Here is a 72,089-nt window from a genome sequence, read left to right on the forward strand (position 1 = left end):
TACTTTGAATATGACCAGAATCTCTTTGAGTTTACTACTAGGTTTCGAGACAGAATTTCGTTGTGGAAACTACCAAAAGCTTCTCACACTGAAGTTCGCGCTAAATTTTATCTTTTCCAAGATGTGCCTGTAGCCCTTGTCGCCTAGGCTGAAGTTTCCATGTAACAAGGGTGTGGTTCACCTCATTCATGAACATTGTTTTGTGTTCGGCATTCGGTGACACAGTGCTTGTAATTCCATCTTTATTTCAACAACGCTTTCGCCTAAATTAAGTAAGTAATATTATTCGTGTGCGCTCTGATCTTCTCGTTTAAACCTAAAGAGATTAATAATTGCGACATAATCTTAATGGCAGCAATAGTGATCGATACAGGAATGCGCTGATAAGTGTCGCCGTTGAGCGTCCTTAAGCTCCAATGTAGGAATTGTGGGCATAGGGATGCGACAACAGATTAATCTGCCTTCAGTTTTCTCTATTAGTAATGACTTTTAACAGCTCAGCACACTTGGAAAATTGTTGCATTTTCTCATACTTTCGGTGAGATATCGGGTATGTTTTGGAAATGATTCTCTCTAGAGCAAGCACAATTATCTTCTTTTTCCACCCGTACGTGCGGCAGAGACGGTTCACCATCGTTGATGGTTCCTTGTACCCTACTGGCCATTAAAATTGCTACACCACGAAGATGAAGTGTTACAGACGCGAAATTTAACCGACAGAAAGAAGATGCTCTGATATGCAAATGATTAGCTTTTCAGAGCATTTACACAAGGTTGCCGCAAGTGGCGACACCTACAACGTGCTGACATGAGGAAAGTTTCCAACCGATTTCTCTTTCACAAACAAGAGTTGACCGGCGTTGCCTAGAAACGTTGTTGTGATGCCTCGTGTAAGGAGGAGAAATGCGTACCATCACGATTCTGACATTGACAAAGGTCGGATTGTAGCCTATCGCGATTGCTGTTTATCGTATCGCGACATTGTTGCTCGCGTTGGTCGAGATCCAGTGACTGTTAGCAGAATATGGAATCGATAGGTTAAGGAGGGTAATACGGAACGCCGTGCTGGATCCCAACGGCCTCGTATCACTAGCAGTCGAGATGACAGGCATCTTATCCGCATGGCTGTAACGGATCGTGCAGCCACGTCTCTATCCCTGAGTCAATAGATGGGGACGTTTGAAAGACAACAACCATCTGCACGAACAGTTCGACGACGTTTGCAGCTGCATGGACTATCATCTCAGAGACAATAGCTGCGGTTACCCTTGTCGCTGCATCACAGACAGGAGCGCCTGCGATGGTGTACTCAACGACGAACCTGGGTGCACGAATAGCAAAACGTCATTTTTTCGGATGAATCCAGGTTCTGTTTACAGCATCATGATGATCACATCCGTGTTTGGCGACATCGCGGTGAACGCACATTGGAAGCGTGTATTCGTCATCGCCATACTGGCGTATCACGCGGCTTGATAGTAGGGGTGCCATTGGTTACACGTCTCGGTCACGTCTTATTCGCTTTGACGGCACTTTGAACAGTGGGCGTTACATTTCAGATGTGTTACGACCCGTGGCTCCACCCATCATTCGATCCCTGCGAAACCCTACATTTCAGCAGGATAATGCACGACCGCATGTTGCAGGGCCTGTACGGGCCTTTCTGGATACAGAAAATGTTCGACTGCTTCCCTGGCCAGCAAATTCTCCAGATCTCTCACCAATTGAAAACGTCTGGTCAATGGTGGCCGAGCAACTGGCTCGTCACAATACGCCAGTCACTACTCTTGATGAACCGTGGTGTGGTGTTGAAGCTGCATGGGCAGCTGTACCTGTACACGCCATCCAAGCTCTGACTCAATGCCCAGGCGTATGAAGGCCGTTAGTACGGCCTTAGGTGATTGTTCTGGGTACTGATATCTCAGGATCTATGCACCCAAACTGCGTGAAAATGTAATTACATCTCAGATCTAGTATAATATATTTGTCCATAAATACCCGTTTATCATCTGGATTTCCTCTTGGTGTAGCAATTTTAATGGCCAGTAGTGTGTTTTACGTCTACATCTGTACTCCACAACTACCTTACCGCGTGTGTCGGAGGGTACTATCTCTTCCACTTTTACTCCCCTTCCCTTCTCCCATCATCCAATCCTGTTCCGGATTCGAATATTTCGTGTCGGTGATACTTTGAGTGAGCTCGAATCTCTGTTACATTCTTGGTCTTTCCGCGAGATATTCGCAGTAGAAAGAAATAAATTCGATGGCTCTTCTAGGAACACGTGGTCCATAAATGTTTACAGTAATCAGCACCTTGATGCACAAGTCCTGGCTTATACTATCTGCCACTGCAAAGCGTTGGACATCTCTTGGACAATTTCGCGTTTAAAAACCGAATTTGTGACGATTTATGAAACCAAGGTTAGTCCTTACAAAGGAGTGTACAGTCCCGTAACTGTGTGCTTTTGTTCCACGTTCCTTCTTGAAAGTGAGAATGATCAACAAATTTTACGATCATAAGGACTGCGTCGCTTCTAATGCGTTCTGCGGGAGACTGCTGCATGAATAAGTTCTCTCGAATGCTGTACGGAGTACTCCAAAAGTCCCGTCACCTAACTTCTGTAGAGCTATTTTAGTTGATTTTGTATTCCGACGCCATTTCTTTTGGTATCTATCGAGTTGAGGTACGAGTTGAAGAAAATTACTTTGGCTCTTCCATTTCTTTTTTTTTTACGTTACCGCTTAACCAAAGGTTAAAATGACAACCATCGCATCGCATCTGGTAATTTCGATGAAGGGTTGTCTCAGTTCTCAATTCTAAATAGAAGATGATTTACAAAACCACATCACCATGATCTGGGCTAATGTGTGGTCTGAATGTACCTACTGTCTAATATGTATGAAGGAATCATACCGTACTTCTAAGTTGCACACATCAGACCGGGATTCTCAAGCAGTTGGTATAATACTGTTTGTTTACATTTTGCGCTAACTTATAACACACAATTTTTATTGTAGCATATATTTTTCTTTTTCACATTTATTTATTAGTAATATAAATGGAGTATAGCTGTTGTCACTCTGGATGTAAATCGAAATACTTCATATGAAAATGAGTTACTTTTCATAGGTACTCAACCCAAAGGTTTAACTGTAATCGTAGTAGCAGTGAGAGCCGACTTATGTGTTGAACAGTACCGTATCGAAAGTATGTAACACTTGTCTCGTAGGTAGGTGTGCATACATCCACATTAACTAGCCCTGAATTGTTAAGTCGTTATTATAGTGTATTTATATTTATGTGTTGAAAAATATAAATACACTATAGTAACGACTTAACAACTCAGGGCTAGTTAATGTGGATGTATGCACACCTATCTACGAGATAAGTGTTACATACTTTCGATACGGTACTGTTAGTCTGTTGACTGTATACATTTTGACTACAATTCAACTGCAAGTACGATTTATGTGTGAGATTCAGAGTAGTTTTCTCCTTAGTAGGGGACTACACATGTTCATTGCACTTGCATATTTACAATAGGAAGTTTTTTGCAAGTATCAGAACTATAACGCAGAGAACGATAACGTGTAAGTAATCTTTTAGTTTCCATTCTTTTCGGTTAACTTGTATTCTGTAATATAGTGAACAGTAGTAAATTACATGCATTAAACATATACCGTAAACTGCGAAATTTGAATGTGTATTATCCTGCAAAAACAAGAAAAATGAATAAGTAAAAGTTGAAAAAAAATGTTATGACCGAGAATAATGTAGTGTTGGCAGAAGAGCCAACACTGTGTTGCAAGAAAAGGCCGAAATGCACGCGTCAACTCACGCAGGTGGGTGGTAGGTCTGAAACAGGATACGTAATGAATGCTATAAAGAAAAGTAGGTAACTGCTGGAATACTTAATATTAATACATCATTTGTATACAGCATTCTTGATGATACAAGTGAGACTCTCTCTAGAAATGGTTAATGGCGCCTTGCTAGGTCGTAGCCATGGACTTAGCTGAAGGCTATTCTAACTATCTCTCGGCAAATGAGAGAAAGGCTTCGTCAGTGTAGTCGCTTGCAAAGTCGTCGTACAACTGGGGCGAGTGCTCGTACGTCTCTCTAGACCTGCCGTGTGGTGGCGCTCGGTCTGCAATTACTGACAGTGGCGACACGCGGGTCCGACATGTACTAATGGACCGCGGCCGATATAAAGCTACCACCTAGCAAGTGTGGTGTCTGGCGGTGACACCACATTCCTCCCCCGCAAATCGGCGAACGGTCGTGTGATAAGGCTTCCGCCCGCCGTGGGGAGGACCCCATGTTGACGTATGCGATGAGGTGGGGAGCCTAACAACAGGCGAGGCTGTGCCACCCGCACCCGGCCATTAGGTCCGAGGGGAGCTAGGAAACGCCTGGAAACCTAGTCCTGTGTGCACGTCAACATGCGGTGTATGCGCCCGTAAAGAGACAGGAGGGGCCGAAGGGTCGACCTCCATTGCGTCGGGGTATCCGGCGCGCGATGACGCCATGTGGTCCGGAGCGGGCATGAGTTCCATGGCGGAGGACAGCTGGTCACGGGAAGCGATCAGCGGCGCGTAACCCAGGGAGGCGCTCGGCGGCTGCAGCGAAGCGCCCACTGCGGGCGGCGCCGGCGGGAGAACAGGCGGCGGCGGCGGCGGCGGCGGCGGCGGCGGCGGCGGCGCGTCGCCATGGGGCAAAATGGAAATCGTCGGTAACACCTGGGGATGAGGAGAGCCAGTAGATGGGTCCCCAGGGCGCTGACCGGACGGCACCGTCGCTGAAAGCAGACGGGGAGCGGCAGAACCCGTGCGACGACAGAGGCGCAGCTGATTGAGATGCCGACGCACCTCACCAGAGGCCTCCAAAACCAAATACATCGTGTGGCCGAGGCAGCGAAGAATGCGCCCTGCGAGCCAACGCCGTGAACCGCGATAGTTGCGATAATAGACAACGTCGCCTGGAGGAAAAGCAGGAGTCTGCCGCTGCACAGGAACCTGATGCGGCGGATGCAGCAAAGACATCAAGGTTCGATGAAGACGACCATGGAGCAACTCAGCCGGCGAGCGACCATCCCGGGGCTGAGAGCGATACGAGGACAAAAAGAGCAACAACGCGTCCTCCCGAGAATGCGACTCTTTCAACTTCAACATCTGGGACTTGAAAGTCCTGACCAATCGTTCAGCGGCACCGTTTGACTGAGGCGAAAACGGCGCGGATGTCAGATGTTGAATACCATTGGCCTTGCAGAATGACTGAAATTCTGCGGACATGAATTGTGGGCCATTGTCGGAAACAATAGTCTGTGGAAGACCTTCAATGCAAAAGATAGCAGACAATGCTTGGATGGTGGCAGATGACGTCGTGGAAGACATCCGGACAACAAAAGGAAAATTACTGAAGGAATCGACAACAACCAACCATCGAGCATTCCAGAATGGACCAGCAAAATCGATGTGTAAGCGTTGCCAAGGGGAAGTGGCTTTCGGCCAAGCAAATAATTTCCGCGGCGGTGCGGATTGTTGTTCGGCACACGCCATGCAAGAAGAGCACATATTCGTAATCGCAGCATCGATTCCGAACCAAGTACAGTGCCGACGAGCAAGTTGTTTCGTTCGCACTATACCCCAATGTCCTTGGTGGAGAAGCTTTAAGACAGAGGACTGTAACGAACGTGGGACCACGACCCTGGACTGATCATTATCAGAACGCAACAGCAAAAACCACGCCGTACAAAAAGTCTCTCCCCGTGAGAAAAAAATCGGCGAACCAACGGATCCTCGATCCGTGACTTTGACAAGGGCCATTGCGTAGCAACAAAACGCAAAACGGTAGCAAGGACAGGGTCAGCTGCTGTGGCTGCAGCTACACGACGAAAATCAATCGGAAACGATTTGACCACATCATCGGTTTCCGCATCAATGAACATGCAAGCAAGTTCAGAAGAATCGAATGCTCTATCCTCAGCAACAGGCAAACGGGACAACGCATCGGCGTTTCCGTGCTTAGAAGTGGACCGATACAAGATATCGTAGCGGTACTGCGAGAGGAAAATAGACCAGCGAATGAATTTCTGCGCTGTACGCGGAGGTACAGGCTTGTTCGGATGAAAAAGCGATGTCAAAGGTTTGTGGTCTGTGATGATGGTAAAGTGACGACCATACAAGAAATCGTGAAACTTTGTAACACCAAACACGAGAGCCAAAGTTTCTTTCTCGATCTGGGAATAATTTCTTTGCGCAGACGACAGCAATTTGGACGGAAAGGCAATAGGGCGATCATGCGAACCATCTTTGTGCGCAAGCACAGCACCGATCCCGAAATCCGATGCATCTACCATCAACAAAAGGGGTTTCTGGGGATCGAATGGCGTAAGGCAAGTATGTGAAAGCAACGCCGATTTCCATTGGCGAAAGGCGCGTTCGCATTCCGTCGACCAGACGAACGGAACACCTCTACGGCGTAAGCGATGAAGCGGAGCTGAAATGGAAGAGGCATGCGGGAGAAAGTTATGATAATAGTTAATTTTTCCCAACACACTCTGTAGCTGCGTCAAATTCTGCGGCGAAGGCAAGTCCTGTATGGCACGGAGGTGCTCTGGACTCGGATGTATGCCTTGGGCATTGATTACATGTCCCAGATATGGCAAGTCACGAGCAAAAAACACACATTTGTCCTTCCTCAAGCGCAGACCATTCTGCCGCAAGATCTGAAATAATGTTCGTAGATTGATTAAATGGTCTGTTTCCGTCTTTCCGGAGATCACAATATCGTCCAGATAGTTTGCTGCAGTAGGGACCGACGCACAAACAGTTTGCAGATATTGCAGAAACAATGCTGGGGCGGATGCACACCCGAATGGCAGTCTTTTGAATCTGTACAAACCAAGATGCGTGTTAACCACCAAGACGCGCTGGGATTATTCGTCTACCGGTATTTGCAAGTACGCATCTGCTAGGTCCAACTTTGAAAAATATTTTCCCGGGCACAGTTTGTCAAAAAGATCTTCCGGGCGGGGCAAAGGAAAAGTAGCAGTCACAAGTTGTGGATTCACAGTGGCCTTGAAGTCCACGCAAAATCTCAATTTTCCGGAAGGTTTTTGCAAAATTACTAAGGGTGAGGCCCAGAGAGAGGCCTGCACACGTTCAATTACACCTTGTGATTCTATATCTTTTAATGTTCTTGCGACCTCATCATGCAATGCGTGGGGAACATTGCGCGCTCTGAAAAATTTCGGTTGCGCATTGACTTTTAGTTCCAAATGTGCTTCATAGTTCTTAGCGCAGCCAAGGCCCGATGCAAAAATGTCTGCAAATTCCTCACATAGACGAGAAACACTGGCGGAAGGCACAGTCTGGTTCATGGATAGGACCTGATTTACGATAGACAAGTTAAACAACTGAAATAAATCTAAGCCAAACAAGTTCACTGCAGAAGAAGAAAGAAGAACGTAAAATGACACAAGTTTTGTTTGTCCCTTGTATGTTGCAAGAAGGCTGCACTGTCCTAACATGGGGATATGCTGTCCGGAATAACTAGTGAGCTGAACATTTGCGGCACGCAACGGAGGTGCGCCCAGTTGTTTGTACGTGGCGTGATTGAGTAGTGAAACTGCAGCTCCGGTATCGAGCTGGAATGGTATCACGTTGCCATTAATTTCCAAGTCTACAAAAAGTTTACTGTCCTGCTGACGACAAGAGCGACTGTCTCGTGCAACGTGAACTGTTTCTGGTACAGAAGCACTTGCGACTTGGCGGGATTTCCGTCGACGTCGACGCACACTGTTTGTGGGACGAACACAGTCACTGTTAGAGAAAGTGGCACGGGACGGAGTGGAATTAACTACATGAATGTCCATGGGCGAAGGTTCACGAGCCTGAGTGTCCTTGTTTCAATTCCAGCGCAAAGCAAAGGGCCTGGAATGGTTGTGAGTGTCCGATCCAAGCTTTTTCTGGCAAACACTTTGAACATGTCCTTTTTATTACAGAAAAAGCAAATAGCTTGGTGTGACGGGCAATTCTCACGCGAATGTCTAGTTGCACACCGCGGGCATGATTTCACTGCATTTGCGGGCTGGCGCGGCACACGTGGCTGTGCAGACGTGCGCGAGGGCTGTTTACAGTTCCGCGCAGCTCGCCCGGCGGGACGGGTAATGTGACACACAGCTGGCGAAGTTTCAAAGGATTCCTGAGCAAAGTCAAGTGCGTCTTGCCTATCCAATATGTCTATCACTTGTTGAAGGGAGGTATTGACTAGTTTCAAAATCTGTTCCCGTATGCGAACATCAGAAACGTTCTGTGCTATTGCCTCATGCACCATAGTATCTGAATAACGGAGTCCACATTCACACTCAAAAGCACAATCCCTAGTAAGGCCTTGCAAAGTTGCAACCCACTCCCAATTAGTTTGACCGGCCGTACGTTTTGTACGAAAGAACGTAAACCTGTTTGCAACGACATTGACTGTTTCTTTGAAATAGGCATCCAATGCAGACAAAATTTCTTCGTAGGACAGAGTTGCTACGTCGCGTCGGGGAAACAATTTCACTATCACACGGTAGGTGGACACACCTACACACGAAAGCAAAAACGACTGCCGCTCATTACCTTGAATTCTGTAGGCGGCGAGATGGAATCCAAATTGGCGTAACCACTCCATCCATGTTTCCTTGGCGGCCTCGTATGGCCTAAATTGAGGTGCAACAGCATGTGGCGGCGGTAGCGGTGAAGCGGCGGCCGCCGCATCGTTTTGCATTGCACGTTGACCCTGAACGAGCTGTCCAAGGGCATCCAATAAGGCCTGCGTCTGCTGATTCTGCAAGCGATAAAATTCGGACAGTACATCTGGAGATTGTGGCGATGCCATGACACAAGTAATTTAAGCAAGTAGAAAGAACACATCCCATCCTCGTCGCCAATGTAGTGTTGGCAGAAGAGCCAACACTGTGTTGCAAGAAAAGGCCGAAATGCACGCATCAACTCACGCAGGTGGGCGGTAGGTCTGAAACAGGATACGTAATGAATGCTATAAAGAAAAGTAGGTAACTGCTGGAATACTTAACTTTAATCCATCATTTGTATACAGCATTCTTGATGATACAAGTGAGACTCTCTCTAGAAATGGTTAATGGCGCCTTGCTAGGTCGTAGCCGTGGACTTAGCTGAAGGCTATTCTGACTATCTCTCGGCAAATGAGAGAAAGGCTTCGTCAGTGTAGTCGCTTCCAAAGTCGTCGTACAACTGGGGCGAGTGCTCGTACGTCTCTCTAGACCTGCCGTGTGGTGGCGCTCGGTCTGCAATTACTGACAGTGGCGACACGCGGGTCCGAGATGTACTAATGGACCGCGGCCGATATAAAGCTACCACCTAGCAAGTGTGGTGTCTGGCGGTGACACCACAAATAAATCGTTAGTCAAAATTTGATGTTTTCTCGGACACTTTTATGTGGGCTTATTATGAAACCATTTCGCAATGCGTCTAAGCATACGATCAACAGCAATACAAAAGCTAGAAGTAACTGTGGCCTTCGATTCTTTTGCTATAATAAAAAAGTCAGTACATCTGAGATATGACACAGGCAAAATTACCTCTTTGATGTTTTAACCAAGTTAATTGAGAATATCAAGTGCAAATTGCTAAGACTCCTTTGAAACGTGTGTACAAAATCCACTTTTGAATGGGTTCTGTATGTACTAGTAATGCAATGACATGCAAAATCTGTACCATGCATACTAGCAAACTATACCGCTCACCGAAGTCACTTGACTTTGAGGTAATATATATTGACCAGAAAAATCCTGAAACTCGCTGGCAGATTAAAACTGTGTGCCGGACCGAGACTCGAACTCGGGACCTTTGCCTTTCGCGGGCAAGTGCTCTACCACCACGTACAACAGCTACTGTGAGCCAACCATTGCCGCGTGAAAATGTATCATTAAGATCAATACTAAAATTAAGTCTACAGCCACAGAAAGCACAGGGTCCGTAGACAACTGCGGTAGCAACGACACTCTTGACTGGTATGCGGTTCTTCTTATCGCCAGCTGTTGTAGCAAAGTCTATGTTATCGATGGTTTTATAGACTGTTTGTCTTGCACGTCGACATAGTCTAGTGCAATGGCAAAATATTTCTAAGTCCTTATCCCGGACGCGTGCAGTAGCGGAATCCCGGACGTGCGCAGTAGTTGTTTTAGGTGCGCGCGTTAGCGCGAACTGCCACGATTGCGTAAGCCGGCCGCGAAGCGAGGTCAACAAGGTCAAATGATAACGATATATGAAAACATACTGTTGCATCCTTGAGCCCCCGGTTCTCGATGTACTCTTTGAAATAACGTTAAAACTACAAATCATTTTAGACAAAAATTTTATTTATGAAAATACAAAGTACAGTCACCAACAAACTTTACATATTGACATACACCTTTACCTTTAACCCAAATGAACACAGATTCATTTACAGATATTTTCTCTTACTACGGGTATACAAAGAGAGTGCAGATGGCGAGGTATAAGCCGATTTACCAAACTCTTTATTAGCAAGTAGACTTAATTTTAGTATTGATCTTAATGATACATTTTCACACGGCAATGGTTGGCTCACAGTAGCTGTTGTACGTGGTGGTAGTGGTGTACCTAGTGTTGGTGGACTTGAAAGCTTTGTTGATAGAGACATTATTGCCTATCGCACCTATCATGTAGCTGAACTTGCTAATAAAGACTTTGGTAAATTGGCTTATACTTCTCCATCTGCACTCTCTTTGTATACCCGTAGTAAGAGAAAAATATCTGTAAATGAATATGTGTTCATTTGGGTTAAAGGTAAAGGCGTATGTTAATATGTAAAGTTTGTTGATGACTGTACTTTGTATTTCCATAAATAAAATTTTTGTCTAAACTGATTTCTAGTTTTAACGTTATTTCAAAGAGTACATCGAGAAGTTTCATATCAGCGCACACTCCGCTGCCGAGTGAAAATCTTATTCTGGAAACATCCCTCAGGCTGTGGCTAAGCCATGTCTCCGCAATATCCTTTCTTTCAGGAGTGCTAGTTCTGCAAGGTTCGCAGAAGAGCTTCTGTAAAGTTTGGAAGGTAGGAGACGAGATACTGGCAGAAGTAAAGCTGTGAGTACCGGGCGTGAGTCGTGCTTCGGTAGCTCTGATGGTAGAGCACTTGCCCGCGAAAGGCAAAGGTCCCGAGTTCGAGTCTCGGTCGGGCACACAGTTTTAATCTGCCAGGAAGTTTCATATCAGCGCACACTCCGCTGCAGAGTGAAAATCTCATTCCAGAAAAATCCTGTTCTGCACATCTGATTGGGGGCTTCAGAGTTATTCCTTCTATATGCTTTAAGTCAAAGACTATTGAAACAGATGATGCACTACGTCAGAGAACTCTACTCCTGCAGAGATATTTTACACGCTGTGAACATGAAAAAAAAAGCGATAGGCTTATAGATCGTCAACAGTGCAGAGCCTCTGTGAAAGTGCTAGACACAATGTGAGCGCAGTAGAACTGTTTGAAAACTATCGACGGCTTAAGCGTAGTAAGTGCAGAAAGAGAGCGTTAAACACGTGTCTGCAAGTGAAAAGCCGGATTTCACTAAAAGCAGGGATTGTTCAGCGCAATGTATCTATTAAGATCAGCCAAGTGCACTGTACAGTCGACAGTGATAAAATAATGACTGTGTTTAAAGACAGAACGAAACGCGTACTGCGCCAGCGCTTTGCGTCAAACCTGACGGGTCAGCTGGTTCTGGATGAGTCTAATGCGTTGTACGCTGCGTCCTCGTGAAGTAATTGCTACAAGTCAGGTAAAGTTCATGCACAAAATTTCTAGAAAGTGTGTTGAATATCTGAAAGTACGTTTCAGTGGCAGGGAAGGGAATCTGTTAATTGAAGGAGTGTTAAAAACAAATTTCTGACTGCTTCTCTTCACATGGTTTGAATCTGGAGCAAGTAATTCTCTTCTTCTTTGACAATTGCATGTGTTTCTATCAGCAAATCCTGAAGTTTCATTTTTTTCTCCCACTTAATCCTTCAATGCTGTACAGCTTATTAACACACTCGTCAAAGTAACAACACTACAGGTAGCCTCACTTTAGCTCCTTGCAGCTTTTGCTTTACCATAGCACAGCATCCCTGCCATCGCAAAGGTCTGTTCGATTGGCGCAAAATTCCTCCTCTTAGGAGAACCCGGATTAACAGAGTAGAAGCACTGGAGTACGTGCCATATCTGGCATTTTTCTCTTGCTATTCCCCCCCCCCCCCCCTCTGCAACTGAGGACGGATACCGTGCCTGCTCACTTAAGACAGGTTTCACTAGCAGCTGGAAGTTTGCTCAATGCGAACAGGGCACGCCATTTTGTGTCGGTAAAGGCGAAAAACTTAAATAGGTTTCACCTTTGTCTTTTCCCAGAAAGCGAAACCGCTTTCTGTGAAGACTGTTCAAACAGAGCGATCCTAACTTAAGCGAAGTGCCAACATGCCGTACAGTACTGTCGTATAGCATGGGGGAATCTAAGAAGAAACTCTTGGGTTTGCTGAAGGCTAAAGAGGTAATAAACGATAAAGAATATCATTATTTGTGCCAGATTAATACGAAGAGCAGAAAATCTGTCAGTAATATGTTTTTGAACCGAGAGAATGAGGGTGTGTTGATCATACTGATTAAGAACCACTCAACAGACGCCGAACAAAGATTAAATTCATAGTTCAGTCCATTAACAGCTCCGTTCTTATTCAGCTCTTTCTGGTAGACTTCGTACCCATTTCCAGAAGAACGTAAGCTGTCTTGCAGATTTTGGTGCACCATAACGCAGCGTACGTCGCATTAGCCTCTTCTAGAACCATTTGGCCTGTCTCGCCTGATGTAAAGAGCTGGTGCAGGATGCACTACTCTCTGTCGAAAAGAGCTTCACTATTTTGTCACTGTGGAGGGGATGAGCATTACATACCACGCGATGTAAAATTCCTAATCTTAAGAAAAATAGGCTTTAGCACGAACACTTTCGTCGTTTAAAACACTGGGTTCGAGGGCTTCTGCACTGAAACGTTGTGTATATCACTGTCTAACACTAACACCAAATTTGTGGGTAATGCTCGTTTCATTACGATTCCCGCAAATGTCACGTCGGTTTGACATCACACAAAATATCTACGACTGCGTGATCGGCTATAGGCCTTCGTTAGCACTCGATGCGGGCTCTGACAAGATTAGTGCGCGTATCGGAGTTTTACAAAAGCACCTCATATTTGCAATGGTTTATTATAATTATTGCGGCAATAAAATGTCACGTAATGTTTTATCGACTGTTAATGCCTCCATATAAGACTGCTATCTTAGGAGTGAGTCATTATCGTCAATAATTTACGAATTAAGAGTGTTTGCTTGATTTAGGGGAGGAGTCCAAACACGGAGGTCATCGCTCTCATCGGGTTAGGGAAGGTAGTCGGCCGTGCGCTTTCAAAGGGACCATCCCGGAATATGCCTGAAGCGGTTCAGGGAAATCACGGAAAACTTAAATCAGGACGACAGGACTCGGATCTGAACCGTCGTCCTCCCGAATGCGAGTCCAGTGTGCTAACCGCTGCGCCGCCTCGCTCGATAATTAACAATGAAACCCACTTGTTTTACAATTTGCAGTATCTCGTTTCAGCGTAAACCATAATTGAAAATTTATCACAAACACATCGCCATTATTATTAAATGTCGCTCACATGTAAACTGAAGGTCGAGTGGGAGAAAGGAAAGGAAAGAAAAGGGAAAAGTGAAAACCAGTACGGGAGAGGGATTGGAACGCAGGATCTGCTGCTTACCAAGCATGTGCAGTAACCACTGTGCCACCCAGGACCCAGCAGTCATCAAGCCTGCGCGGATTATCTCGGCGTTCTTCAGGGCCGACACACATTCCGGCCAAACGCCACCTGCCTACATTGCTCTGTCCATTTCTTCCAAGCTCTCTATACTAAGATTCCTGCAGAAAGTCGGACGTACTCACGCATCTGCACTTGATCCATTGCCCATCGAGGCAAATCAATTATATGAGTGCGTTGTGTCTGTTCTTCCGAGCATTTTCGAAAGAACAGACACCACCCATTCATATAAATGTCACTTAATAACGCATCAACGATACAAGCCTTCAAGATGGAATATGACAACCAAGAACGGCATAAAACGTATAACCCTTAAGAGCTGTCGTAATGAGTAACATCGTGGATTCTGGAGGCGGAAGTTGTTGGTCGACATCCCGCTGCATGCCATTTTTTTCATATTAGCGTTGTTAGCACATACTGTTACTGTCTTACGATTGTAACATAAGGGTGTTCTACATTACTGGATGTTATTTACATCCAGTCAGATCTGAGAACCAAGGATGAAATAAATATTTTACGAGTAAGTGGCTAGGCAGGAACGTAACAGGACATTAGAAACTGCTATGGCTAAAAAAGGAGCATAAATAAAATTCACTTCCTTCCTTTTCACTAATATTTGGCTCTTAATTTCCGAATATAAGCCACTTTTGGAGTGTATGGTTTGGCAGGAACCTAACGGACAATTTGCATTGAGCATTATCATTCATATTCCTCCTTCTGGCAAATATTCCGCTGTTTATTTACGAATGTGAGGCTTCTTCCAAGAGTGTGGGTAGGCAGAAAGCTAAGATTACGGCTTTAAATGCTGCGACTACAACGACCTGCAATAAAATTTGTACTCTTTCTTCCCACAAATATTTCTCTCAATATTTCCGAATATGTAGCGACTTCCGAGTGAGTGGTTATAGAGGAACCTGTGAGGAAAGCTGAGAGTGAGTCGAGGAGCAATAACATTCATATTCTTCCCTGTTGTCGATATTGACGTCAAAATGACGTCACGTTTGCGGTAACTCTTGTGAAACGAGCATTACCCCAAACATATCGACAAGAGGGGGACACAAGAAGTTGTGCATCAAAAAATACGGACACAAATAGCTGAAAACGTTAACATATTTCGGTTAAAGGCGCTTCAGTCTGAAACCGCGTGACCGCTACGGTCGCAGGTTCAAATCCTGCCTCGGGCGTGGATGTGTGTGATGTCCTTAGGTTAGTTAGGTTTAAGTAGTTCTAAGTTCTAGGGGACTTATGACCACAGATGTTGAGTCCCATAGTGCTCAGAGCCATTTGAACCATTTTTTCGATAACATATTTCATTATTTTCCAAGATGCTACTCCAGGCGGGTGTAAAAATGAATATGCGCAACAGAAAATAATAAACGCTAAAACGATGATTTGGCCCTGTCTGACTATCCCCTGAAGCAGATCTACTAAATAAAAAACGTTGTTGCTCAATATATACTTATTATAGTTTAAAGTCAACCCATTAAGTATAATTGTCTGTATTTCCTAACTTAAATTATTTATCATTTGCCCAACTCAGCCCCTTATCATGACTGCGCAGTCTCATATCACTAACGTGAAACGACTGACATAATCTACGTACCAAACACTAGAAGACACTACTTTCAAAGATGATCTATGGTGGTGTATAACCTCAGTGGAAATAAACTAACGTGATCACAGCTGTTTAGCTCTATAGCCCTAACAAGCCGAAACAATTTGCGTTATCACCGTATGTACTGCGTCCGGTGTGTCGAAGTGATGGTTCTCGTACTCGTCTGCGAATATGGAAGAACTCCAGCCGAAAATAAAGTCTTTCAAACACTAGGACGGTAGGAGGTGGTCCTCTGATTAATATACTCTTCTCCTCCCTGTGTGCTACAGACGAGAACTCCCAGCCACAAGGACGGAGTTCAGATAACACCTCAATGTAAGTATAGGCAGAAGAAGTGCTCTCAATTAATGAATGATGCGTACTCAATGACGACTTACAACCTGGAGGGGAAGTCCAGAATCGTACAGGTTCGCAAACAGTACAATGCTTAACTGTTCTAATACTCTCCTGATAGCAAAGACAGCAAGTCCGTCTGCACCAACATAGATGATACCGAACGACCGCCACACACGGGCGCTCACAGCGGAAGGCCTCGCCTCTCCACCTCTGGTTTCCCAGCAAGGCTTGGCTCCCCACCCTCGTAATTCCGAAAACGAATCATATTCCCGAAAACATGGAATAATCTCCCTCTCTACAGATTCTACCTATACTCATACAATGGTACGCTTCTGAGTAAAAATCCTTGGACATAACCCAGCCTGCGTTGTTTCTGTGGTGACACTTCTTCGTCCCTCTCATCTGCGTCCAAGATTTGCAGAGGTCCTGCTACAATAGCGACCAGCCGTCACTCTATTGTGCTCCAGGGCTCAGGTGCCACGACGTCCGTCTATCTACGTCCTGTTTTTAAGCAAGACCAAAACCAGTGTGGGCCTTCCACCCACAGCTTGATTTCTGCATGCCATTTCATCTCCACTGGCATTCCAACCTCCATTAGTATAGGCAATCATTCATTACGACGTTGTGTTAATAAACACACTTTGTCACCTTTCATGCAATAAGCGTTAACAATTATTTACAAAGTGTACGTGACAATGTCAGTCTCCTTTAAATATTCATTTGTGATGTACAACCTATCAAATGATACCTAATTGTGGTTTTATTTCACAGCAAAGTATGTGGATGAGTGCTTCTAAGGTGCGAAATTATGGACACCTTACAACACCCCCTCCTAACGAACTACTACGGTGGGGTAGTTCTTACAGTATTATCTCGTGCAGTAAAAAAACATTTAACCATCAATTGTTTGTACAAGCGAACTAATAATATGAGGGCAGAGGAACACTTGTATCATACGTTCTTCTACAGTCATTCTGCATTGATTCATGGGTTTACCGCCATAAATTTACTTATTAAATGTTTATTATAATCTGTCAGCCCCTTATGTTTTGAACACTGTTCTGTGATGTGACAATTGGAATGTACAATATCAAAAGAAATAAAACGAACGTTACAAAACTTTTATTCTCTTTAAAAAATGGAAATTCCCATCTTTCTTTAGACTTAAGGCCCACGCTCTCTGTCATTCACCCATCCCTGAGTAGCAGAAATTAGAAATGAGTAATTATCCCACACAGTCACGGTTCGCAAACATAGCCATGATGGCCGAAAATAACAGTGAAGGACATCACATCATTATCAAGGAGAATGACAAACAATACTTTTACATGAATAGATACACAAATATTTTTTTAAGACTACGCTGAAAAATAAGTACAAAATTTTTACACAGTGATAGATACCGGAAACTGTTAGTTTTTGAGTGTAACTGCTCAGTGTTCACTACATTTTGCACCTTTTTTTTTATCGTGAGTCACTCACTGATTCAGATTTCACAACACACTTTCATCTTCATTTGTGTACGGGATGGAAGCTATAGTTTTTGTGAATATTAGGACGTGAAAATTGTTCGAGATCGGTCATGTTGCCTTTACAAGTCAGTCTTTGGACCCTCAGCCCATTGTCATCCAATCAGGTTACCAGACTAAGTGGGTGTATGTTTTGAAACAGCCAAGTTTTCGTCGAATTTGCACACAATGTGATGGAGCTACAGTCAGGTAGGATCTTTATAGGTTGCCTAGAATTCTTCTGCATCGACTAGGAGAAGTGTAATTGTACCTAGTCTTCAGTGCTTTGTGTTCCTTCTTTTATTATATTTGTATTCCTACTCTTCTGTCCTTCATGTCTCTTCTTTCTCTTGATATTACTATTGTAATTTGGATAAGGATATCGGTAATTGTGGACAGGTAGGTTATCTGTTTGATGATACTATACATGGAACTTGAGCCTTTGTGTGGGACTCACATACCTCAGGAGTGAATGACAGGTGACTGACTGCTACAAATTTTGATGTTTATCAGCCTCTGTCTGGTGGAGGACTGCAGAAGAAAAGCAAAAATAGTTGACAGTTCCGAACAGCTGTTAGCAGTTGCACTGCAGGCTTAAGTGACTGCATTATGTGTGCAATTGGTTTATCTCGTCTCCATCGTGTAGTACAACGGTAGAGACAAGTCATTGGTGGCCGTTTAAACACCACCTCTGCTGCGCTGGCCACATTACCTGGTACACCATTGTCTGCAGGTCTCCAGTTAGCCGATGAATAGCCCGAGTCCGCATCCTGCTTGGTAGCGTCCATTGCTTCCGGTCCATTCCATCCGCACCTCGCACTGTTGCTTCCAGTGTGACTCACGAAGTTTTTTGTTTGTTCATCCTGTGTCCAATAATGGCCACAACTAGTTTCCGATTTACATCAAACACTATACAATACATAACACAAAATTATTGACATTTATGAAACATAAAATATTAAGATGAATCCACTAGTGAGGTCATTTATCTTTACATTTATTATTGTTCGAGTTGTACAATCAGCCAATACATTCAAGTATTTACTATTATTATTTTGATCCAAATGTCATGTACAAAGTTAATGCTAATTATAAACCTATGTCAATGAATTAGTAAGTATTTGTCGGCACCTGTATACCTATAAAATACACGTTCATTACTTGTTTATACAATAACAGAATTATACTCATCACCAGACCCAATGTAAGTAATTGCAAATACTACTTGTTACTATTTGTTAAACTACTGGCCAGTAGGATATTTATGCTAGCCTAACTACTAAACTATTCAAGAAGCTACTCTGTCGTTGGGCACCACAAGATCGTCCAATCTCATGGCTCTTGGTTTTGTCGTGGATGTCATCATGAATATTTGTGAACAATAAAGTGCACGTCTGCACATACAAACATACACAAATGAATGATTAGGAAGGCCACTTCTTCATTTCATGCATCTGGCATGCTTCCTGTGGACAATCATTCTACATAACAAGTTTAGTGCAATTACTGATAGCTTCTTTAATCACACTTTTACATACCATTTCTTATGGTTTTACTCAGTAAGACCTTCTCTGTCGCTGTCCTTTCTTCCGGAGCTGCTGCTGTTGCCTTTCTCTGATGTTCTCCTCTTATATCGTTACTAAAGTTATTTTTTATTTTGACTAGTGGTACCTGCTAATATAAAGATTTTAGTGCATTATATAAAGTCGCTGCTCATCAACACGACTGCCATGTCCTTATGTATTACCTCTGAGTCATATGCTTTGAACGAACAGCTTCGTATTTTCCTTTAATACATTGTACGTGTCTGTCCCCTTATTGCACTTCCATTTCACGTCGCTCACATTCAAATAACACATGGAGCTGGCCGCCTATTCAGTTCCCGTTTCTCTGAATGGAGACAAATCATACTTGGACGACACACCTGCGTGTCACCGCAAATCCTACTAGCAAGTCACTCATTTATGATCCCCCTGCTAAACATATAAAACAGACAATTTTAACTACTGACATTCTCTGGTAATGCGATCCACAGCAATTGGTCAACAATTTTTATCTATCACACATCTTTACAACATTTTTGCAATACCACACATTTCTCAATTTTACTTTATTCCTTCATGGACAGATAGCACATCTTAAACTCTAAACTCCTTCTAAAATTGTACACTCAGCTTGCTGTGCTCATAGTTATAGCCTACACAAAGAAACATATCCTAATTATCTTACCCACGATACCCCGCACTTTCATGTACTGTAGTACCTCTTTTAACATGGTAATATTATAGAAAATTTGATAAATCTACATATCCCTCCAGTGTAATAATTTGCTGACTATATAGATTGTACTTTACTTTCACCATACAAGCTCATTTCAATTCTCCCCATTTATTCTATGTCACTTTGGCACACTCTCCCAGGATTAGGTGGTCAAATTTCAATTGATTGTTCCCGATTCCTTTAGTTATTCACTCCACCCCATCCTTGGTCTCAGTGTCTGCGTTTTTCTCGCGCCTGATGCTCGTTGAAAGCGAACTCCTCCTTTCTTAGGATACCCTTGAATCCTTCTACATCATTTCAACATCGGCTGACGAGCGTTTTCTGGTAGGAAATTGACAGCTTCATGTAACACAATCTTATGATCTCAGGCGATGTGCATGGGTCGTCCTAATACTGATTTCTTGGTAAGTTTTCGAAATACTGCACTGGACTACGGAACCCTGAACTCTCCAAGTCTCTGATCATCATTATTTCCTGCTTGATCCTGTCCTGTGTCTCCTTGGACCAGCATTTGTTTAAAAATGTGTCAGGAAACTCTTCGTATGAAGTGCACGTTTTGCAATGTTCCGCATGCATTCGGCCGTTGTTCCCTTGATATGTGAACATACGAAGTCCAGTTTCTACATCAGAGGCCAGTGAGGAGGTAATGATAAATCAAACTGTCCAATGAAAGTTTTCGGGTGTAAAACATTACTCTCATCTTTGTAATGCTGAAATTTTCAGCCAGAGATAAAATGCTTAAAATCGAAAATTTCATTAAACTTTCTTCCCGCTCGGCATACCACATTCTCACTTGGCGCTAACGTTTGCTGTCTACCGTTACCTTGGTTATCCCCTCGCCTATCCCTGTCACGTTTTCCCCTCTGGAAAAATATTCCGTGGTGCGCATTATCGGATAACAATTATGCATATGAAATCTTTCATCGCTGTTCTCCGTATTCGCAATTTGCGATCCAGTCGTGCCCTGTGTAGTTGCGGGGCCCATATCTCTAGCGATATTTCGTTGCAATGCAGATACGCTTTCACTCAGTAGTTGACGATCAACTCTTACATTCGAGCACATTCTAATGTCGTCTGGGCTTGGACATGATCGTGAAGAGTTTGAACTGGCTCATTCGGTTTCTGTTGTTTCCAAATCGCCTACAATTTTTTTCTAAGAGGTGATTTTTGCCTCGGTTGCGACCTGACTTCCTGATATAATTGTTAATTTTGCTTTCAATGTTATGTTTAAATTGGGAGATCTACGCGGCCAATGCCTTATTTGGTGGAATTTCTATCTTTTGCAGCTGCGTTATTTCTACTTGTTTCACGCGCCTCTGCAACTTCGTTAATGCGCCTCTACCTATGGTTGTCGTGTTTTGGGTCGTCTCTAATGTTTCAACAGCAATCTGCTTTGCACCCCTTGCTAGTAATCGTGCCTCGTTCGCGGTTCTTCTGACATCCGCAGCCTCTCGTTCTAGTTTCGTTCGGAGCGTCACTACGTCATTTTTCACTTCCCTCGTCTCATCTTTTATTGACTGAATTTCGACACTAACGTTCTGAATTTTGCTTCCCATTACTGAGGTCACCTTCTGCATTCCAGCACTGACGTTTTGGATTTTACTTCCCATTTCTGAGCGTATTCATGATTCCCTCTTTTTATTTGTTCTGCCAGTTCAACGCGTACTTCATCATTCCTCCCTTTTTATTTGCTGTCCCAATTCAGAGCTGACCCCTTGACTTTTATTTCCCATTTCCTTTAGCTATGCAATGATGTCCAACAAACCTGTGTTATCTAAATCTTCTCTCTTATTGTGGCTTCCACTTTCTCTACTCCTAGGTGATCTTCTGCCCTTTTCCCTTTCCCTTTCTTGGTATTCAAAACGTCACACCGCGTGCCCTTGATATGGTGCCACGTGACGATGTCACTCATGGCGAGCTTCCACAATTCTTATCTGTTCTGCGTTCACTTGGACTCCCTACATTATAGTCCCGTATTTTTACGATTGCCTCAGTGTGTTTCTGTTCCTCGTCTATGCTATCAGATTGCCCATCGCGGGCTTGACTGTGTCTATCATCCTCATAAAATTCCCTTGGATCGGTATTCCCCTTACCAGGGCCTTCTGCTGCTAACATAGCTAACTCTTTCTCATCCCATAGGCTTTCTTCACTACCCCGTGTATCTGCCATTTCTATATTGTTACAAATAGTGCTCTGTTGTGCTACTAAGCACGCTTTCGTCCTAGTTAACATGGACTGATCCCTGATAACAGCTCTCTCTTAAAGGTACACAATCTACGCTACCTACATTTGTATGTAACACAAAATATCTACAACAAAGAAGCTACACTAATGGCAGCGTCGTGAATGAGCAGTGTCGTTACAAGCAGAATAGAATGAAAAATAACATGACAAAAATCAATAAATTGCAGCCTGCGGCCTTCAATGAACTGTGGATGAAGCCCGACCAACAGGCATTACATGCATTGACCAAAAATGATTGTGCATTGAGAATGGCTGGTTTCTAGCTGAGATCTAGATCTGCCAATGAAATTTAAAAAAGACGACTGACAGCCGAAATCTATTATCAATATAACAGTCGTCGCGTGCAACAGCCCTCTGAATGGAGGTTACTTGGTAAAACTTTATCTGAAAAGCAATAGGATGTCAGTGTGGGTACAAATGCAGATAACGATCTTATCTCAAGGTCACTGATTAGGATTCCAGTGTCTGGCTACACGCTTTTACTAGTTGTATTCAAGTTTCAAGTTCACACCCCACTGCCCTCTCCATGGGGAACTACCGCCAATTGATCAAGGGGGCCCCGTATCTCACACACGCACCTTAGGCAAGTGGCCTGTTTATACACCAATCGAGACGTAACCCTAAGAGGTCACATGATATAACATCGTTGGGAAATTCCTAACCAATGGGAGCACATTGAAATGGTGGGAAAGCCATCACTCTCCTCTCTGGATCAAAATAACTCTAGCTCCTCTATCATTTCTCAAACATTATAACTCCTTAAATTTCGTAGAACTCTTCCTTTAAGGCCTCTACATCCAGGGAAGAAGTTCAGTTTTGTTAAAAACAACTTAATATTAACATTAAATCTACAGTGGTAGGCTTGAAAATGATGACAATTTTATACAACTAATTAACTAACGGTTTATTATTAGGAGTATCTATTTTGAAATATAATTTTTAAAATAATATGCAAACCATTCACCTCGTCTTACATCAGACCGATGACCTACTTGTTTTGGGGTGTTATTCCGAAAGAATTATCATCCACATATCTGGATGCGAGGGAGTCTTCTTAAACGTACGTTATTACGCTATGTGTATCGTCACCTTTCACCCAGTCGATGAAACTGTATCCATACAAAGTATCTTGGGATTGCTGAAGATTATCTTCGCAAACTCTTGGTGTAGTCAGTGCATGTGGGATTTGGAGAGGACCAGAACACACATACCGACATTGACAGGCTTCATGAACTGCACTGAAACTTTGGCCATCTCCACAGGCACTACTCCTTCACTGAACAAGTGCTGAACAACATTTTGCATCTTCGTGAGTTAGCCGCTACTTTAATGTCGAATATGAGGTCACCAGTCGGGACATGCTTGTTATTGGTGATCGCATGGACAATATTGATGCACATTTAATGATTGTCACATTACTACGCAATCTTGCTAACAGGACAGCGTTATTGCAAGAAGCACAGTTGCACGCCACGCACGGGCGCCTTACACATATTCTGCTCCCATTGGAACGATTTTTCATATGTTTGAAAGAAATCCAAATTGCCGCTCCAGCGGCTTTTCGAACTTATGAAACCAGCAAGGAAGGAAAATGGTTCAAATGGCTCTGAGAACTATGGGACTTAACATCTATGGTCATCAGTCCCCTAGAACTTAGAACTACTTAAACCTAACTAACCTAAGGACAGCACACAACACCCATTCATCACAAGGCAGAGAAAATCCCTGACCCCGCCGGGAATCGAACCCGGGAACCCGGGCGTGGGAAGCGAGAACGCTACCACACGACCACGAGGTGCGGACAGCAAGGAAGGAGTACTTGACTATGTACTATCGCTTGGCTACCGTTACGAGCCAGCAGAGAGAACTCACCTGGAATTTATCGTTTAAATAATGCTAACTTGTAGAGGAAGCGATTTTGAGTGCTTTGCAGTACACGCATACCCAGTAGCCTGGGAGTCTTTGTCGAAATACGTCCGATTAAACGTGCAGGAGATCTTACTAGACCCACCAGACCGACACAGACATCTGTTAATGTCGACATAAGAGTTGTTATGTTGTCCCACCGGACCGGTTACCATGTGCGGCTCGAAGTTAGTGTATACAGTGCCGAAGTCTTGCAAGTTCCTGTTGTTTCGTCGCGAGAAGGGGGCCGCGGAATGCCCTAAGGGAGTGTTGTCGGAGGAGGGGGAATACTTCCATCAGCCAGGACAGCACTGGTTATATTTGGTGGCAGAACCGATAGTCATTATTTGTACATGTTACAAGCAGGGTAAGTTAGATTGCAGACAAAGGATAGTTCTGCGATGTCATGGATTAATACACAATTGAACTCGTTGTGAGATATGTGGGTCTGCTTTCCACTTGCCAGCTGCTATAATTGGAGACAGAGCCGTCAGTATATGCAGATGACTTACCTTCCTCCGTTTTGTTCCCCAACACCTTTCCTTTCTCAACGATATGATCGACGATGACCAGCTCATCTCTCCGGATCAAATGATCGCCACTCAACATGGAGTGCGCGTGAAAAGCTATAAAAGTACGCAGCAGCAGCAGTTGGTAGTCATTGGTTCATCAACGTCAGTCGTTTGTGTATTCCTTGTGGTGATTGGAGTTCCACATTTCTTTATTTCTTGTTCAAGAGAGGAGTTGTCCAAGACAGTGTAATGAGTGAACAGTCACGAAGGCAAAGACCAAGCGTGCTCAAGGGCCATAATGAATAATGGTGTATAAGATGGAGAACTTTGGTGTAATTAGTAGTAACAAGCCACAGTACATAGATTCAATGGAAGTGAACCATGTAAATATGTTACAGGTTCATTATTGGTAGAGGGTTCAAAACCTTGTAAATAGTGTCAAGTGTAAATAGATGTAGAAGCAGAACATGGGGATGCATTCTTTCTATATAAGAGGCAATATGGAAGGTCCAATAATTAGGGTGATGAAGTTAGTTAAAGGGAAGTGATTTACAGAAATGAAGGTAGTTAAAGCGTGAGGCAATACTGGGAGCCAGATGTTGTATGTGTGTTATATTCTGTTGCACAGCTCAGTGGTATGGTACTGTGACGTGGGTCAGCAGAGCGCCGAGTTAAGCAAGACGGAGGAGAACAGTGTCTCACCAACCAGTGGAGGACGTGACCAGAAGAGGCTCACTGCACGCCAGGGTGTCAGCACTGAGGGTGGTAATCGGATCAGTTACGGTAGCCGAGCAACGCCAGAATATTCCACCGACCTACTGCGGAGGAAGAACTGCAGACATCAGCAGCAGAAAGCTGTATTTTAAGTCTAGCAGCCGGCTCGCCATCATCATAATAACACAGAGCTTTTGTCACTCGGCGCCGCCACCAGTTCGGAGTCATCACTGAATCGCAGTTATCGTAATAGTCATCGTTGTAACGCAAGTCATCGCCTAGGACAGGGGCGGGCAGGAATTCTGCACGTGTGCGGTGCACATGCACGTGTGCAGTTAACAGGTGTTCTGCGCGCACACAGGGGCAAGCTGGCCACCCGCTTCTCTCCCCTCCCCGCCATACCGTCTCAACGCTTCTCCCTTTGTAATGCGTTTTGTTTCCTGGCCTGCTTTATTGAATGAAGGAATAAGGTTAGTAGGAGTGCTTGAAAGTAATCGTGGTTTGAAAGAGTACCTATTACCTACGATACGTTTTATTTAATTATCACAGGTGGAGTTTACAATACGTTTAATGTCTGGAACAAAATTTCTACATACAGACAAACGCAAACAGTTACGTAAATTTTCATTATTGATGTTTGCTCTTAACCGAGACTTTCATAACAGAAAAAAATCTCTCACAAACGTATGTCGAGCGAAACATTGACATTATCTTCATGGCTTCACGATGGAGACGAGGAAACTCTTGCTGTGGAAAGTCGTGATAAAAATCTATTACACGTCTTGCCAAAAGGAACTTGTCTCTCAGACGAGAATTACGCTGTAGATCTATTACTTCCATTTGCAAACAGGGATGAATATCATCTACAGAAACAGCAGATTGTCTCGAGAACTATTCAAAACGTTGTGATAAGTAAGATATATCCCCAAATCGCTTGAGCAATTCCTCTTTTATTGCACCAAGAACGGCAACATACTGAAATTTATTATAATGGCGTTCAATATTAAACTTCCGCTGACCAGCCAGAATACTGTCACATATTATACATAACCTAATTTCACGTTTTTGCACAGAGAAAAAAATGATTCTCCCATTCCTTTTTAAAAGATAGCAAATCTCCAGTTCTCCGTTTCCTTGATTCACTCAGCATTTTCCAGTTATTGAAATACAACGTTCACTACGTAGTGCTCGCTTCGCTTCAACGTCCGCATCTTAGCCTGGTACTACACTGCAGCAACCTGCTGGCTGTCGCCACTGCCCCTGACGACGATTGCACGCGAGCAGCACACGTGCAGCGCTGTGTGCTCATGAGCCGCGTGCAACGTTTGCCCGCCCCTGGCCTAGGAGGTGCCAGACTGACGCTGCTGCTGTGCTGCTGTAGTCATCACATTGCAGCCTCCTGTAACACGAGTCAGCGCCTGGGGTGCGTGTGGTAACGCACTGTCACCAGCGTCCTGGGTCGCTACCTTCAAGAACACTGTGACTGGGGACAGAATTGGGCACGCTGATCCGCCGACATCAGACAGCGGCCGCCGAGGATGATCGCTGACCGAGGGCGCTGACCTGTACCACTGCCGCCACGCCCCCAAGCCGCGTTCACAACAGTGGCCCGGGGTGCTTGATTCCAGCCGCCACAGTACGATGCAGCAAGGCCGCAGCGCCGCTCGCGAAGCAGCGGACTGCAGTAACGACAGCGGGCGGGGTGTGGGCGTCCGCCGGCCACATTCGTCACAGCCGTGAACATTACGAGCGGAAGCAAACCTCGCCCAGAGGGCCCACAGTGTACTGCAGCTGATTAATAAATGTTCTTATTCTGTCATCAGGAGCCGTCCGTGGACACGCTCCCATCATCCACTTCCTCGGGCCCAGCAGATGATCAATGCTTGAATTCGGCGATGGACAGTGGAGTCCTGTGCCTGTGTACAGTAATGTATACCAACATCTTTATTGTTGGAAATTAATTTAATTAATTCTGGGGGTAAGTGCTCAGACTGTCTTGCAGTATTTTCTGTGTTTTAATAAATCGCTTTGTATTTTAATAAATTGGTTTGGGTTTTTAATAAACACGCTAATAAATTTCTTGTTCTAGTATCCTTCCACTCAACACCAGCTCCCTACCACACTGCAATGGTGGCAGAGCATGGTTCTGATCGAGTGGCAGGTTTCTGATCGTGTTTAGTGATAGGGCTGGATTTCAGGATTAAGATTTTGAGGAACAGTTTACTGTGTCACACATTTTTGTCACAACTTTATACGTTACCGGAGGTAGATAATGGATTTCTTATTTGACAAAGGAACAGATTAACTATGAGCTAGCCATCCGTGGGAAAAATCAGGAAGGCAGAGCGACTCATTTGGCGCAGCGTCTGTGCGGCCAGCGGGTCAAGGCTGACGTCGTAGGCGAGATATGTGGACATATGCACCCCCACCTGCAATTTTTGCCGGGCAGTGTGCCAACACGCGCGTAAGTATTTCGCGTTCAAGCGCCGATAAATGATCTTGTTAATCGTCTTGGAAACCTTAGCATCATTAATTCGGTCCTTAAACAAGAAGCACTGACTGAAAAGTTAAAGGATAAAGTAATTAAGCTTCAAACTGAAGGTAGTCTCTTGAATTGGCAAGTGAAAGGTGTCAAGGAAGAGGATCATGATCCCAAGGAAGATCATTTATCGTTCTAAGGTAGTCGATGCTGTGGTCGAGAATAGTTTAGGTAAACGGGATTTATTTAGTAAATTGCCTAATCCTCGTATGAGTGTGCTTCAGAGCAGTTTGTCCAGTAGATTTCATTATGAGCTTGTTAATCATTGTGTTTATCGCGTCCAAGTGCATGGGGATAGTGTGGCCCAATATACTGAGGGGATTAGAATAGCAGTTACCGCATTGTGTCTTAATGTTCCCAAAGTAGATGTTGTGAAGAATATTATTGAGTGAATGTGTCCTCAGGATCAGTGAGGAGTACTCTTTGTTGATCGGCCACGTAGTTTTCCGGATCTGCATATGTTTGTGGTCAATGCTGAGAAGTTTCGTTTTAGCGACGTGAGGCGTGGTGACACTCGTAATGATCCCGGCTTAGTGGTCGGAAAAACTGTAGGTAGGGAGAGTCTACCAGAGTATAGAGCCACTAGGACAGGGGCATGTATTCGTTACAAAATGATGGCACAGTTCCTGCGTGAATGTCCAGTGCGGCGGGAGGAAGGAAAGCAGAGCTAACGCCAGAAGCGTGCAGGTTTCTGCGGGCGTCTGCTCAGATTAATTAAAAGAAAGCGAATAAACAGAGCGTCCAGTCATTCTAATCTGCCCTCTGTGTGCACCACGCTAGGTCAGGAACCTATTTGTGCTCTGTTAGATTCTGTGAGCTGCCTCTTGTCCTATCCGTGAATCCTGTTATCGTAGGTTTCCTCGAATTTGCAAATTTCCTAGGCTTAAACAGTCTCACCTTAAGTGTCGGAGGGTCAACGGCGGTGTAAGCTCAATTCTAGGGAATGGTTAAACCGACGAAGAATAACCTAGCGAAGAAGGAAATTACCTTCCTGGGTCCCTTTGTTTCTGCCAATAGAGTAAGGATAGACCAAGAGCGCACCAAATCCTGTTTCCAGTGTTAAATAATAAGGAGATTCGTCAGGGTTACAAACTTTTTTCGAAAATTTGTGCAGAATTTCGCACAACAGGCAGCTCATCCCCCCCCTCCCCTTTCCCACGCACTCTCCCAGATAAACTGAGGCGGAATGGAAAAACATTTGTTTGGGGTGAATTACCCGAAGTGTCATCTTTCTGTGGGCATTATAATTTCACATTCCTCGTAAAACTCCAGGACGCAACTAAACCGATGAGGCAGAACGGTGATTATTCAATTCATGCAAGCACTCTGAATATTGATGATACGATCCAGAAGAAAAAGTTGAGCGTGAGCACAACGTTCAGAACAAAAAACGAAAGCAAAAAGTAGCTGGAGCCCTCTACTTTTCAAAATTAATGTCATCGCCCCAGACTTGCATATTTGCTTTAACACCTCGGAGGATAGAAGCAACATTATGTATGCGTAAAATGCTCACCTACTTTCTGCCCAGTTGTCAAAACTTTGTGGTACAGGTCATTTTTCCCATAGGTGCCTCATGTCTTTTGCAAGAGAGAAAATTTTGAAATGCACGTCTCTGACTGCTCAAATCAGGAAGCGGTAGGTCTGAAAATGCCTACTCAGTGTAAACTGCTCTTCCAATTTAAGGACGCTCATCACCAGGAGTAGTGTCTGTCGTATAGGCTGATTTGCAGTGCCTCCTAACTCCCTTGGAGCCTTGTGAAGGAGATCCCACTGCTTCCCATACTTCCTTCACAGAATGTTGCCGTATACTCGTATAATACCAGTCGCAACAAAATCGAGTTATATGTCGGGTATAATACAGAGAGATGGTGGGTCTCTGAACCCGAAAATCTCATATAGGAAGCTGATCGATTTCATAGCATTTATCGCAACATTTCTATGACAAAATAGCAGGAGACGGACACATAAGCAGTCAGTTAATATTCGTATTTGCGTATTTGTGTAGACAAGCGGAGACTCCTCATAGAGACCACTGTTATCTATGAGCGAACTTCTGCAGCGGAGCTCACAACACCAGCTCTTTGAAGTACCCACTGCCAAGATACTTACCGGCCTCCTTTCACATTTAGAGCAGTTACGATGCTCACTTTGTCGTCGAGAAATTGGATGACTTCGGCTTGAAAGATGAGAAGGTCAACATCGTTCCCGACACCGTTCAAAAGTACATCCCGTGTTCAAGGAAATTTCACCAATAATACTGCTCTGCATTCTGGGTTTTTCTAAGTTTGATGCACGCCTCTCGTCAGAGACATGCCGAGACATTTTATGAGGAGAACATACAAATTACCAGAGACACATATTCCAATGGTGCCAACTTTCAGCTTGTGACGAAGAAGGGAGCTTTGTCATACGATTATGTGGATTTAATGGAGAGACTCCACCAAACCACGTTGCCTGACATAACCACATTCCCCAGTGAACTAACAATCAGTGCCACAGCAGATGTAATGTACGAGCACACGGTGAATATTTGGAAGGCATTCAGCACCCTTATTTAGGGACATGTGCAAGATTATACATGATCACCAATGTACGATTGATTATATAAGTTTATGAGATATTCCAGAAATTCATGTTTAAAATCTTGATATATTCCAGAAAGTATGGCTGCACACACTCTCTCTGTATCCTGTCTCCTACTTCACCGTGCCAGGGTTTTCGTGGAATGAAATGTTAAGACGAAGCCGCAGCAATATTAGACTGTTGTCTGATGTTACATGCTGATCTTCTTGAAACACAGGATTAATAGGAGACTTCGCCAGAGCGTGGACAGGCATATCAACGAGAATTGTCTAAGAGTGAGCGTAGAGGAGAATCGGCCATCATACACTTTCAGTGAGGTTTTTTGAATTGGATGTAAACTACCTGTACGGGCACACCTTGTAACAACCTCTGTCGCTCGGAGGTTTCCAATGGCTGCCTGAAGAGGAAATATTCAGAATTCCGGAGAGTAATACACTACTGACCACTAAAATTGCTACACCACAAAGATGACGTGTTACAGACGCGATATTTAACCGACAGGAAGACGATGCTGTGATATGCAAATGATTAGCTTTTTAGAGCATTCACACAAGGTTGGCGCCAGTGGCGACAACTAAAACGTGCTGACGTGAGGAAAGTTTCCAACCGATTTCTCATACACAGACAGCAGTTGACCGGCGTTGCCTGGTGAAACGTCGTTGTCACACCTCGAGTAAGGAGGAGAAATGCGTACCATCCGGTTTCCGACTTTGATAAAGGTCGGATTGTAGCCTATCGCGATTGCAGTTTCTCGTATCGCGATATTGCTGCTCGCGTTGGTCGAGATCCAATGACTGTTAGCAGAATATGGAATAGGTGGGTTCAGGAGGGTAATACGGCACGCCGTACTGGATCCCAACGGCCTCGTATCACTAGCAGTCGAGATGACAGGCATCTTGTCCGCATGGCTGTAACGGATCGTGCAGCGACGTCTCGATCCCTGAGTCAACAGACGGGGACGTTTGCAAGACAACAACCATCTGCACGAACAGTTCGACGAAGTTTGCAGCAGCATGGACTATCAGCTCGGAGACCATGGCTGTGGTTACCCTTGACGCTGCATTACAGACAGGAGCGCCTGCAGTGGTGTACTCAATGACGAACCTGGGTGCACGAATGGCAAAATGTCATTTTTTCGGATGAATCCAGGCTCTATTTACAGCATCATGATGGTCGCATCCGTGTTTGGTGACATTGCGGTGAACGCACGTTGGAAGCGTGTATTCGTCATCGCCATACTCTCGTATCACCCGGCGTGATGGTATGGAGTGCCACTGGTTACACTTCTCGGTCACCTCTTGTTCGCATTGACGGCACTTTGAACAGTGGACGCTACATTTCAGATGTGTTGAGATCTGTGGCTCCACCCTTCATTCGATCCCTGCGAAACCCTACACTTCAGCAGGATAATGCACGACCACATGATGCAGGTACTGTACGGGCCTTTCCGGATACAGTAAATGTTCGACTGCTGTCCTGGCCAGCACATTCTCCAGATCTCTCACCAATTGGAAATGACTCAATGCGCAGGTGTATCAAGGCCGTTATTACGGCCGGAGGTGGTTGTTCTGGGTACTGATTTCTCAGGATCTATGCACCCAAATTGCGTGAAAATGTAATCACATGTCAGTTCTAGTATAATATATTTGTCCAAAGAATACTCGTTTATGATCTGCATTTCTTCTTGATGTAGCAATTTTAATGGCCGGTAGTGTATGTTCTTGTCGTATAGCAGCAAATCACATCCATTTGCATGAAGCGTATTGCGACTTGCCACTGTGTTCAGAACCCTTTCCTTCGTGAAACTGTTCTGTCCCGAATCTGTTGACAAGGCTAGGGAATAAGCAACGATCTATTCTACAGTAGAAAAACCTACAGATATGTCTCAGGCTGCTGATAGAACTTGCTAGAGACACCTGTAGCACCTCCTTTAAGCGTCGTTGCTGATTGAAGAACGTTGGTGTAAATACGGTGAAGCGTATATTTGAAAAATACCTTTGCAAATTAATGAACAAGTCAGTTTTCGGAAAAACTATGCAAAATGTTACAGGAAACGCCTAAATTAATTTTGTTTACCGGTGGGAGTATCGATAATGGGCAAAGGATTACACTGCCAGGCCAAATTTGGCAGGCCAATATCTCCAATGAAGGGCTAGTCACTGTGGAGATGGCCAATGTTCCAATAGACTTCACGAAGCCTTTCTATTTCAGTATGTGTATTTTTGACCTGTCCAAACGCCACATTTGCTGATTACACACCGAGATTGCGTAGCCAATCTTTGGTAGTCCCAAGTTACTTTCATCTACCGGGTGAAAGGCTGCAAGCCATTAGGTACAATAACGAAAAATTCGGCACGTATTTATGTGCGTTCGATAACTCTTTTGGAATAACACCGTAAAACAAGGACGAGGTGAATGGTTCTCAGATTGTGGAGTTTGTGGGGCTCAGGTCGAAAATGTATCCACACCGTGACACCCAGAGGTGGGATAAGGCTGTGCATCATGTGGTCTCAAAGGGTCTGATGATCGAGGACAGCAACTAGTGCCTGTTGGAAGGCGTTCTTCTGATCGGAGGGCCATGAGGTACATACTGTTCTGCAGCCGAAAGTAGTACTGTTGCGTGATGGCAACAAATGGTTAATGTGTGGTGACAGGATTGAAACCTTCCCACACTAGTACTATTTATTTAGTGAATGAGTTTGTCACTGTGTTTATATTTATTTGTTAATGTGTGTGTGTGTGTGTGTGTGTGTAGGAAATTTGAATGAAATGTTTGTCATTAGTCGTGTGTGTGTGTGTGTGTGTATGTGTGTGTGTGTGTGTGTGTGTGTGTGTGTCTGGTTTTCCTTCATCTGCTACTACAAGAGCTCATTTCTCATATATATCGTATATAGAAAAATATTAGAAACGAAAGTATAAATGGATAAATATCATGTACAGAATGCTCACAAAGAATATGATTAAAAGGCTAATACTTTATAAAACAGAGATAGGTGTGGCACAAACAAAATGACAAACGGTATCTAAGTTCTTCTTCTCCCTACAAGTTTAGTGAAATTTAATATACGTGTTTAGATTAGTAATGCAGATATATCATTAGAAAGTATTTAAAAATTATAGCTATGCAAATAAACAAATTGCTATATGCCAACAGAAAATAAATATTTATTTTATAACGAAGTTAAGAAAACACGAAATTTTGTTAATAAATAACAAAAAGACATTGTAAAACATTGTACTGTAAAAACAATTTTACTGATAACAAATATTAGTTTATTTCTTATGTAGTTGTTATTGTTTCCAGGCCCTGCCACTGTAGAATTATTATTAATAATAAACTTTTTTAACTAACCTGACCTATCTCCATGATTCATATGTCTCGAATGGAGAAGTCTATACAACTGAAATCGTTAAAAGGATGATAACGGGAAGGGGCACTCTGATCTTACTTGTCCAAAGGGGGGCGGGGGTTGGAGGGGGAGAGGTTTCCCGTCAATTCATCATGCTCCCACTGTTCCAGAATTCAGACGCGCTTACCTTCACGACTGTTGGTTGAGGGCAAAACAAGGTTAAGTAAAACTGGGGACAATGATGATGGAAAGTTATGCAGATTCGAGGTGGCAGGACCTCACGGAGTGTTTCAGAAACCAATTCCTAGATTTTTCTTACGAGACAGCACAACTAATATATGTTTCCAGAATGAGATTTTCACTCTGCAGCGGAGTGTGCGCTGATATGAAACTTCCTGGCAGATTAAAACTGTGTGCCCGACCGAGACTCGAACTCGGGACCTTTGCCTTTCGCGGGCAAGTGCTCTACCACTGAGCTACCGAAGCACGACTCACGTCCGGTACTCACAGCTTTACTTCTGCCAGTACCTCGTCTCCTACCTTCCAAACTTTACAGAAGCTCTCCTGCGAACCTTGCAGAACTAGCACTCCTGAAAGAAAGGATATTGCGGAGACATGGCTTAGCCACAGCCTGGGGGATGTTTCCAGAATGAGATTTTCACTCTGCAGCGGAGTGTGCGCTGATATGAAACTTCCTGGCAGATTAAAACTGTGTGCCCGACCGAGACTCGAACTCGGGACCTTTGCCTTTCGCGGGCAAGTGCTCTACCACTGAGCTACCGAAGCACGACTCACGTCCGGTACTCACAGCTTTACTTCTGCCAGTACCTCGTCTCCTACCTTCCAAACTTTACAGAAGCTCTCCTGCGAACCTTGCAGAACCAGCACTCCTGAAAGAAAGGATATTGCGGAGACATGGCTTAGCCACAGCCTGGGGGATGTTTCCAGAATGAGATTTTCACTCTGCAGCGGAGTGTGCGCTGATATGAAACTTCCTGGCAGATTAAAACTGTGTGCCCGACCGAGACTCGAACTCGGGACCTTTGCCTTTCGCGGGCAAGTGCTCTACCACTGAGCTACCGAAGCACGACTCACGTCCGGTACTCACAGCTTTACTTCTGCCAGTACCTCGTCTCCTACCTTCCAAACTTTACAGAAGCTCTCCTGCGAACCTTGCAGAACTAGCACTCCTGAAAGAAAGGATATTGCGGAGACATGGCTTAGCCACAGCCTGGGGGATGTTTCCAGAATGAGATTTTCACTCTGCAGCGGAGTGTGCGCTGATATGAAACTTCCTGGCAGATTAAAACTGTGTGCCCGACCGAGACTCGAACTCGGGACCTTTGCCTTTCGCGGGCAAGTGCTCTACCACTGAGCTACCGAAGCACGACTCACGTCCGGTACTCACAGCTTTACTTCTGCCAGTACCTCGTCTCCTACCTTCCAAACTTTACAGAAGCTCTCCTGCGAACCTTGCAGAACTAGCACTCCTGAAAGAAAGGATATTGCGGAGACATGGCTTAGCCACAGCCTGGGGGATGTTTCCAGAATGAGATTTTCACTCTGCAGCGGAGTGTGCGCTGATATGAAACTTCCTGGCAGATTAAAACTGTGTGCCCGACCGAGACTCGAACTCGGGACCTTTGCCTTTCGCGGGCAAGTGCTCTACCACTGAGCTACCGAAGCACGACTCACGTCCGGTACTCACAGCTTTACTTCTGCCAGTACCTCGTCTCCTACCTTCCAAACTTTACAGAAGCTCTCCTGCGAACCTTGCAGAACTAGCACTCCTGAAAGAAAAGATATTGCGGAGATATGGCTTAATCACAGCCTGGGGGATGTTTCCAGAATGAGATTTTCACTCTGCAGCGGAGTGTGCGCTGATATGAAACTTCCTGGCAGATTAAAACTGTGTGCCCGACCGAGACTCGAACTCGGGACCTTTGCCTTTCGCGGGCACACTCCGCTGCAGAGTGAAAATCTCATTCTGGAAACATCCCCCAGGCTGTGGCTAAGCCATGTCTCCGCAATATCCTTTCTTTCAGGAGTGCTAGTTCTGCAAGGTTCGCAGGAGAGCTTGTGTAAAGTTTGGAAGGTAGGAGACGAGGTACTGGCAGAAGTAAAGCTGTGAGTACCGGACGTGAGTCGTGCTTCGGTAGCTCAGTGGTAGAGCATTTGCCCGCGAAAGGCAAAGGTCCCGAGTTCGAGTCTCGGTCGGGCACACAGTTTTAATCTGCCAGGAAGTTTCATATCAGCGCACACTCCGCTGCAGAGTGAAAATCTCATTCTGGAAACATCCCCCAGGCTGTGGCTAAGCCATGTCTCCGCAATATCCTTTCTTTCAGGAGTGCTAGTTCTGCAAGGTTCGCAGGAGAGCTTCTGTAAAGTTTGGAAGGTAGGAGACGAGGTACTGGCAGAAGTAAAGCTGTGAGTACCGGACGTGAGTCGTGCTTCGGTAGCTCAGTGGTAGAGCACTTGCCCGCGAAAGGCAAAGGTCCCGAGTTCGAGTCTCGGTCGGGCACACAGTTTTAATCTGCCAGGAAGTTTCATATCAGCGCACACTCCGCTGCAGAGTGAAAATCTCATTCTGGAAACATCCCCCAGGCTGTGGCTAAGCCATGTCTCCGCAATATCCTTTCTTTCAGGAGTGCTAGTTCTGCAAGGTTCGCAGGAGAGCTTCTGTAAAGTTTGGAAGGTAGGAGACGAGGTACTGGCAGAAGTAAAGCTGTGAGTACCGGACGTGAGTCGTGCTTCGGTAGCTCAGTGGTAGAGCACTTGCCCGCGAAAGGCAAAGGTCCCGAGTTCGAGTCTCGGTCGGGCACACAGTTTTAATCTGCCAGGAAGTTTAATATATGTTTGTTTCACTAACCTTCCGTGGCAAATACAGGGGGAAACTATAATCGCCTATATGTACACGCACAACCTGCGTAGTTTCCAGAATTTATTGGAAAACTTAGGCTGGAATTGGTATACAGAAATGATGGAACCGGTGCAATTTATTCATACTCACTTTCCACCTGAAAATCAGCAAGCGACTAACCAAAATTGGAGAGTGAGACACTGCCATGAAGAAACAAAAATGGATGGGCTATACAAAATGAAAACAGCCAATGGGGTCACACTATCAGTCAGGAGAAAGCTGGCTGCTTTCCCACAAAAACTTCAGTATTACTGGTGTAAAAACTCTTCGCCTCAAACATAGAAAATACTTTTATATCATATTTGGCGGGTTTGGATGGTGTATTCCGGTACAGCGGCCCCTAAATCCAATCAACATTTCGTCGATCGTCATTTATTCGGTAGAATTGTGGGATCCTTTCAGCTTAGTTATAACGAAATGTAAAAGCTTTCTGACAGCAGCTTACTTCTCAAGTATTTTCCTTTCATCTCGAATGGAAAGGTCATTAAACCTCATAAAACATGTTTCAATTTTTATAACTCATCGTGACACACAGGATATCCATAACTGAACAATCTGGATCCCAAAGTTCTTTTACTTTTACATGTTGACCTTTCTTTATACATGTCACAAATAAAACGCCGAATAGTGCCATAATTTAACATCTACCTGTACCTTTACAAGCCCTTGTACATTTGTGGTTTATTCTGAGGCTGTAAAAATATTTGTTAGTATCGGCTACTATCATATCAGTTTCAAAAAGCTTGTAAAACGCGTCAGTTTCATTAGAAATATTGTTTGAATAGCTTATGAGGTTGGGTGACACTTTTATCGTACTTCTTTACTTAGTTTTTTGTTTTGTTTTAGAAGCCTGTTTACTACACTTTAATAGTTTATCGTTTTCTAAGAATAACTCAGTTTCTGTACTTCTTTCTTCCTCATCCTCACTTTCGTCCTCCTGTTCGAAGTTAGTTTCAGTGTAGGTAAAATGAATTTATTCGTCACTCGAATCAGCTACACTTTAGCTGACTGAACATAATTGCTTGACACTACACACAGTTAACATAATTTTTTAAATACAGACGTCAAAATTAAGAAAACGAAAGTGATTGAAATGCTGAATGGTCACGCGTAACTGCATTTGTCAGTTAAAAACCCACAAACCGGTTTTGTAACTTTGGAATTGAATCTTCTGGTGCAAACATAAATACTATGTCATATGTTAAAGAATACCGCAATGTAAAATTTGGCGTGCCTAGGTAAAGCTTTCAACAATCCTCAACTGATAGAGAACCATCTTCAGATAATAAAGAGACAATCGTCGGTGATGAAAGTCATGTTTCTGTTAAGTCACGAACTGCATACATTCAGATAAAAATGTGTTCGTGTCGGTCTACGTCGAACAACAAAATGCCCCTCATAGATGTTATTCATGGAAGTACTGGGCCCTGTAGTGACAAAAGACGACACGCTGATGTGTATTTGCCACCAACATGGCAGCTGACAACATAAGCTACGAACGTCCAGTGTATTGTGAAAGAATGGCTACCATTGGCTACTTCATTCAGTTTCACTTTAATAGTTTTAACAGCTGTATTTTAGAAAACTGATCATTTTATGAACTGTCAGGAAACCATGTTTCAAAATTAACTGTAACTAAACGAGATATATTCCACGTCTCTCAGCTTTCTCAAGTTCTTGAAGATGTGCAGGTATATACCCAAGCTTTATAAAATCTTTGGACCTAGGAACAAATAGGTAAAAAGCATTAATTGTTGGTTAAATAAATACTGTCGTGAAAAGGTAGTATAAGACGATCGGGGGCACGGGGTGCCCCACTTCCGATATCAACAACGCAATACTGACGGCGCTGATTCAAGCTGGGAGGGTAGAGGGAAGGATGGGCGGAGGAAGAGCTGCCGCATCACAGGGCTCTGCATTACGCTACAGCACTGCGGAAGTTCACAACGAAGTACTCAGTACCCCAGTGCGCCAGCTCGGAGGCTATGGAGTAAGTAGGAGCATATTTTGAGTGCCAGTCGCATGTACTTAGCAGACATTCTTAGACTATGATGAAACTGACGGTGAAAGCAATATTAGGACGCGATTTTCTGTAACATAACAATGTAATGCTACATTTGAAGGAAACGTTTGCACTAGTGAATTAAAAGGAGAAGGACAAATTAAAATTCGTGGATAATGCGGAAACAATGCTGAAAGGATATTTGGAAAACATTGTTGTCACCAAAAAAGAAGACGAAATGACGTTAGAGAACGAGGTGGGACTATGGAAGAAGCACTAGGCAAAGTTATCCACGAACTAGCAAGAGATTGTGAGGAGCTTCAAGCAGGTGATCTGACGAAAAATGCGAATTCAGTTTCGATCACAGAAGTTTTGAAGAAAACAGATTATTTAGAAGACGATGAATACAACGAAGAATGGGAAGACATGGGGACCAGGTGATCAAAAGAGGAAGAGACAAAATGCCGTAGGATGCAACATAACTGAAGAGTATTATCTAAATTCTAGCTTGAAGCAGAAAACTTGAGCGAGGTTAAGAATGTTTCAGACATTGTGAAATAGTCGAATGTGCTACTACTAGAAACAGAGAAGAACGGAAAAATAATGAAGAGGTAGCAGACAGCGATTGTGGAAACACTCTGTGGGGTAACTTACTCGATGGAAATAATTAGTCACGAAAAATGCATTGGGGATTTCAGAAAGGAGAAGATAAATAGTGAAGTTATTCTAAACGAAGACTGTGTAGTAAGATACCAGGGAGATTAGATAGAGTAGATCATCAAATAAGAGAACTTGTAGATGGTCCAATTTGTTGGATTTGAAGGACACCAAAGTGAAATAGGAGGAGAGTTATAGAGGATAAGTTCAAAAGCACACAATAGGTACGGAACCAGAGATATGTGGGCGACAAAGTTCTATTACGATCAACGAAGTTATCAACTGAGAGCCGATATTTTATCAGCAATTTCATTCATGTATTTTGTGGACCTTATCACGTGCAGGAAACTCTACAAAGCTGTAAATCAACTGTAAATCACCACATTTCACATACCAAGACTTTTCGCAGATAAGAAGGCTAAGAAATGAGCCAAGGCAAGACGTCCACTTTCAGGTCTGTCGACAGAAGTTGTAATAATTGTATGAAGTAATTCCATGTAAATGTCGAAGTCATGTGGTTGCAAAATAGACTTTTTCACATGGAACAAGACCACGTGTCATCAGAAGAAGTCAGGAAGGAAGCGTAGCAGGTACTGCGAGGCATTAAATGGATCAATAGCTGTTGTGCGTGTTTTTGTAGATTTTTTTTATTTATCTACCGGATAAGAATGTGCACTGTGCAAGAAGCCATAGATCATTATAATTTGAGTTCATATGACTGGGGTTAGATAGTAATGAGATAACGAGGATTTAAGGATAGGAGACGGGAAGAATTGCAACATTATGAGGATTTTACGGACATGAAGGAACGCTGGATATGAGGATAGTTGATCAGTAACAAAATTTCCTGATTTACATGAATGTATGATAGACTGATGAGAGTATGATGTAGTAATCTTTGCTAATATCCATATACTCTAGACAGGGCAGAGAGCTGGAATTTTGGAGAAAAGTCATGATGAAAAGAAAACAATAAGAGATGATAAAAGAATGATCTTGACACGACACAGGTTGAAGCAAGGCGGAAGTTAATAAAAAAATTTCAATGAAATATAGACAGACCACGCATGATTGCAAATGTGAAATAAGATAACCGTTGAGAGAGAGACATTGTAAGTTAGGTCACCACAAAAAGGTGGGTATTATAAGATTTTATTTTGTAAACGTCCAGGCATAAGTTAGGAACCACACTATCCTTCTGTTTATGTTTCAGTTATGTGGAGCTCCACACGTTGTGAGTGCACCTGAACTTGTGTATGTGGTAGATTATTAGAACGATGTCAAAAGGCTGCATTTCGACGACGACATGTCAGATAGTTTTATATTCTGACAGAATGTGACTTTGCAGTGTTACTTGAAAATTGCCATAAGGCCGAAATTGCAATAGTAACAATAAATACTTTGTACAGTCAACGGTGACTATGATGTCTTTTAAGAAATGTTATATGACTGTGAATTCCTGTTGTGACTTGGCAAGACAGCCAAGTCACTATGCGAGGAAGCCGAAAAGCACGCGTTAAGCTCACGCACACTGGCGTGAGGTCTGGAACAGGTCAGAGAAATAAGACTAGCAAAACAAGAGTAACTGGTAGAATACTTAACTTTAATCCACAATGGGTGAACATCTCTCGTTACTGTACAGGCTTCACCATATTAATTATCAAATGCTATGGCGCCTTGCTAGGTCGTAGCAAATGACGTAGCTGAAGGCTATGCTAATTATCGTCTCGGCAAATGAGAGCGTATTTGTCAATGTAGCATCGGTAGCAAAGTCTGCTGTACAACTGGGGCGAGTGCTAGGATCTGTCTCTAGACCTGCCGTGTGGCGGCGCTCGGTCTGCAATCACTGACAGTGGCGACACGCGGGTCCGTCGTATACTAGCGGACCGCGGCCGATTTAAAAGCTACCACCTAGCAAGTGTGGTGTCTGGCGGTGACATCACAATACCAACCATGAGAGTTAATCACTAGTGCAGTAGTTGAACAGCCCAGGCGCATAGTGTGGTTTGCTCTCTGCTCCACCCCCCCCCCCCCCCCCGACCCCAAGCTATGATAAGATTCTGCGAGCACAATACGTTGGCCTCCTACCTGCTTGCCTGCTTGCTGCTGAGTGAGCCCGTAACCCAAGCTGAGGTCGCAAGGGATTTACCTCGCCATGAGCAAAGACATTGTTGGACATTCTGAGACTGAACTGCTAGACGACCGGCGTGCTCTAGCAGCCCTTTCACTGATTCAAAATGATGGTGTCATATAGCGGTTACATTTAGTCCGTCAATGAACCACTGTGTGTTGCCCATGTGGTAAATTTACTGTATCTTTATGCAGAATGAATACCAAGACATTTGCAATCTTTCACATGATTTTCAAGGTGTTGTACATGAAGGTCACGTCCTTTGAACTTTGATATAGAACCGTCTCGATGAAGTGAAACAATTTTGTTAAGTGAGAGGACGTCACTGACCGCTTCTCAAGTGAATACCAGTGACTATTCGCAAAGATATTCCAGTGAAAAGTCAGTAACCAACTATTTCATTAAGTTTTGAAGCTCCACTTCGTGGTTTTCTGTGTTTACCATTTAGAAATTGGGTTGTTTTTTGAAGTTCAGCCTTATGAAAACACATATGACTTTCTTTTTAAATTTTATATTTACCCAGATATATTTCCACACCTATGTGTCTTCTTCAGTGGATCAATTTTTATTTCTGCCAAATACAATGTCACATTTATAATAATTTATCTATTGTAGACTTACGGATTACAATATGTGCATTTTGCTTTGTTTTCATTCGGATGCTCACCTTAAAATAACATCGTTTTCTTTTTTTTTGACAGAATGTCATCTGCAAGCTAGCCATGAGTAAATTATTGTGTATTTGTGAAGAGCTATTTCGTGGGTAGAGGCTATGTGCGTTTCTGTACTTACATTTTTCGTCCTCTTGTGCGTCTCTGGTTAATGTCTCGATCAGTGCATTGTTTCCATACAGTTTTCCACAAAATTTTCGTTCACTAATTTACCTGACATGTACTTTCACAAAATGTGGCAAAACGTGATCTGAGCAGACACTGCTGACTCCATTATCAGTGAGAGGTGTTATGTTATTTTCGCTGCCCACTTGTTCATCGTTGATCTTCTGTTTGTTGTGGCGCTAATTTTCAATGCTTCGTCAGAACTAGTGTAGTGCGGCTACTGGGAGCGGGCAGAATACGCGTAATATGTATAGGTGCGTGTGTGTGTGTGTGTGTGTGTGTGTGTGTGTGTGTGTGTGTGTGTGTGTGTTTGTGGAATAAGGGGGGGAGAGAGAGAGAGAGAGAGAGAGAGAGAGAGAGACAGAGAGAGAGAGCTGGAATGAGGGGTGGGGAAACAACGGAGAAAACAGAAGTATTTTTTTTCTATAATTGAGAATGTTTGATTGTTATGTTTTATGTGGGCCTTTGTATAGTTCCTTGAGTGTTTTGTTGCACACTGTTGTATTTTCATTCAGGACTCTCTTTCCTTGTATCATTTCTTTATCACTTTTCGTATGTGGTAATTCTCCCCTATTGTTTTTAATAGAGGCTGTTGCTTTCTCTTAAGATCAGTCTCCATGTTTTTTGGATGGTGATTTGCTTGTATTAGATGATCTGCCAAATTGGAGTGTATACTATCACTTCTTAGTGCTCTGGTTTGTTCAGAGTACTTCGTTTTGTCATTTCCGCATGTTTGGCCTATGTAGACCGACTGGCATGAATTACAGATTAAGTGATATATTTCAGCTTGGGAGAATTTATCTGCAGAGGTGTTCTTAGTGCTTATATTTTTCTGTACTGTGTCATTTTGTGAGGAATGATATTTGTAGCCCTTTTCTATTCAGTATGCTTCCCACTCTGCTGACATTTTTGTTACTGTATGTTAGTATATGCCATACTGTACTCTTTGTAGCGTTTTCCTGGTTCCCTGTGTTTGTCTGGAGTTCCTGTTCTTGGTTTTCTGTGGCAGCTGGTTATTTGTTCACAGTTTCTTCTCTTTTAATTTGTTATTTTTTTAATTTTGTTGCTCAGTTTGTGTATCATTTGTGTGTTGTACTCATTCTCTCTAGCTATCTGGTGAATTGTGTTTAGTTCCTGTGTATAGCTGAGTTTGTCTAGTGGAGTTGTGTTGAGCCTGGTTAGCATGTGTCTGAAACTTTAGAGCTTGTGTGCTTGCGGTTGTTTGGAGTTGATGTGAATGGTCGTACTTGTGGCTGTAGGTTTCCTTAAAAACTTCAAAATTACGTTTGTTGTTTATTCTGTGTATGGCGATGTCTCAGAAATTAAGTCTGATATCCCCTTCTCTCTCAAAAGTGAATTTTATTTTTGGGTGAACTGTATTTATATCAGTGTGTGAGTGTAGTGTCTGTTTCATCTCCCAAGCAAATTATGTCATCCACATGTCTGTACCAGTATATAATCTTGCCCTGTTTTGGGTATCTGATTTCACTAAATATTTTGTTTCCAATATGGTTGAAAAATATGTTTGGAAGTAGACCGCTGATGGGTGAGCCTTTTGGAAGGCCATCGTTTTGTAGCTAGAACTCCATCTTCAAAGTGAAGTAGTTCTGTTTTGTTATGACCTTCATGGTGGCTTCTGTTTCATCTATGTGTGCACTGGTTATGTCCTCTTGAGTCTGCAGTTGCTTTTTAACAATGCTAATTGCTTCTTCTACTGGCACATTTGTGTACATGGATGTGATATCAAAAGATACGGGGGTACTGTTGATGGTATGTTTAGATGAGAAAGATAAAATTCATACAGTTTCCTGTACTGATCTGCAAGGGCACGTAAATAAGAAGTCTTTATGAAAGCATCTTGCGCTTAGGCTCAGACGAAGGATTGCACGACGGATCGTAAAAGCAGACAGGGAAACAGCCTCAGCAGAATCCACGAAGGTCTGCTGAGCCACTTGAACACGTGCAAAGAGCTGCTGCAGGCGGTCCGACAGGACAGTGCTTTAAGCAAAGCCACGCTAACATCCGACACTCCAATGTCCCAATGCAGATAATATCTACAGGTCGTGCCGTGACAATGGAGACTGTTTTTAGCGAACTATGTGTGGTCTACGGATGCATGCTGTTTTGGTAGCGTCCCGGAAGAACTACTGTTGACAGTTCTGCAGGAAGGCAGAATTTGTGGATACACGCAGACCATTAAGATAACATTTGAGAGCGTAGAATGTGAGCAAGCAAGTTTATGGCACCCTTGAAGTTTGCGAGATAGCGCCACCGTGCTCAGGTCCCGTAAAACAATATGTTTAACGAACTGTAAGAACAGCTACCACTGCTTAAGCTAAACAGTTTGGAAGTGGGAGTAAGAAACACAGCTATGCTCACAGAGGTCCACCCACATGGGCCGACACGCGAATGTAGATAGAAAGGGGGAGAGAAAAAGATACAATTGCACCGCCAAATGTAACTTTGTAAGTGGCTAACCGAATATAATGAGAGCATGGGAGGGAAACAAGCATTTTTTTTTAAGACAGCAGTCACAATATTTATCGATCAGGCAATCAAAGTTACGTGTCACCAGGAAAGCGCAGAAAAACGAGTATTCCTATTCTAAAGTGCACTGTAGAAAGTCACTTCTCCAGCAGACTTAGAAAGTATACTTTTCACTGCAGCATCTCTACAGCTGGCGCCACTTCTGGTGGATTTCACATAGGCAGTGTTAGGCTCACATCCGACTAAGTTGAAATTAGACGCAGGTTGTTGTACAGTACCAATGACTTGTTCTGCAGCTACTTCAGTCACTACTTGCAGGTTAACACCACGGTGAGCTCCCACCGCAACAGTGATACGAAGTGTATCGAAAGTACAGGGCTTTTACAAATGATTGAAGCGATTTCATAAATTCACTGTTGCTGCATTCATTGACATATGGTCACGACACACTACAGATACGTAGAAAAACTCATAAAGTTTTGTTCGGCTGAAGCCGCGCATCAGGTTTCTGCCGCCAGAGCGCTCGAGAGCAGTGAGACAAAATGGCGACAGAAGCCGAGAAAGCGTATGTCGTGCTTGAAATGCACTCACATCAGTCAGTCATAACAGTGCAACGACGCTTCAGGACGAAGTTCAACAAAGATCCACCAACTGCTAACTCCATTCGGCGATGGTATGCGCAGTTTAAAGCTTCTGGATGCCTCTGTAAGGGGAAATGAACGGGTCGACCTGCAGTGAGCGAAGAAACGGTTGAACGCGTGCGGGCAAGTTTCACGCGTAGCCCGCAGAAGTTGACGAATAAAGCAAGCAGGAAGCTAAACGTACCACAGCCGACGGTTTGGAAAATCTTACGGAAAAGGCTAAAGCAGAAGCCTTACCGTTTACAATTGCTACAAGCCCTGACACCCGATGACGAAGTCAAACGCTTTGAATTTTCGGCGCGTTTGCAACAGCTCATGGAAGAGGATGCGTTCAGTGCGAAACTTGTTTTCACTGATGAAGCAACATTTTTTCTTAGTGGTGAAGTGAACAGACACAATGTGCGAATCTGGGCGGGAGAGAATCCTCACGCATTCGTGCAGCAAATTCGCAGTTCACCAAATGTTAACGTGTTTTGTGCAATCTCACGGTTTAAAGTTTACGGCCCCTTTTTCTTCTGCGAAAAAAACGTTACAGGACACGTGTATCTGGACAGGCTGGAAAATTGGCTCATGCCACAACTGGAGACCGACAGCGCCGACTTCATCTTTCAACAGGATGGTTGCTCCACCGCACTTTCATCATGATGTTCGGCATTTCTTAAACAGGAGATTGGAAAACCGATGGATCGGTAGTGGTGGAGATCATGATCAGCAATTCATGTCATGGCCTCCACGCTCTCCCGACTTAACCCCATGCGATATCTTTCTGTAGGGTTATGTGAAAGATTCAGTGTTTAAACCTCCTCTACCAAGAAACGTGCCAGAACTGCGAGCTCGCATCAACGATGCTTTCGAACTCATTGATGGGGACATGCTGCGCCGAGTGTGGGAGGAACTTGATTATCGGCTTGATGTCTAAAGGGGCACATATGGAACATTTGTGAATGCCTAAAAAAACTTTTTGAGTTTTTGTATGTGTGTGCAAAGCATTGTGAAAATATCTCAAATAATAAAGTTATTGTAGAGCTGTGAAATCGCTTCAATCATTTGTAATAACCCTGTAGAGTCATTTTTAACAACGTACAATAATTTACGTCTTCAGTCTTCACTTTGAAGACTTGCTTCTAGTCAGAGGCTCAACGTGCTTTCAGATCCGGCCATAGACGCAAACAAATGTTTTATCTATCTCTACGCACTAATCTTCAGTAATCACCACACTACTTAAGCTAATATAACTGTTTTATCGAGATAACCGTTCTTTTGAATGGCATCCTGGATTCCATGTCCAGGGTTGCTAAGGCATTGCATTATTATTGTCAATGATTGTAAATGATTTGTTTTGCGTTTTCGTGTTGTAAAATGAGTCAATTGTGATCCTGTTTTAATTTCATAGGTAAAAGATTCCTTGATTATGGTTCTGCTGGCTCAGCAATTTAAAATTGTAAGATACAAGCAGCCATTGTAGTACATCCAATTAAAGAATCACATTTTTAAAGCACCGATTAAACATAACAGGAATAGCTTATAACATTTCCCTCTTCTTGGCATTATCAGACTCCATTTTAAACCTTCTCCTCTTCACTACGTCGCCGCTCGAATAGCAGAACTCCTTTACTACATGGTCTCTGAATTCCTAATTTGATTCCGTCAGTATCTCATGATTTAATCCCACTACGTTCCATTACCTTTGTTTTACACTTGTTGACGTTCATTTTATGTTCTCTTTAGAAGTAGGTATCCATTATTTTCAGCTACCCTATCAAGTCCTCATCCATCTCTGACAGAATTACAATGTCGTTCAGTAAACCTGTATTGTAATTCTATTTCCAAATTTCTCCTTCGTCTTCTTTACTGCTCTCTCAACGTACAGACTGAGTAACATCGGTGACAGAATACTACCATATCTCACTCCCTTCCCGGCTACTGCTTCCCTTTCACGTGCATTCATTCTTGCAACTACAGTGTGGCTTCTGCACAAGTTATGAATGGCTTTTCGCCCCTTCTACTATATCCCATATCCTTGGAGCCTTAAAAATTCCAAAGAGAGTATTCCAATTAATATTGTCAAAACTTTCTCTAAATCTGCAAACAATGCATACGTATATTTGAATTTTGGATATATTGTCCACAAAAGTAAGTCAGTACTCATGGTGTGTTCCTACACTTCTTCGGAATCAAAACTAATGTCCTATGTTGCCTCTCGACAGTTTTTGCACCCCTCTGTAAATAATTCGCTTAATTATATTACGACGATGACTTGTTAAATTGATATTTCTTTGTAATTGATATTTCTTTGTAATTGGTGTTGTAACATTGTTTTAAAAATCTGTAGTTATTCCACATGCCTCATACATCACGTACAGTACGTGGAGTAGTTTCGCCTGCTTCATTTACTGAATTTTCATTTTCTACTTCCGTAAATTTTGTCATTTAAACATTAGTTGTTGCTCATAAAGTCTGTGTAAAGCTGCTGAATATTTTCTGATTAAGTAAATTCAATCAACTGAACACTATTTACTGTGCAAAAGTTTGTCTAAGGCAGCTGAATGAATCTTGGATTATCATCCTCAGAATTCTGCTTTATCATCCTGTCTACAATGTCATTCTGGTGTCTGTCCCTGCGAGCATTAATACATATATGGTTAATTGGTTTCCGGCTGGCTTTTGCTTCCTCGATTAGCGACAGAACGTCGTAAGTACAGGGTGGTCAGAAAGAGACTGAAAAGCTTGTAGGGGTGTTTTAGATTGAGTTGTCCTGAGAAATAATTGATGAAGATAAAATTTCCTTACTTTGCGTACGTGAGTGCTAAGGGTCTGGTCCCCTTATTGCTCTTAAGCAAAAGTTAAACGCGGGAGGAGATAAACACATTTTATAACATTGTTTAGTGCGTAAAGTAGTGGAACAGTCCGGAGGTGATGGTCGTATTTGTATGAGCATGACAATGCACACTGTCATAACGCAACACCTCCGAGGTCATTCTTTGTGGACGATAAAATTCCTGACATGGACTGACATGCGCACGGTCCTGGCGTCAACCCGATGGAATTCCTTTGGGACTGCTTACAACGTCGACTTCGTTCAAGACTGCAGCGTCTGACCACATACCTCCTCTGGATTCAGCTTATGACGAAGAATGGGCTGCCATTCCTACACAAACATTCAAGCACCTCAATGAACGTGTCTACAGGGTAGAGATGAAGCCGTCATAAAGACGGCGTGGACACACCACATATTAGTGTCTAGTAATAAACGTCAGGTTACTTCTGATATAATACACTCCTGGAAATTGAAATAAGAACACCGTGAATTCATTGTCCCAGGAAGGGGAAACTTTATTGACACATTCCTGGGGTCAGATACATCACATGATCACACTGACAGAACCACAGGCACATAGACACAGGCAACAGAGCATGCACAATGTCGGCACTAGTACAGTGTATATCCACCTTTCGCAGCAATGCAGGCTGCTATTCTCCCATGGAGACGATCGTAGAGATGCTGGATGTAGTCCTGTGGAACGGCTTGCCATGCCATTTCCACCTGGCGCCTCAGTTGGACCAGCGTTCGTGCTGGACGTGCAGACCGCGTGAGACGACGCTTCATCCAATCCCAAACATGCTCAATGGGGGACAGATCCGGAGATCTTGCTGGCCAGGGTAGTTGACTTACACCTTCTAGAGCACGTTGGGTGGCACGGGATACATGCGGACGTGCATTGTCCTGTTGGAACAGCAAGTTCCCTTGCCGGTCTAGGAATGGTAGAACGATGGGTTAGATGACGGTTTGGATGTACCGTGCACTATTCAGTGTCCCCTCGACGATCACCAGTGGTGTACGGCCAGTGTAGGAGATCGCTCCCCACACCATGATGCCGGGTGTTGGCCCTGTGTGCCTCGGTCGTATGCAGTCCTGATTGTGGCGCTCACCTGCACGGCGCCAAACACACATACGACCATCATTGGCACCAAGGCAGAAGCGACTCTCATCGCTGAAGACGACACGTCTCCCTTCGTCCCTCCATTCACGCCTGTCGCGACACCACTGGAGGCGGGCTACACGATGTTGGAGCGTGAGCGGAAGACGGCCTAACGGTGTGCGGGACCGTAGCCCAGCTTCATGGAGACGGTTGCGAATGGTCCTCGCCGATACCCCAGGAGCAACAGTGTCCCTAATTTGCTGGGAAGTGGCGGTGCGGTCCCCTACGGCACTGCGTAGGATCCTACGGTCTTGGCGTGCATCCGTGCGTCGCTGCGGTCCGGTCCCAGGTCGACGGGCACGTGCACCTTCCGCCGACCACTGGCGACAACATCGATGTACTGTGGAGACCTCACGCCCCACGTGTTGAGCAATTCGGCGGTACGTCCACCCGGCCTCCCGCATGCCCACTATACGCCCTCGCTCAATGTCCGTCAACTGCACATACGGTTCACGTCCACGCTGTCGCGGCATGCGACGCCGGTGTGTCAGACCCACCATACTTGCTCCGGACACTGCGAGAGGGCTGTACAAGCAATGATCACACGCACGGCACAGCGGACACACCAGGAACCGCGGTGTTGGCCGTCGAATGGCGCTAGCTGCGCAGCATTTGTGCACCGCCGCCGTCAGTGTCAGCCAGTTTGCCGTGGCATACGGAGCTCCATCGCAGTCTTTAACACTGGTAGCATGCCGCGACAGCGTGGACGTGAACCGTATGTGCAGTTGACGGACTTTGAGCGAGGGCGTATAGTGGGCATGCGGGAGGCCGGGTGGACGTACCGCCGAATTGCTCTACACGTGGGGCGTGAGGTCTCCACAGTACATCGATGTTGTCGCCAGTGGTCAGCGGAAGGTGCACGTGCCCGTCGACCTGGGACCGGACCGCAGCGACGCACGGATGCACGCCAAGACCGTAGGATCCTATGCAGTGCCGTAGGGGACCGCACCGCCACTTCCCAGCAAATTAGGGACACTGTTGCTCCTGGGGTATCGGCGAAGACCATTCGAAACCGTCTCCATGAAGCTGGGCTACGGTCCCGCACACCGTTAGGCCGTCTTCCGCTCACGCCCCAACATCGTGCAGCCCGCCTCCAGTGGTGTCGCGACAGGCGTGAATGGAGGGACGAATGGAGACGTGTCGTCTTCAGCGATGAGAGTCGCTTCTGCCTTGGTGCCAATGATGGTCGTATGCGTGTTTGGCGCCGTGCAGGTGAGCGCCACAATCAGGACTGCATACGACCGAGGCACACAGGGCCAACACCCGGCATCATGGTGTGGGGAGCGATCTCCTACACTGGCCGTACACCACTGGTGATCGTCGAGGGGACACTGAATAGTGCACGGTACATCCAAACCGTCATCTAACCCATCGTTCTACCATTCCTAGACCGGCAAGGGAACTTGCTGTTCCTACAGGACAATGCACGTCCGCATGTATCCCGTGCCACCCAACGTGCTCTAGAAGGTGTAAGTCAACTACCCTGGCCAGCAAGATCTCCGGATCTGTCCCCCATTGGGCATGTTTGGGACTGGATGAAGCGTCGTCTCACGCGGTCTGCACGTCCAGCACGAACGCTGGTCCAACTGAGGCGCCAGGTGGAAATGGCATGGCAAGCCGTTCCACAGGACTACATCCAGCATCTCTACGATCGTCTCCATGGGAGAATAGCAGCCTGCATTGCTGCGAAAGGTGGATATACACTGTACTAGTGCCGACATTGTGCATGCTCTGTTGCCTGTGTCTATGTGCCTGTGGTTCTGTCAGTGTGATCATGTGATGTATCTGACCCCAGGAATGTGTCAATAAAGTTTCCCCTTCCTGGGACAATGAATTCACGGTGTTCTTATTTCAATTTCCAGAAGTGTATATTGGTTGACCACAATTCAAGTGCACTAGCGGATATTTCTGCCTTGTAGCCGTTAGTGTTTTGATTACTTGCCCCGGCCACTGACGTAAATTCAGGCAGCGTCCTTTCCTCACTTGTTGTCTCTGTCCAATATGGTGTGTACTTTGGACAAAAAAAAAAGGCTCTGAGCACTATGGAACTTAACATCTATGGTCATCAGTCCCCTAGAACTTAGAACTACTTAAACCTAACTAACCTAAGGACATCACACACATCCATGCCCGAGGCAGGATTCGAACCTGCGGCCGTAGCGGTCGCGCGGTTCCAGACTTTAGCGCCTAGAACCGCTCGGCCACACTGGCCGGCTACTTTTGACAGCTTAATACATATTTAATTGTGGATAATCACGGTCGTAACATTTTGTGTTTGAGTTCTCATGTACCGATTGGTGACAAGCAAGTCGTTTTGTTGGTCGGTCCATGGCTGTCCCCTGGTTGGGTTCCGACGCATCAAGTGTAACTGGGCTCAGCACCTGTCTCACCTATGTGAACGATGGCAGACCGTCCTCCCTGGAGGTTTCTGAGTGCTGTTGTCTTTATTTTCTTATTCACCGGTGTTATGATCTATCATAGCCAATGATGTAAGCAAATGGTTCAAATAGCTCTGAGTACTACGGGACCTAACATCTGAGGGCATAAGTCCGCTAGAACCTAGAACTACGTAAACTTAACTAACATACGGACATCACACACAACCTTGCCCGAGGTAGTATTCGAACCGGGGACCGTAGTAGTCTCTCGGTTCCCGACTGAAGCGGATAGAACCGTGGCCGGCGCCAATGAATTAAAATAATTATTGGTTTTACTGGATTTTATGTATTTTTCAATTTTGGAAGCTGCTAGAAACCTTATTTTTGAAATTACCATTTAAGTAAAAACGTTGCGGCTTTCTGCCTTAAAAGACTATGATAATATATATTAAAATTTTCAAATTTAATTGCGGCCCTCAGCATATTTTTGTCCTATCTACTTTTGACTTGAAGTTTTTCCAGCCTATCTGTGATACCATATGTATTTTAATTATTTTATTTCCTTTTTTAACTGCATTTTTTTATTTTGTTGACTTTTAAGATTTCTTGTTTCGAGGCCTACAGCCATGAAATAATTGCCTTTTTTGAAACTCGTAGAACTAAAGGGCCATTTGGTTTAAAGGTATTATTAAATTACAATAAATTACAATTTTGTGTGAACCTGACCAGCACCTTATTTGGCCCTTTCCACAATCCTAATCACCTGTTCTGCTCAGCGGGTTTAGCGGACGTTTCACACAACGTTAAACACTGCAAAAAAGTAAAATACAAAAAATTACAGTATTACAGGTTATATTGTTACGATGATATAATTTGTGTGGTCGTGGCATTAGATGAGAAATGTCTAACTGAGCGCTAGTCACATACCTTGTGCAACAAACGTGTTTTTCATTTTAAATTACAGATTACGTAATCGATGATATTAAAAACACTACATGATTAAAATACACAATATTACAGAATTACAAGTTACATTGTTATCACGTTGACGTTTGTGACGTAAGCTAGGTAAGGAATATGTAATTCCATTGTATTATAACTTTGTGTAGCTGTGTGTTTCATTGTGACGGTCTGGGGAACGGTGTCTTGTTATTTGCATCACGTGGATCTTAAAAGTGCTCAACTATAATTGATTATTTAGAATCATCTGGGAATTTTGAGCCAAATATTTGTTTACTTCAAGTGCTTCTAACAGGCATAGCTTTCTTCCTTTGTTGGCTACACGTATCACTTCTATGTGGACTTGGTATCTGTGTCCTTCCTTCAACACATGTTTGACCCAGGCGGAGTTTCACTTTCGTAATCTCTGGCCGCGTTCGTGCTCAATCAGCTAAGTTGCTGTAACCCTGCCTGTTTGACCAGTATACTAAGATGAACCAAACATTTTGCTTAATATCTTGTTTGTCCGACTTTAGAACATTGAGTTTGCCTATGAAGGACCGAATAGTTTGTTAGAATGAAATTATAATGAAATCCAGACCTTTAGCTGCTTTCAGGCGTTGATAAATATCAACGGGCAGAGTTGAAAATGTGTGCCTGTAAGCAGCAAAAGGTTCGGATTTCATTATAATTTCATTCTTCGAGAGCTGCAAAATCACCAATGGTGTCTGTACAGATAGTTTGTTAGTATGTTTGTGGAGATATGTGTGTGGTATCGATAGCTACGATGCCACAACGTAGTTCCGCTCTGCTACGTTGGCACTACGAGACGTACCGACGGCAGCGCCCTCTAGCTGGTGCTGTGTAGCTCTACGAGCTCCGCTACAGATTCTCCACATTTCGATCAGGTGCAGCCAGCCAGGACACTTCGCTTCAGTTTCGCACATCATTCAAACTTATGTATTCTTTTTGCTTGAGTAAAGGGGATTTAAATTCATACAGCAGTACCGACGTGTTTTAACTTATCCTGATCCAACCCACGCGCTGCCTTCCAGGCGGGATACAAAAATGTGGCATTAGATGTCTACGCACACGTTAGGTAATTGACCTAAATGAGGGGCCGCTGATTTGTGTACGCGGTGATGGCTCCCGACAGCGAACAGATGGATTCCGTAGGATATAAATCAGACGAATTTGGTCGCCGAGACATCAACGTCAGTTCAGTATAATGCTCATGAACCCATTGCAGCACCGTTCTGGCTCCGACACACGGACAGTTATACGACATCGACGTCGGGGAAGACATCAAGCATAAAGGGATGCAGCTGGTTCGCAGCTGTCAGCGTCTCTTCGAGTACCACCACAGGTCCTATTTAAGCGCAGGAGAATGTCTCCCATAGCATAATATTGCTCTCACGAGCCTGCGTCAGCGTGTGACGGAGTTTGTGGAGACGACCATCGACCATTATGCCAATTCACCCGGAGAGTCGAACGTTTCTATTGATCGACGGTCTTATGCCGGTGGTCCCGTGCCAGCTACCGTCTAAATTGACGATGTCATTGGATCAACATGTTAACACGTGGGGGTGGTCTGCTGCAGAGCTCCACGTTCAACTATGTACGGCGAACGGTGTGCTCCTCCGGCAGAGATGCCACAGATCACCATCTATCCTATCTTACAAAGCAGACAAGCCTTTGGACCCCAAGTTTTGTGAAGATTCGTGGACGTCGAGCCATTTAGCGCCTAGTGGCAGTTTCACTGTGCTACCTCTTTCCGTAGATGCTCACGACAGTAGCACGTCAACAATTGTCCAGCTTCTCCGTTTTCGAGACACTCGTTCACATGCTGTAAGTAATAATAATCTGCCCTTGTTTGAAGTCGCTTATCTCAGTGGATTTTCCCATTTGGGTCCCATATATTCACTAGAGTGATTCCCCGTCCGTGTCTGCTCCGTTTAAATACTTTTGCCACATCTTCACGTGTCCGCAACGCCACCAGGCGGGGTGCTATGTCGCGGTGGGCAGTGACCATAATGTATTGACCTACCAGTGTACAATTTGTTGCAGTCATTACAAGTAATTTTATAAACACTATTGTTGCTTAAAAAAGTCTCTTTGTCCTTGCTTGTTGAGTAAAGGATGAGCTGTAATGGCTCTTACATAAGATGAAGATCCATAATTGCTGGATTTGAGAATACTGGCTTATTTGTCGCGTAGCTTTCCTAAACATTGGATAGCAGGACGGTTCTAGGAATGGCTGTCGTTACTGAAGGGGCATTTACGTAGCGTAACATTTTTCTTCTTTGTTCTTTGTGTACAATATCACGATCTCACATACTTTAGCATGACAACCACATAATGTGCAATACTGTAATTTTGTGTAGTTCAATTATTTATTGCTTTTAATATTGTTCATTGCGCAAAGTGTTATTTACAAGGTTAAAAAACAAGTTTGGTACACAATATTCTGTGCAAGTAGGTTGTATCTTTGCGTATAACTATTGTTATTGAATTAGTGTTCCTTCTGAATGCTAGTCAGTTGCTTCAAAAACATTGTTCAGAAACAAACAAAAATCAGTAGAACAAAAGTATTTTACTTGCTATTCAACATTAAATATCTAATTTTTCTGCCAAGAAGTATCGGAAGAATCCATAAAAGAAATTACTGTTGCCGAAACAGCACATCTATATGTCTTATTCAGCATGTTACTCAAGGAAAAATCGACGGCAACACAGTTTGTTTGGTTCAGAAAAGAAAGTCAAAAACTAAATATTACACCGAAATACGAGTGTCTGAAGGCAAGAAGCATGTCAGATGATGCGAAGAAATAATTACTGTAGCGGAAGAATGAAGAAGTGCTGCAGCGTCGGAGACAACGTGAGTACTCACCTTATAGTGATAAAATACGAATAAATGGTATTCTGCAGCCGTCCGATTTGGCGCTACTGATAACGAAATACGTCAATAAGTGCGTAACCTCGAGCAATTAAACAGAGAACCGACTCGTGGAGATAACATCTTGGACCTACTGATAACAAACAGACCCGAACTTTTCGACTCTGTAAGCGCAGAATAGGGAATCAGTGATTATAAGGCCGTTGCAGCATCCATGAATATGGAAGTTAACAGGAATATAAAAAAAGGGAGGAAGGTTTATCTGTTTAGCAAGAGTAATAGAAGGCAGATTTCAGACTACCTAACAGATCAAAACGAAAATTTCTGTTCCGACACTGACAATGTTGAGTGTTTATGGAAAAAGTTCATGGCAATCGTAAAATGCGTTTTAGACAGATTCGTGCAGAGGAAAACTGTGAGGGACGGGAAAAACCCACCGTGGTACAACAACAAAGTTAGGAAACTACTGCGAAAGCAAAGGTAGCTTCACTCCAAGTTTAAACGCAGCCAAAACCTCTCAGACAAACAGAAGCTAAACGATGTCAAAATTAGCGTAAGGAGGGCTATGCGAGAAGCGTTCAGTGAATTCGAAAGAAAATTTCTATGTACCGACTAGACAGAAAATCCTAGGAAGTTCTGGTCTTACGTTAAATCAGTAAGTGGCTCGAAACAGCATATCCATACACTCCGCGATGATGAAGGCATTGAAACAGAGGATGACACGCGTTAAGCTGAAATACTAAACACCTTTTTCCAAAGATGTTTCACAGAGGAAGACCGCACTGCTGTTCCTTCTCTAGATCCTCGCTCAAACGAAAAAAATGGCTGACATCGAAATAACTGTCCAAGGAATAGAAAAGCAACTGGAATCACTCAACAGAGGAAAGTCCACTGGACCTGACGGGATACCAATTCGATTCTACATAGAGTACACGAAAGAACTTGCCCCCCTTGTAACAGCCGTGTACCGCAAGTCTCTAGAGGAACGGAAGGTTCCAAATGATTGGAAAAGAGCACAGGTAGTCCCAGTCTTCAAGAAGGGTCGACGAGCAGATGCGCAAAACTATAGACCTATATCTCTGACGTCGATGTGTTGTAGGATTTTAGAACATGTTTTTTGCTCGAGTATCATGTCGTTTTTTGAAACCCAGAATATACTATGTAGGAATCAACATGGATTCCGGAAACAACGATCGTGTGAGACCCAACTCGCTTTATTTGTTCATGAGACCCAGAAAATATTAGATACAGGCTCCCAGGTAGATGCTATTTTTCTTGACTTCCGGAAGGCGTTCGATACAGTTCCGCACTGTCGCCTAATAAACAAAGTAAGAGCCTACGGAATATCAGACCAGCTGTGTGACTGGATTGAAGAGTTTTTAGCAAACAGAACACAGCATGTTGTTATCAATGGAGAGACGTCTACAGACGTTAAAGTAACCTCTGGCGTGCCACAGGGGAGTGTTATGGGACCATTGTTTTTCACAATATATATAAAAGACCTAGTCGATAGTGTCGGAAGTTCCATGCGGCTTTTCGCGGATGATGCTGTAGTATACAGAGAAGTTGCAGCATTAGAAAATTGTAGCGAAATGCAGGAAGATCTGCAGCGGATAGGCACTTGGTGCAGGGAGTGGCAACTGACCCTTAACATAGACAAATGTAATGTACTGCGAATACATAGAAAGAAGGATCCTTTATTGTATGATTATATGATAGCGGAACAAACACTGGTAGCAGTTACTTCTGGAAAATATCTGGGAGTATGCGTGCGGAACGATTTGAAGTGGAATGATCATATAAAATTAATTGTTGGTAAGGCGGGTACCAGGTTGAGATTCATTGGGAGAGTCCTTAGAAAATTTAGTCCATCAACAAAGGAGGTGGCTTACAAAACACTCGTTCGACCTATACTTGAGTATTGCTCATCAGTGTGGGATCCGTACCAGATCGGGTTGACGGAGGAGATAGAGAAGATCCAAAGAAGAGCGGCGCGTTTCGTCACAGGGTTATTTGGTAACCGTGATAGCGTTACGGAGATGTTTAACAAACTCAAGTGGCAGACTCTGCAAGAGAGGCGCTCTGCATCGCGGTGTAGCTTGCTCGCCAGGTTTCGAGAGGGTGCGTTTCTGGATGAGGTATCGAATATATTGCTTCCCCCTACTTATACCTCCCGAGCAGATCACGACTGTAAAATTAGAGAGATTAGAGCGTGCACGGAGGCTTTCAGACAGTCGTTCTTCCCGCGAACCATACGCGACTGGAACAGGAAAGGGAGGTAATGACAGTGGCACGTAAAGTGCCCTCCGCCACACACCGTTGGGTGGCTTGCGAAGTATAAATGTAGATGTAGATGTAGTATGGAATTGACGGAAACCACCCTCTGACGAGTGAGATGGAAAGTTTCTAGCACGCTACGACAGATGTATAAATCGGAGCGGTGGCTATGAATAGAAGTAGATGGAAGGTTTTCACTTTAATTGAAATTTCAGGACCGAACAGGTGTCGAAAAAAGATATTAAAATATAAAATATAAAAACAGAAGTAAATATCAAAAGAATATTCGTTCCTAGGTGCATCAAAATGTTGTGCCTTGGAAAACGTTTTCAGATTTAATGAAATTTATTTCTCCGGAGTAATTTTTTAATGTCAGGAAAAAAAGCCGCAGCACATAGAAAGCGAATGCCATCATTGAAAAATGGAATAAGAAAATATATTAAACTTCTATTACAGTCAGAAGACTTAAAGTGTTCCAAGGTAGAGCTCTCCCCCCTCCATAACCTGTGAACATTTTCTCAAATGTTGGTGTTGATCTGTTCCGCGCGAAATACTTCCAAAGTACAATATTTGCGGAAGCGCCTTGCCACCTTCATTTTTTATGAAGAATCTTGAACAAATTCTTGGAACAAATATGTCTTGCCTAAGCTTGATTGCTATAAACAACAACGTGCAACCAAAAGATTAAGACTACGCTGAAAATATGAGATAGTATGCTGTAAATCGTATTCCCTGTGTGGAGAGAAAAGTGTGTATTAATCAACAAACATACTGACACTACCACTTTGTTGTAGGTACCTTCTGCATAAAAAAACAACCTAGGGCGAGTATGATTTTTATGAGGTTTGTACATATTTTACTGCCATGGAGGTAATATTTAGAGATATGCCAATAATTTCTTTATTCACGTTTTCAATGGCTTTTTATGTTTGCTTTTGAAGCATCAAAAAAGGTATATCGAACTGAAGGCAGAACAATACAAGAAGCCTTTAGAAGCCAAAAGTATCCGGAATTTTCATTTACAAGGAGAACTTCACCGTAGAGGTAAAAAATTTTTAGATTTATCGAAATATTGCTCTGTGAGGACATGTTCTGTCTTTCTTGCAAGTGATTTCAAACTGACTGATGTTCAGGATTTCGATAACGAAGACCTGTCAACAAGAGTAATTCGGAAGTAGATACACCTGGCGTAGCGAAGAGACTTAAGTCAAAATTGTTAAGGTTTTCGTGGCCCCTTGTTGACAAACTGCCTATTGGCTTCTGTCTCCGGCTCTTCGGCCAACGTTCATCAGATGATTTTACTGAAGTTTCGCCAGCATGAGTGGCTGTCATTGTCAAAGTTTCACCCTCGATTGCCGGTGGTGAACTGGAGCCGAGCTCGCGGCCGCAGACTATGTGTACCTGTGAATAAGGGGAAGTGTTGTGGGCCAGATGTGTAACAGTTAGGTCCCTTTCGGAGTATCTTCACGAAATACCTCCATATATGTGAAACATCCTTATACATAATGCCTGTTTCGATGAAAGATACACCATTTACACCAACACACAAGAATGTAAATAGAACTGGTCTGCTTAATTATAGACCTATGCAGCGTGAACATTAATAAAAGAGACGACCTGCAGGAACGGATTCCTGAATGGAACAGGGGAAAAAAGGTCCTACGAACATTTGTCCGGAAACGGACGGTGTGTGTGCGACGACAACAAATCGTCCCGGAACACAATAAAGAAATGCATCGCATCCACGTCACAACAGGTGTTCAGAGTGGCCTCCATAGGATTGCAGGTGATAGAGATAGTAGCGATTGTCACGCGGGATAAAAATAACCGTAGTTTGGCTTACATCACTTTGACGGTTCGCTTGCCTGGAGGTTGGACTAGGCTTCGTCCCAATATCCCACAGAAACCGGTCCTCCCAATCTGCTGTACGCCCAATCCGCCGCCTACCTGCACGTACGTCTGTCTGAGATGATTATTTATCACACAGACGACCAAAAAAATGGTTCAAATGGCTCTGAGCACTATGGGACTCAACTGCTGAGGTCGTAAGTCCCCTAGAACTTAGAACTACTTAAACTTAACTAACCTAAGGACAACACACACATCCATGCCCGAGGCAGGATTCGAACCTGCGACCGTAGCAGTCGCGCAGTTACGACCAAAAAGGTCTTAATATGCTGTATGATGAGGTTGGTGTCTGTGAGGGTACTTGTTTTGGTATGGCGGTACTGCCTCTTGACTGTTTCCATCTGCTTGGCCGTACACAACCACCATCGGCTTGTTCGCATCATGAATGCCGAACTAATTCCAGCTTACAGAAGCTGCGTCAATTACTCGACCTGCAACAGTCAACGAATATACGACACGAGGTCAAACGAACTATCATCCGTCAGTGCACTACACCGTGGCAACGACCCATTTCTACACACATGATCATAAGGCACTTTTTCTCAATTGCCAGTCAGGAATCCAACCTTGCAGTTTGTCGGTTTTATTAATGTTCACTCTGTATAATTGACGTTGGTCTGTAATAGGATTTTGTGACATAGGCTGTGTTCCAATACTATTAAACATCCCGAACAAAAGCATGTACTGACACGTAAGCAACACGGATTCAGAAAACATCGTTAGTGTGAAACACAACTGCCCCGTTACTCACATAAAGTAACGAGTGCTAATGGCAGGGAGATCAAGTTCATTCCATATTTGTAGATCTACATAATGCTTTTGACATCTTGCTCACATGTACTTTTGAATCAAAGTGCGCGCCTATTGAGACTCCAAATACTTCATGTAGCAAAAAGATAGCGCACCCCCGCATTTTCACTTGGTTGTACATAAACATCTAAACACACATATGACTGTACGATGATTGATGATGCCGTGTATTATGGATGGTCACAGAGAGAACCATACTTCAACACGTCGTTATTTTTTTTTAAATTTGGTTATGTCGCATTACTTCCACGACCCGAGCAACACGGCACTGAAGCGCACCTGCGACGGAGTCCATCAACAGATATGTTGCACATGGTTTGGGAAGATCATGAATATCGTCTACAGGTTCATCATGTGATTCAAGTGCATGGCAGGCTGCGCCCCTGGTTACAATGCCACCAAACTCACGGACGTAATTCCCGGAACAGGTACGGCCCTGCTTTACTTTTTTCCTTTTTTTATTTTAGTGCTTTGTCCTTCGTTTCGTGTCGGTTCAACCACCTCAGAAATGGAAAGATAATGACACAGTGTAACGGGGACGGTTTTCTTTATCTTTTAAGACGATAAGGACGTAAGGACCACACAACAGCAAGTTCGTGAGCGGAGAAGGTCTCTGACCCCGCCGGAAACCAAACCAGGGCCCCTTCGGTTAGCAGTCTCCTGCGCTGACCCCGCAGTTATCGAGATAAACCCCTCATTTAGTTCGGGAAATCTCTCATAGACAGAAGGTCCACTCATTTGTTTTCTTTCAGACCTCTCGAGTCCGCAGCTCGTCGTCTTGTGGCTAGCGTTGCTGCCTCTGGATCACCGGGACCCGGGTTCGATTCCCGGCTGGGTTAGGGAATTTCTCTGCCCGGAGACTGGGTGTTTGTGCTGACCTCATTATTTCATCATCCTCATCTTCGTTCGTGACTGGCTACGCTGGACATTGAAAACAATTAGACTGTGTAAAAAATTGGGACTTTGTATGGGTGTTGATGACGGAGCAGTTGAGCTCCCCAAAAACCAAACATCATCAACAAACATCCAGACCTCGCGCAGTCACTTCAGCGTCAGAGGCTGATATCAGTGCCCAGACGCGGTGCACATGTCGTGAACAGCGCTGCAATCGCAGGCACCAATTCGCTTTCCTGCCATCACGTGTTCAAGTGACGCCGCGCCAGTATTCCTCTATCGAGGGCACGTAGATCACCCGTCGTCCACTCGGCGGTCAGTTCCACAGTCGAGTCTTCGGAGCCAACGCCTGCTGCTGCTGCTACCCGTCATACGTTTCCGTCGCTCCCACGCCGTGTGGCCCAGCTGCTGATCATCGAGATATTGCCCCCGAGGGACCCGCTTCGCTGCACCTCCATCTCGGCTTGCCACAATTTCTGATTCTCATGGGACCATTTTGCAACTCATTCTTGACACCTTCCTGCTCATTCCCACTACGATGTTCATGGATTTTTTCATAGTGAGCCGCTTGTCGGTATCGTCAAATATTGATATATCAGTTATATCACAGTAGAGTGGACAGTGGTCCACAGTTGCATTGAGTTCTGTCATATTCAGTAAACAGGTCTATTATTTCATTTACTGTCTGTTGTACCACTTCAAACCAGACAGAAATCAAGGAGGGCATGTCCAGTCCCTGTAAACTGTAAAAGCAAATTCCAAGCATAAGAAAAGTTTAGAAGGGAATGTGGTGTACTATTTCGTAACATTCTTTTGCTCTCTGCCTGTGTAAACAGTGCAGTAAACAATTTGAGCAGTCGTCTTACATTGTTTGCAGACGATGCTGTCATTCACGACCTCGTAAAATCGTCGGAACATCAAACTTAATCAGAAAACTACTTAGAATATTTACGTGGTGTGAAAGGTGACAGCTGACCCTCGACAACAAAAACTGTAAGGCCCACCACCGGAGTATTAAAAAATCGTTAAATTTCGGTTAAATCACAGATCATACGAGGTTGCTTATTGAACTAAGTATCTAGGGATTACAATTATGAACAACTTAAATAGGAACCTTATAAACGAAAATGTTGTGGCCAAGCCGAATAAAAGACAGCGATTTATGGGGAGGGAATTTAGAAGATGGAATCTAGTACAGAGACATATTACGTTTCTCCGTCATCTTCTGGTGTTTTGCTGCGTGGTATGGGATCCATAACAAATGGGATTGACGCAGGACGTCGAATAATTTCAAAATAAGGCAGTTCGCTTGGTCTCGTCGGGAAATGACTGAGAGAGTGTATCTGGGGCGATAAGCAAATTGGGATGGCAATCATAAAGCAAAGTCGTCTTTAGTTACGGTGAAATCTTATCTTTTCATGAAACTTCAGTCAAGAACTTTCTGCTCCGAATGAAAAAAAAAAGCAACGTTTTGTTGCCTCTCCCCTATAAAGGTAAAGATGTCTATCGTAATAAAATCAGAGAAATCACAGCTTGTACGGAAAGGTGTACATTTTCCTCACGTGCTGTTCGAGACGGAACCGGCCGAGAAATTGTCTAAAAGTTGTTCTATGAACGCTGTGTTAAAGCGTGAATTGTAGAATAGTCATGTAGATATAGATGTTGATGCACATGCGTCTATCTGTGTAGCGGAAGAGGATGCGCACTTCGTTTTGCAAGATTCTAATTCTTCTTTCCTTAGTGTTAGCGGAGAGTGAGGACACGGCCCTACACTGCCCTCGCTTTGTGCAACATTCGGAAAAGTCAGATGAAGTGATTAACTGTTCCAACTCTCTCCTTGGGTGCGCGACAGGGATGAGCTAACAGGGCCCAGTGCAGTGGTGAGCAGGGCGTACAACACAGAGGGACAATTTTCTTTCGATGCTCTGCCGTCTACGAAATGTTAGCTCAGCGAGCAGGGGGGCAGACGACGGCTGTTCGCTGCCGGGGGCGCCGCGCCGAGTCCGCCCGCGCGCTACCCGGCTCACGGCGGAACTGATTATTAATCGCTGTCAGCTCCATTTAGTGCCCATTCCTGCGAACTCGATGCCTTCTGAACAAAGTCCATTACATCTTTGTAAAACACCGAAACCGTTTTAATTATGGAGCTCCTCTTTGAGTCGAAAAGTGCGGAAGGAGGAAGCAATCACTGAAATATTCATTTCTCTCGGCCGTCTGAAATTGTTTGGTCAGAGCCGAAGTTTCAACCACTCACAGAGAATGGTTAATGCAATCGATAATGACTGCCTCGGTTCCGGGCAGAAGGCGCGCGGGAGGGATCGCTTCCGTAGGGTCATTACTGAAGTATTCATTCGGCGTGCCAACTTCTGCGCGAGATTACAGGCTTTCGCGTTCACCTAGCATGCTGTGTGCATTCAGAAGCGAAGCATGTCGCTTTTCACAACTGGAATTTTTGCAACGTGATAATTAGCTTTTATATTTCAGTCCCGGTTTCAAAGATTTTGTTCAATAATTGAGATTCAAAGCTGTGAAATTTTCTCTTCTTTCAATGTAAATTAGCAAGCTTTTTTACTTCTGGTTAATTAACAAATAATAGTTGTGAAATAAACTGTTTAAGGATCAGATTAACACACTCATTCCGCTTTAATTCTGAATGAAAATAAAGTTTTGGTGGCAAATAATAAATAAGAACTAAAGTATAATCAACAGAACAGAAGTGAATTAGATGTGAGTTTAGCTTGTAGAGAAGGACTATGGTGAAAAATAAATACACACTAGAATAATACATACTAGAATAATCTCCCTCCCCCCATGAACCATGGACCTTGCCGTCGGTGGGGAGGCTTGCGTGCCTCAGCAATACAGTAAAGGAGTTTTTCTATTTGGGGACCAAAATAACTGATGATGGTCGGAGTAGAGAGGGTATAAAATGTAGACTGGCAATGGCAAGGAAAGCGTTTCTGAAGAAGAGAAATTTGTTGACATCGAGTATAGATTTATGTGTCAGGAAGTCATTTCTGAAAGTGTTTGTATGGAGTGTAGCCATGTATGGAAGTGAAACATGGACGATGAATAGTTTGGACAAGAAGAGAATAGAAGCTTTTGAAATGTGGTGCTACAGAATGCTGAAGATTAGATGGGTAGATCACATAACTAATGAGGAGGTATTGAATAGTTCCTGGCAGATTAAAACTGTGTGCCTGACCGAGACTCGAACTCAGGACCATTGCCTTTCGCGGGCAAGTGCTCTACCAACTGAGCTACCGAAGCACGACTCACGCCCGGTACTCACAGCTTTACTTCTGCCAGTACCTCGTCTCCTACCTTCCAAACTTTACAGAAGCTCTCCTGCGAACATTGCAGAACTAGCACTCCTGAAAGAAAGGAGAGCTTCTGTAAAGTTTGGAAGGTAGGAGACGAGGTACTGGCAGAAGTACAGCTGTGAGTAGCGGGCGTGAGTCGTGCTTCCGTAGCTCAGTTGGTAGAGCACTTGCCCGCGAAAGGCAGAGGTCCCGAGTTCGAGTCTCGGTCGGGCACACAGTTTTAATCTGCCATAAAGTTTCATAATTAATGCACGTTAACGAAATTATGGGAATACATTATTCTAGGTAACATATTTAAATGATTAACATTATAAGATCACAGGTTAGTGTGAACGTGAGATAATGTGAAAGGATGTCACATTAATAATCGGAGTAACCGCCAGAATGTTGAATGCAAGCACTTAGAAGTGTATCTACTGTGTTGTACAGGTGCTGAATGTCAGTTTGCGGTATGGAGTTCCATTCCTGTTGCACTTGGTCGCAGTTCGGCGCTAGCGGCCGTGCGAAGCGGAGGTCCGATACTTCCGCCTGTGCGGCGTGTGCGAGTGTTTGTTTACTTGTGGACTTAGTCTGCGCGCGGGCTAGTAACAACGATCATGGCGAACAAGTACAGGAAAACTACCTTACGATTCAATTTCTGCAAAGACTACGAACGACCAAAGGCTTTAGCCTTTCATTCCAGAGGACGTCAAGATACCGCCAAACGATATTGTCGGAATTCATCTGTCCATCGTTAGTCCCACGGTGTATGTTGAGATGGTAAATGACGCGGCGTGTGAGAGAATTCTACAGGCGACAAAAGCAGGTCTCTGATTTTGCCATAGTGACGGGAATGTCGGCACGGTAACTGTAGAACATGCTGGTCTGGTTGTACGGACAATACGAGTTTTTGAGCTGCCATTTGAGCTCCCGGCTCACGAAGTTATCGAGGCTTTTAAGCCATACGGCACGGTACATGGTCACACAGCAGAACGCTGGACACAATTCGCCACGTACCCAGTTCTTAACGGAGTGCGACAGATCACTATTGATCTTCAGAAGCATGTACCGTCCTATCTGACAATTGGTGGTTGTCGGGCGGTGGTGATTTACGATGGTCAACCACGTACATGTTCTGGCTGTGGCCAGGAGGGACTCCTCAGGTCGAACTGTATGCAACGGCGGATTACGCAACTGCCTTCAGATGTGCGGGAGCCGTCGCCGGCGCTGACAGTACTACCGATCACCTATGCCAACGCCCTCACTGCGTCCGCTGATGACCGAAAAGACACAGCCCTGGTGGAAGATCAAGATGGCACTCTCCGAAACCTTGTAGAAGACGTCGGGATGACAGAGGATGCTGCTCCATCGAGCATACATTCTACGGCGACAACATCAGATGACACCGAGCTCCCACCAAGCACAACGATAGTACACGAAGCAGTTCCAGCCACTACGGATGCTGTTCCGTCTGGAACGCACTCTGTGACGACAACATCAGTTTCGACCGAACTCCCGCCAAGTACAACGATGGGACTCGAAACGCTTCCTGTTCCTACGGATGCTTTTCTGTCGGGCAGCCGTGATTCCCTACAATCTGAGGACACGGAAGGAAGATCACGCAAACAACGTTCCCCGAAAAGGAGGAAACGGCGGCGTCGCACGACATCTCCTAGGGATGACTCCCCTTGCCCCGACGACGATGTGCCTGTGGACCAAGACGACACAACAGCTTCTACGAAACAGGATGAGGCAATGGAAACTGTTCGATCAGACCCGCAGCGGTCTGTCACATTGACGGTACCGGGACGTGGTGATGCTGAAGAGGAATCACAACCAGTTGGCTCTCCAGACGCAGAAGCTGTGGCAATGGACACGAATATATCACTGCCTGCAAAGATGTGGTATGACGATATTGAAGAGGCGCCGGACGTCATACAGAGGCAGCCGGCACTCACGAAGACGGCCTAATAATTGCTGAAGGTGAAGGGAGAGGGGCGAGAGAACGTCTTCTAACTCAGCCCCCAGCGCCGATGCAGGGAGATGGTGTTGCGCATCGACAGAGTGGGATTCAACGCCATGCGAACCGTATTGCGACATTAAATATAAATGACGTGCGTTCACCGGCCAAAATACACCTACTGAAGGAAACGATTTGGGCATCTGATGTGGATATTGCTTTGCTGCAGGAAGTCCACATAGCTGCACTCCCATACATCGCAGGTTACCAATCCTATTCGTCACATGGAGATCACAATGGGAGTGGGGTGGCAGTTTACGTGCGAGATGGCTTCCCAGTGGAAAACGTGTGTTACCTTCCGTCGGCCAGGGGAATGGCTTTCACGACGTTTGGGACACGCATCATCAATCTTTATGCACCGTCGGGAAACAATCGGCGGCGGAAAAGGGCGCGATTTTATGCAGAAGACATTGCCCCACTTTTCCATGGACGTTATGAATGTGTAATAATTGGTGGAGATTTCAACTGTGTTCTCAGCCAGAAAGACCAATGGCCGCAAGCAAACATCAGCCAAGAGTTGCGAATCGTTGTCAACGACCTTGTACTTAGTGACACGTGGGAATTACGACATGGAGATGCACCGGGATACACCTATGTGACAAGTCATTCGGCGAGCAGGTTAGATCGTATTTATATCTCACGCGCTCATGCAAATGATGTCCAGGGCGCGGAACGCTGGCCATTGGCATTTTCCGATCACAGCGCTTACATCTGTACGGTGCTTCTTCCCCGTACAGAGGTGTGGAACAGCAAGGCCCCGTGGAAATTAAACATTCAACATCTACATGATCCTGAATGCCGTCACCGGATCCTTGAGACATGGACGATGTGCTAGCGAAGGGTTGGAAGGTATGCGACGAAGCTTGATTGGTGGCTGACTTGTGCTAAACCGGCGCTTCGCCGTACGTTCATCTCATATAGCAGGGAGATGGCAGAATGGCGCCGCCGTACGACCACTTTTATTTTGCAGCGCTGCGCGAACTGGACGATGGTCCGCCGGGACAGGACGTCTGGATCGAACGCAAAAGGATAAAAGCTAAACTAGTGGCTTTAGCTCGGAAACATCTTCAGGGAACCATGGTGCGCGCCAGATGTCACGATACGATACTGCACGAGATTCCTTCCATGCACCACGTCGTGAATGAACGAAAGCACCGACGACGCGTTTTGGTACGGGAATTAATTACCCGCGAAGACCGAAGAGTGACGCGTCAAGCGGACATTGTCTCTGCATTCGTCGACCATTACCAACACATCTATCGGGAAGATGCAGCCCCCGTCGATGACCTCGAACGTATAGCCACGTACGTCTCCCGTACACTGACGGTGGACGCCACGGGAACTTTACTGGAAGCCATTAGCTGTGAGGAAGTACATGATGCGGTCGCAAAGGGTGCGTTGAATCGGTCCCCAGGCATTGATGAACTTCCTGCTGAATTTTATCGAGAATTTCGCAACGAAATGGCACCGCGATGAACGGAAATGTACAACGAGATGTTAAATTCCGATGCGCCTATTCCACCGGCTTTTATGGAAGGCCTCTTGGTGCCAGTACATAAACCGAAGCCAGGAATTACGGTCACACATTATCGCCCCATCACCCTGCTTAATGCCGACTATAAGATCTTTGCACGGTTGCTAGCGTCCCGATGTCGCATGTTAATTCGTAGCGTTCTCTCTCCAGAACAGACGACACCGGGTGGATCGGTGAATGTGCAAACAGCTACTGGCGAATGCCGTGATGTGATAGCGCTGGCGGAGGAGTGCCGGCTTAAAGCAGCGATGGTGGCGGTTGATTTTGACAGTGCTTTTGATAAGGTGCGCCACAACTATCTGTACGCTGTACTGGAACAAATGGGATTTCCAGACCGTTTTACTGGTCTCATTAGAAGGATTTATGGGGGCGCACAATCCTTGGTACAGGTTAATGGGCGTATAGCAGGGCCCATTCAAATTCGACGATCCATTCGCCAGTGCTGCCCTCTTTCGATGCTCCTGTTCGCGATAGCGTTGGAACCATTAATTGGGAGGCTCACAAATTCTCTTTCTGGGATGGAACTGCGGGGCTACACCTTCAAATGTCGTGCCTATGCGGACGACCTCCTGCTGCTCGTTCGTTCTGAAGAAGAGGTGAAGACGGTCCTTGAACTGTTGTTGGACCACAGTGTGACGGCGGGTAGTGCAGTGAACATGAACAAATCGGCAGCAATGCCTGTTGGAAGGGGACTTACGCCGGAAGAAATCAGTCCGTTTCCTTATGTGCAACGATTCCGCTATCTCGGCATAGACTTTACCTCATCTGTAAAACATACTGCGGCAGTTAACTACCGACGTATTTTACAGACAACACGTACCATGGTCCGACAACATCTCCTACGGCGCCTTGATCCTTTGCAGCGAGTCGAATATCTGAACACTTATGTGGTTTCTCGAATGGTGCATATTTCGCAGATCCTGCCCCTACCACTCACGCTCGGACGTCGACTTCAATCAGCATTAGGCTATTTTGTGATGATTGGATCGCCCCTCAAGGTGCGATACACAACGCTCACGCTCCCTACGGACAAGGGGGGACTCGGACTTACGAATGTTCACTGCCGAGCGATGTACAAGCAATGGCGTAGCGGGCGTGATTCCCTTACATCCCGCCTACTGGATCTCCTAGTTCCAGCGTCCCTCACTCCTCCGGTAGCGGTGGGTAATATTACGCCACATTTTGCGCATGTAGCAACATTTATCGTGGAACTTAGTTATATCAGAGACGAGCTTCCGCGCACGAGACCACCATGCGCGAAGGATTTTTATGTTTGGCTGCAACGACGGATAAGTCGTAATGTCATTGAACTCAAACACCCCAAGTTGCATTGGTCGAAGATTTGGAGACATGTGCACCAAAAATTCCTTCCTACCTTCGTTCGGGCGCTGTGGTTCTCTGTCACCTGTGGCAAGTTCAACACCAACCAACGACTCTATGCAATTGGACTAGTGGACACTCCACTATGCCCGAAATGTCGCCAAGTGGATGACGACCATCACCGCTTAACTTGTATCGCGGTGGAGGACGTATGGCTCCTAGGAAGACAGATGGTGGCTTGCTACCTCCGTGTGACCCCGCAACATATTACACCTGCTTCCTTCTTACATCCGGAGAGTGACTACTTTCCGGCGACTAAATCACACTCGATCATCTGGGTCAAAGGTTAGACGATCGCGTACCTCTATGGGGACGCTGCCAAGTCGCGACTCGACTTTTGGTATTTCTTGCAGCAAGCCCACAATGAGGTTCATAGATGGTCACACTATCGGAAAACCTTTGCCAGCTATCTTCAGGCAGTCTTCCTCGACCTCCCACGCAGTTGGGATGTGCCGGGTGCAGTCGGTGTGCACATTTGACAGCTGATAAGGAACCTCACGCTTCTCTCACCGCTCCATATATAATGCTCATACTATACCATGAAATGATCTACATGTTCCTATTAACAGAGTTATCTTTATGGAAAATAAGTAAATAAATAAATCAAAACGACATCCCAGTATCCCTGTTCCTTTACATTTGTGATTTGTTTTACAATGCTTTTTTTTGTTTTTGCAGAGGATGCATTTCATTTAGTGTAAAAAAAAAAGTTGGTAGAGCACTTGCCCGCGAAAGGCAATGGACCCGAGTTCGAGTCTCGGTCGGGCACACAGTTTTAATCTGCCAGGAAGTTTCATATCAGCGCACACTCCGCTGCAGAGTGAAAATCTCATTCTGGAGGTATTGAATAGGATTGGGGAGAAGAGAAATTTGTGGCACAACTTGACTAGAAGAAGGGATCGGTTGGTAGGATATGTTCTGAGGCATCAAGGGATCACCAATTTAGAATTGGAGGGCAGCGTGGAGGGTGAAAATCGTAGAGGGAGACAAAGAGATGAATACACTAAGCAGATTCTGAAGGATGTTGGTTGCAGTAGTTACTGGGAGATGAAGAAGCTTGCACAGGATAGAGTAGCATGGAGAGCTGCATCAAACCAGTCGCAGGACTGAAGACCACAACAACAACAGAATAATCTCACGTGATAAAGCTTACAGTGGGAAGTATTCGCATGGCCCCTGTGCACACTGAAGAGCAACATAACCTTGCGAGTCCAGCGACAAAACGTATGACTTACTGCATCTGCGGAATTAAGGAACCAAACTGCTTCTCTTGCCTACTTCCATCCTGTCCGATAAATGATATGCTCTTTTGATTTCACAAAATTCTCTACTCACGTAATTTCTGGACCCTCTCCAGAGTCTTCGCCTAGTTGTGCAACTGGTACTGTTTATTATTTTGCGTTTACGTGTACTGCAGTAACAACAATAAATTTTCGAAGACGATGAGAGGAGTAGTTACACGAGTGTCATTGTCCGACCGGTGCAATACTCCCAGTTAATCTACTGTGTTTCCAGGAGTGGAGCTGAATTTCAACAGTTAAAGGAAGATTATCTGTTGTGAAGCCATTATACAGTTCTGTCACGGAACCAGTACGAAGTAAGGTGCATCTGTTGTCCCGCTGTGTGATTTATTTGACGCAAAATGATTCAGGGCGATATAATCCCATTGAAAAGTTGTATAAAACAAGGAAAACACGAATCATCACTTGTGAAATACAGCCAAGAATCCAATCTTCTTAGTAGTTACTAAGTTTCAGTGTTTCAAAATTGTAAATTGTATTGCAAGTACTGAACACATATTGGAGCGAGGATTAAGCGCTACCTATGAGGAGTCGAACATTTACCAGGGGTTGGGAATGTGGAATTATACATCAGGGCACACACTTTTCTGTAAAAACTTTGGTATAAGAACGTTTTTAGGAGTTGCTATGATATGACACACAGGCGTTCATAGGTGTTCATGACAGCAGCTGTGTCGGTGGGGACTGTGATGTATACCCAACAAGATAACACAGTCACTGGCAAATGATTGGTATCTGTCTGCTGTTGGTAAACAGAGTTCTATCATAATGTTGAGCGCCACGATTAGTTACGAATGTTACACCACTATACGTACAATGGAAAGTTCCATATGTTTGAACATGCAAGTTTGCAAAGTTCAGCTCTTTCAATTGCTATCATGACTTTAATGAAATGGCAAAGGTAACACTGGGAGGAGTCTTGATCCAAATAACAATTGATTTATTCAAACTTAACATCACATGACAAAACAAAGGTAAAGAAATGCCACACAAACGTTTTTTTATTTGAGAAACGCTTTCAATGATATGCGGTCTATGGTGAACAAAGTGATCAGCTGAGGATAAACACACGACTGTAACCAGAACTAATCGCTTTACCTGAGTTCATAAGTGTGAAGCCATGGTATGGCCCAAAAACTACGCTACTGTCAATCATCTATACTCTACTATTCTATAAATAAAAATATGGTTCCGAGGAAAAGGGTGCAGAGAAGCACATATTGGAACCCTACGCCGTAGCAGCGAATACTTTACACTTCTGCTGGTCAGGGCGGCACACCACGATGCGCTCGGCCACTGCAGTCATGGACGGCAACAATCTGT

The 72,089-nt window shown here is 44.4% G+C and overlaps 1 non-coding gene across 1 annotated transcript; it reads left to right on the top strand.

Annotated features, from left to right (window-relative positions):
• The first annotated feature begins 35,621 nt into the window (after positions 1-35,621).
• On the top strand, positions 35,622-35,695 carry Trnas-cga (transfer RNA serine (anticodon CGA)). The gene has a single exon. It is a non-coding gene; the product is annotated as a tRNA-Ser (tRNA).
• Positions 35,696-72,089: the final 36,394 nt, after the last annotated feature.

The sequence above is a fragment of the Schistocerca cancellata genome, chromosome 2, assembly GCF_023864275.1.
Source record: "Schistocerca cancellata isolate TAMUIC-IGC-003103 chromosome 2, iqSchCanc2.1, whole genome shotgun sequence".
In the NCBI taxonomy this organism is placed as follows: domain Eukaryota; kingdom Metazoa; phylum Arthropoda; class Insecta; order Orthoptera; family Acrididae; genus Schistocerca; species Schistocerca cancellata.